Here is a 72089-nt window from a genome sequence, read left to right as displayed (position 1 = left end):
GACGAAGTCGCAGCTGTGTTTGGTTGTCTCGTGATGTGGTGGGTTATTCGCCTGATTTTAGCTTGTTCAAATCGTCGGCATTCAGATATGATGGAGTCGACAGTGGTGCAGTTCTTGCACATTAGTATGTTGAAAGCAGCATCAGCAATGCCTTTCAACACGTTGCTGATCTTGTCCGCCTCGGACATGTTTTAGTCAGTCTTCCGGCACAGTGCCAGTACGTCTTGGATGTACGTGACGTACGACTCCGTCGATGATTGAACACGCGACGCGAGTTCCTGCCTGGCTGCCATCTGACGAGCAACTGACCGGCCGAACGAATTGCGAAGTTATCGCTTGCATGTGTCCTAGCTGGTTAATTCTTCTTCATGCGTCTCATACCAGGCGCGTGCCGTACCCCGTAGGTAAAATAGAATATTTGCCAGCATAAGCGTTTCGTCCCACGTGTAGTGCTTGCTGACGCGCTCGAATAATGCGAGCCATGCTTCGACGTCCGTGCTGTCCATCCCGAAAAACGTGCCAGGGTCGAGAAGATGGGGGGGGGGGGGGGGATCACAGGTGATGGAGCCGGCGCGGACGGCGAGGCCTGAGTGCCGGTTTCAGGCATCGCGGCTGGACAAAGCTGGCGTCCACTGCGGAGTTCTAGAGCCGGGTGGTGTGAAGACCCCGCACCTTCCACTAAAAGGTGTTACGGTGAAGATTTATTCACCGAGAGCTGGTCTTGCTAACGGCCTAAAGAGCGCACAGTCATGCAGGCCAACTGGAGAAGCTCGAGAGTCCAACCCACAACAACCACGTTGTCGTCTTCTTCATTTGGGTGCCAATTAAGCTGTGTCTGGGTGACACTTACATACACGTATCATTATTGTCAAACATGACACGCATGTCGTGATTATTATGTTGGCACCAGTATCATGCTTTTGTCATGCATTCACGTCCCGTCATACCAAATTTGCCATATGTGACGCTAGAGAAATGGGGGTGAGCGCAACATCAGTGTGGATTGTAGTCATGTTGTTAGATGACGCGGATGTCATGATTGTGATATTAGGGTCGGTCGCTTGTGTTCGGCATGCAATCATGTCATATAAAACAAGTTTTGTGACATGCCATGTGATCGAAACCACGACAAGAGCTCCAGGGCCACGAAATGTAAATCATGACATTTATTACATACATATCATGATTTTCATGTGATGACTAATTAGATATGTTATTCATATAGTCATGTTATGCCATACCAAGTTTGGTATTGATACCGTTATTGAAACGGCCAGGAGAGCTAAAGTCGTAGGTGGCTAGATAGATAGATGGATACGCTCGAAGTCGCCGAAGTTCGCTTCGCTAAGAAATGCTTCGCATAAAAAAATCCAGAAGAAAGAGCCCGGCACGCAGAATCGAACGTGAGACTTCCGCGTCCTGAATGCGAGGCGTGAACCACTGGGCCACTTAGGGTTGCGTCCTTTACCCATAAACCTTGAGAACGAGATTCGAAGCGTTGGGCAATACCAAGATTCTATCGTCCTAGCGAAGTCATGCGCTGTATGCATTTTATTTTATCTGCACCTCAAGTCTTAGCTAGGCACGCATCTCATGATGACTCTCCTCCAGCCCTTGGGCATATTAAGCTTTCTAAGCTTGAAATACCGAAGTTTCTGGGTAACCCCATTAATGGCCGGAATTTTCGGCATAATTTGAATCAACTATTCACCAAAACGGGCACCTAGCTGACGTAGACAAACTGAAATATCTCCGGAGCTAGCTGTCGGGTAAAGCAGAAGCGTAACTAGCGGCTCGGCTACAACAAACGAAAGTTATTGCTTAGCTATAGAACTTCTACAAGGAAGATTTGGCCGTAAATCACTGATTGTGAACGACCACATGTGCCAACTGCTGAACCTACGTAAATTACGCTCATGCGAAGAATTTGAAGGGCTGCAAAGGCTGTATGAAGAGGTGCAAACTTACGTGAAATCCCTTCGTAAACTTGGTGTCGAAGAGAGAGAGTATGGAGCGTTGCTCAAAACGGCAATAATGAAGAATCTCCCGCAAGAAATGGTTTTTCGTTATACTCAGTGCACCTTATCTTCGAAAAATGCAAATGGTACAGCAGGCCAACTAGATGACTTGTCTATTCTTCCAGATTTTTTTTAGCCTGGAAGTGAGAAGCCTAGAACAGGCGTTGCTGATGACGGTTGAACGCCGAGAACGAGTCCTAACTGGCAAACCAATATTTAAGGAAGATAACCGAGGTTCAGCGTCTATGTTAACCGTCAAACTCTTTCCGGAGAGTTGTATGTACTGCAATGATAAAGGTCACACGATGGATGATTGCCCAGGTGAGCTAACACAAGACGACAAAAAAGAGAAACTGCGCATGTTGGGATGTTGATTCCGATGTGCCCGACCTTTTCACCGAGCAAAGGAATACAGAAGCTGGACAGGTTGAGTTGCACAATAAGGAAGGCCCATCACTTCTATGTGTGACCCAAAGTTGAAACAGAAAAATAACTAAACGCAGACCATCCTTGGCGCACCAATTATTCCGAGCTTAAAGACAATCAAGATGTCGCTTTGAAGAGGTTTGAGTCTCTACAGAGAAAGCTATGTCAAGAGCCAGAGTTTCACAAGGAATATGACACTACGATAAGAAGCTACCCCTACACTACGATAAGGAGCTACCCCTACCGGCCTTCGCACAGGTACTAGAACTTTTTGTTTTTTATTTATGCCGTACGGCATGCTGGTGCCAATAAAGAAGAATTTTCTTAGACGCGCGATGTCACGCATCGTGCGTCATGCGTCGGCGGCGATGTAAACACCCCCACAGGCCATCCTCGTGCCTCACGGCTCATGGCCAAGGAGGATTTAAAAAAAATTGCTGGAGTGAAAATGGTTGCGCAGAAGTGAAGCCGTTCCTCTGGCAAGATGGCGGCTGTGGCGGCCATCTTACTAGAGGCATGATAAAGCATCACCGTTCAGCAATTACAAACGGGGCGATACCCTCACACGTCCAACAAGTTAACAGCGGGAACTTCTTCGGGTCACATAGTGCTCCAAGTGCGTCTTACAGTTACTAGTTTTCCTTAGTGAACCTATGATTGGAGGCAAAGTTCTTTGAAGATTCAGTCATCCATACTCGTTTCTCTATGTTATTTCGTCGGGAACAACTATCTTTTAATATAGAACTAACGCAGCATTTACAGGACATATTAAAGCCACTTGATCTTCAAGTGGGCACTATCAGAAACGAGCATGTTTCCGCCATCTTGGCAGTAGCAAAAGCTGGCTTCACTTCTGCTGGCAAGGCATTGATTGATTGATATGTGGGGTTTAACGTCCCAAAACCACCATATGATTATGAGAGACGCCGTAGTGGAGGGCTCCGGAAATTTAGACCACCTGGGGTTCTTTAACGTGCACCCAAATCTGAGCACACGGGCCTACAACATTTCCGCCTCCATCGGAAATGCAGCCGCCGCAGCCGGGATTCGAACCCGCGCCATGCGGGTCAGCAGCCGAGTACCTTAGCCACTAGACCACCGCGGCGGGGCCTGCTGGCAAGGCATTGCGGGAGCTTCCACGCCAGCAATTTTTCTTTAATCCTCCTTGATCATGGCACACGCTTGCGTCTTGTGCCAACTGTTTGCTCCCCCCCCCCTCTTGCCTCGCAAGGCTGACGCAGTCAGCATCTGCGAGTGAAAATCGGCTGCTCGAGCTGAACAACCATTCACTGGCCCTAAATCGCACATCAGCGTCCTACCACGCGGTTAAGGCAACGCTTCTCCTTCATTAAATAAATAAGAATAAAAATTCGCAGATCCCACGTACAGTGGGAATCGATGATATGCAAAGCACGAATGAGGAAGGGTGATAGGGCACTTTAAAATCAGCACAAGGCGGAGGTAAATTATGCCGTACATGACTTCCGTGTCATGACTATCATATTCGGACGTTTCATTTACCTTCGTCATCTATTGACGTCACCTGATACCAAATTTGGTATAGATGGAGCAAGCGAAACGGCCGTGAGCATGCTATGAGCATAACACGTACTCATGTTTAACACAATATCTATATCGTGATTATCTTATTTGGAAGTGTCATTTACATTCATCGTCCATTCACGTCACGTAATACCAAATTTGGTATATGTGGAACTAGTGAAAAGGCTGCGAGAATGCCATGAGTGAAGCATGTAGGCATGCTTTACATGAAAACGCATATCATCATTATCAAGTTTGGACGTGTTATTTTCCTTCGTCGTCTATTCAATTTCCGTGATACCAAATTTACTACACGTGGAGCTAGCGCAACGACGGCGAGCGCGTCATGAAGCGCCCAATATTGGCCGCGAGATCGAGCAGAGTCGCCGCCTGGCGGCAACTGGCCGAAGTGGCGAAGCGTGGATTTATCCATGCGTCATCAGCTGGGCACGTCGTGTTTCTATGTGCGCGCTGGTCATGCGCGTTCTCAAAGTCTGATTTGTCCTGTCATGTCATCGCGAGTGTAACTGTTTCTACGTATGGCCGAAATGGCGTACGAAAGCATTTGGTCTTGCTCGGTTGCTGATGCATTGTAGTAAGATCGGCGAGTGCAACTTTTCAGAGACCTGCTTACGGTTGTCGTACACTCCATTCACCCGAATAACTTCAGAGTGGGTGCTGCTTTCGGTCGCAAACACATCACCAAATGCTCTTCGTATGCTCCCCAACACGAGCACTAATAAATGATGTGTGAATGCAGCGTTTTATAGCCACTCGGTTAAAAAACAACAAGAAGAAAACACTATAGGCCATGCACTTGCGCGTTGCTGATATGTGTACAACTACGGCACTGTAGTGACTAGTTTATCAAACATGCGAGGAGCCTTATATGTCTTTATCAGTCAATGGTTCCACTACATATAAATGTTACTATCACATAAACTGACACATCGGTACTTAAAATGTACTTAAAGCAGAGTTATCGTGCACAATCGTGTGCTTATATTTAAGAACGATTTAAACAGCCCAGGCATTAAAATGAATTCAGACGGCATGTCTTATATATAAAGTCGTAAGATTTCACTTATAAATTTCATCCTTTTTACATTGTCTTCAGCGTTTTTGTGGCATTGTTAGTGACCAAAGGAAATCAGTGTTCACTTTTTGTCTGAAAAAAAAAAAAATGCTTGTCCCATAAACAGGCCTTTCTCGTAGCACTGTCATGCATGTAATCCATCGATGAAAGCTTTCTGCTGAACTGTTATACAGGATTTTTATATTTTTACTGGTGAACATGAGCGTATACGTAGCAAACGTAGGGCAGCGGAAAGCGCTGTCAGCCACTAAGCTTTCCTGACTAGAATTATCAACTGTCTCACATCTCATCACGAACAGAGTGAGAAAAAAAAATCATATGCGTATAAGGTGCGAACGGTGGTAATGAACTAATCGCACATATATGCTGGCTTTCTACGTTATTTCTATCTCTATTTTTTGTAGCATGCATAAGTAAAAATGTAAATAAGTAGCTCAGCTACGCTACAGCTGTGCGTAGCAGGCGGAACACAAGCTAATCACGTACAAACAACGGAGCGTAGGCGTGAATTAGTGTGAAAGCGTGAGGAGAGTCACCCAGTGCGAGCATCCCTATGAAAAGCAGAATGCGCTTTACTCGCGGGTAATTTTAACGTTGCATAGGCGTCGTGCGTCGATTAGGTAGAGAAGAGCGCAGACATTAACAGTAAACTGTAGTCAACGAATTTTATCCGCCGACAAGCGGCTCGACGGCACGCAACAAAGCGCCACTGCGTGTATTTGTATACGTGCCGCCGACCGCTGATTCCCCACTTTCGCGGGGACGGTGCTGCCACCTGTAGCCCCATCTCTCCGCAAATACTCCGACGCAACGTCGATGCACGCGCAGGCTCGGCACAGTGACGCCACGCTAGCAAAACACCAGACGCGACTGGCACGACCAGCGTCCGTCAGCGCGGCTTGGTGGCGACCAGCGCGAAATGTGACGTGCTGCATTTTGCACCGAAGATGTTACTTAGACAGCACCACGTCTGCCTCTCTTCGTAATGTAGGGACGCCGTGTCTGCTCGAACACGCATGCGTCAAAGCAACGCAGCGCAGCACGCCTGCGAGTATAAGGGATGCAGATTCACAATAAAAGTCACTGATCCTTACTAGGGTGATATTGGCGCCTGGCGTGGGATCGCCGGCGTGACGCGATAAAACGAACGCCGGCGCGCGCTCACGTCGAAGTGTGTTGGCTCCTTGAGTGTGGCGTGTATTAATGTTCTTACATGACACACATGTCACGATTATTACGTTTGCACCAGTCACATACCTTCGGCATGCATTCACGCAACGTAATACCAAATTTTGACATATGTGAAGGTAGCGAAACGACGGTAATCGCATGATGAGCGTAGCATGTAGCCATGTTCTTACATGCCACCCATCTCATGATCATCATGTTTGCACCAGTCACATGCCCCGCCGCGGTGGTCTAGTGGCTAAGGTACTCGACTGCTGACCCGCAGGTCACGGGATTGAATCCCAGCTGCGGGGGCTGCATTTCCGATGGAGGTGGAAATGTTGTAGGCCAGTGTGCTAAGATTTGGGTGCATGTTAAAGAACCCCAGACGCTCGAAATTTCCGGAGCCCTCCACTATGACGTCTCTCATAATAATATGTCAGTTTTGGGACGTTAAACCCCACATATCAATCAAACCAATCAATGCACCAGTCACATACCTTCGTCATCACTTCACGTCCCATAAATGCTGAATTTCTTTCCAAGAAGCTGGCGAAACAGCCACGAGCGCATCATGAACATGGCATATAGTCACGTTGTTACATGACACGCATCTCAAGATTATCATGTTTGCACCAGTCACGTACCTTAGTCATCCATTCACGTCCCGTAATACCGAATTCGGCATATGCAAAGCAAGTGAAACTGCCGCGAGAACATCATCAGTGTGGCATGTAGTCATGTTGTTACATGACACGCATGTCGTGATTTTGATGTTAGGGTCTGTCGATTATGTTTGCCATGCAGTCCTTTCATACCATACCAGTTTGCGAACATATCATGTGAACGAAACAACCGCAAGAGCACCAAGACCATAACATGAAATCATGACATTTATGACATACATTTCATGAATTTCATGTTATGACTAGTTAGCTATGTTGGTCATACAGTCGTGTTATATCATACCAAGCTTGGTATCGATACCATTATCCAAACGGCCAGGAGAGCTAGAAGTTGTAGGCGGATATATAGATAGATAGATAGATAGATAGATAGATAGATAGATAGATAGATAGATAGATAGATACGATCAATGTCGCCGAAGTTCGCCAAGAATTGCTTCGCATTTAATAAATACGAAATAACAATTAAGCATTTCCAAACCATCTCTCACCTTGCAAGGCTGACGCAGGCAGCGTCTGCTAGCAAAAATAGTCACAGTTTCGCAAATAAAAATTTATCCAATCCAATCCAATCGCCAAAACAGAAGGAATGGATGCGATAGCAAGATATTTCAATGTTTTAAAAAGCCAGCAAATTGCAATGTTATACGACGTGAGGCTGGTAATGAAATCATTTAGGTCCGATCTCGCGTAACTCTACAAAACGCTGGTGGAAGAGAACACGGCCACTCCAGGTAGACATCTGGCACCCTTTTTTAATGTTGAAAGCGCAGCAGGCTCCCGCCTGCTGGGGGGGGGGGGGGGGGGGGGCACAAGCCGCGCGCTGAGCGTTGCCGCGATAGCGCGGCAACCTTAAGCGCCCACCACCATAGAGAAAGAAGAAGACAAGAGCGGACACTCCGCAAAACCTGGCCTTAGGAAGTGCGTCACGACTACGTAACAAACTAGTGCTCTCACCAAACGTCAGAGGGCGCAAGCGCAAAAAAAAACAGTTATAATCAATGCAACAGAATCGTCTTTACGAAATAATAATTATACGCCCAAAGTTGGTATGTTCTTTATACATAAAAACAATTTATTCAACACACCTTACGCGATTATTTTTCTTCAGTCGTACTGTCATAAACACCATCTACCCAGCGACAAGCCCATGCATGACTGACAGCGAGAAGCTTTCGTCAACGTCGGCTGCGTCGGCGTTTTCGTGCGTGAGATAACAGGTGAGGCATGTTTTCAAGCGAAGCTTGTTGAATGACATGTTGTTGGTCTTGTTGGGTCATTTTTTCAGAAAACGGTTACACTTGCGCGAATAAGACACCATGCAACAAACATAGAAAGATGCACACACACGTTGCGCTTCGAGTGTGCGAGTTTGTTTCTTACGTGGCGTCTCATTCACGCAGTTGTAACCTTTTTCTGAAGCTTGTAAGGACTGGGAGGTTCGCTAAAAAGAAAGTTTGTGGCTCTATGCGGCGGCTAGACGGGAACATTGTGCAACGTATGCAGTACAGCAAAGGCGGCACGGCGTCAAGCCGAGGCGACGCGTGCTGCGTCTGCCACGGACGCGAGCGTCTGTGCGCTGAGCATAGCTGGGCAGCTAGGTCATAGGCTCAGTGGCTCGGTGCAAAATATTGAGAAGCGTTCGCTGGGCCTCGCATGCTTCACGACGCGTTTCCCGAAGGCTCGGAACACGAATAATTCTTGGTGTGCCGGAGGCAAATCTGGACTAGCCAAGTGGCCATCATCTTCGTTTCTTCGCTAGCATTGTGGCACTAGTGCAAACTGCCCACAAATTTTTTTGACGTTTCCAATATAATTTTACCGCACAAATTTCAACTACGATTTTTCTTCCCAATGTGCTGCTGATACTGCGTACGCACGAAGGTGTTCTAAAGTTCCCAGGCCGCGATACCATTGCATTACAAGGGATAGCGGCCTGGAAACTTCTGAAGATCTTTGTACGTGGTCTTGACGTCTATCTTTGTAAGTCAGAGTTTTATGGGTCAGAGATGTATCACTGGTTTTGTATTGTGCATCGATTAGCTAATCATTCAAAGGTGTTTGCTGGTATACTTATGACGTGCACATATCTTTTTCATAATTTGACAGCGAAGCATCCACTTACTAACATTTTCAGACCGCGCTGATGCCATGCCGTCCGGTGGTCCAAGCTACGGCAGCTACTGCTGTGTATCGGGGTGCTTCAACAATGGCAGAACCCACAAGAAGCCTGGACGAGTTCTTCCCGCATACCACCTTGCCTTGCCTTTGAATAAAACATTGTCGATGCTCTGTCTCTTTGACTGATATATACATTGATCACTTGTTTTAAAAGAAAAACACAAGCGCGATGAATAAAACCGTAGTGAATGATCATTACCTGCATCTCTTTTTATTATAACTTGATCGAAATAAAAATTACGTCACGACCGATTCGCACGAACTACTGAACAAAACAAAACAGGGAATCGCTAAATCAAAACGACCTACAAAAACTATCCATTTGGGCGATGAATAGTGGTCTGAAATCATGAACTTTCGTCATAGCCAAACGTCGGTTATGCAAAGTAATTCAAAATATGCGCCAGTGAAACCGAAACAAGAAGCGCACGCCACTTGCTCTCACCAACCACTAGGTGTGCTAGGGTCGATTGGGCCGCTGGGGTCTACGGGAGTGTCCACTCTTAACCTTTATTTCTCTATGCCACCACTTTGTTTGCTGACGATATAACCGCGCCCGCAGACGACCTCAGCCGGAAAGGCGATGTTTGCTCTGCAGAAAGAGAAAGTGACTGCATCCTTCCCCCTATATATGTATACATACATATCCGTGAATGATGGTGACTCCAGCGGTGGCGGCGGTGACGACGACAAAAACCAGCCGAGCCTGTCCATGTAATTGCTTTCACAATAAAAAAAAAAATTGCCCGCAGCTTCCCTCGGGGGAACACTGAGGAGGATGCGGACCATATAATTGGTTAACGGGGTGTTAAAGTGCGACTTACTTGAGTCGATGGCTAAATTGGTTAACGTGGTTGTGAAATGGGGTGTTAAATTGCGACTTACTTGGGTCGATGGCTAAATTGGTTAACGTGGTTGTAGGAGGGGGTGTTAAATGAGTGAACACGTACACACGTATGCGAAAGGGCGGCGCTGGTCGAAGGGACGTCGATCATTGTGTTTGTGGATTCGTTGGAATTCATTTCACCGCGACCTTGGACGTCGACGCGCCGTACAAACCAACCGACGAGCGGCAGCTGAGCGAGCGAGCGCCGACCTTGAGTATTTATACAGCACGACGGCGCATGCACTGTCAGCTGTTGAATGTTCTCGAAGCGCGACGCCACATGCGCGTCCACTGGAGAATCAGGAGAATTGTAGATGTCGAACGCGGTGTGTAGAGGAGGAAGGGTGCACAGATGGTGGAGGAGTGAAGCGCGCGCGGTGTGTAGAGGAGGAAGGGATGCACAGATGGTGGAAGAGTGGGCGACGGCGCGACGGCGCATGCGCGCGCGTCAGCTGTCGAATGTTCGAGAAGCGGTGCGGACGGCGCACTACAAGGCGCGAGTATAAGATGCTCCGCATCTAAAACTGCTCGAGGTGCACAACCTTTCACTGGTCACCCCGTATTGGTAGGGACTGCCGCACATCAGCGTCTCACCACTCGTTGAAGGCAACGCTTCATTCAATAAATAAGGATAATAAGCACGAAATGCCAATTAAGAATTCCCAAACCATACCCAATTACGCAACGTTGACGTTATATTCCCCGCACTTTGCGTCGTATTTTTTCGAGCTTCCCCTCGCGGGAAGATGCCGGCAGCGCTTTTTTTTCCCGAATCACGTCTTCAATGAAGTACTTCCTGGAGACTTTATACTTCGGGTTGAGCGTACGGTGCTACCTGGGCACCGCTTTAGCCCATGCTTTGAGTTGTTCAGGATCACAAGGAAGATTGAATACCTTTTCTTGGCTACCAGGGTACTCTGACCAGCAATTACTTGGACGTTTTCTTGCGTTACATTTCCTGCATGGCTGTTTACCACATTACAAGTTCGTTTTGCAAACGGGAATGATAGAACACCAGTTAGGAAAACTGTCTAAGGCACGCTAGCAACTATAGTTGCTGCATGGCCTGTTTTTCGCGAGTGAAAAACGCGACACTCACCGAACGCCGGCGTTGCCACCACCCTCGCCTGTCGCTATTGCAACGGTACGTAATTTTTTTAAAGACGATGGTCTTTCTTGGGTACCTTCGACGAAAAAACTTTGGTCTGTCTGTCTGTACATTTTTCTGTTTGTCGCCCTTACCGATACCTTAAATGTCACCAAACGGCCAACCACATCCCTAGCGCCTACCAATAATGCTCAAGGTTTAGCGTTCATAATTGGGCGATTGTCAATTTAAAAGCAATTATTGCGCATACCTGAGGTGCCATAGCAACACGTCGATGTTTTGTGTATCCGCCTTTATACTAAAAGAGGCATACACAGGTAACTCTAAGGACTGTAGCGTTTATCGAACTGCGCTGACAGTGCAACGCTATGCTCAAAAATGACTGCAGTTTCCGGAGTGGGAACACTGGTTAGCAAGCGGAGAATATATGTTGAACTGCAATAAATTTTGTTAGTAATTTGCGACATGCGTGTGTGTCGACTAACGACTGCTTGCACGTGACACACGCGACGTAGTCGGCAAATTAGTTGGCGTCGCTTCCAAACGCATCGCGAAGAACCGACAACGCTTTGGAACAATGAAGGTCATTCTGAATGTTGCCGATCCGCGTCACGTTGTTGTCGAACCAAAGTCGATCACACACCTTGCACCTGTGGCAGAAGCTCCGGTCGAGGAAGTCGCGCTTAAAGCGAGCGTTGGGCGTGGCGTACTGCTTGGCTCGCCACGCCGCTATCACGGCGCGCTCGCGCTCGGGGGCGGCATCGAGATCGGCCTTGTGGAGTCGACGCTTGCGCGCAGCTTCACCGTCCGGATTCTCTTGCCGATGCTTACGCCGCGCAGTGGCTTCGCGTTCTCGAAGCTGGGAATCTTCCGCTCGACGTTTACGTATCGCAGCTACTTCGCGTTGGGGATCCTCCGCTCAATGCTGATGTCTCGCAGCTGCTTCACGCTCTCGGAGCTGGGAATCTTCCGCACGACGCCGACGTTTGCGTTCCGCATCGCGAGTTCTTCTCAGCACAGCCTTGTACATGGACGAAGTGTCTTCGGAATTGCTTGCGGTTGCGCCAACACATTGGCTGATGCTATAGAAAGGGACGTCAGTAAGTGTGTTTGCGGATTCGTCAGCATACGTTTTCACCAGCGACATCGGATGTGCAGTGACCGCACAAACCAACCGACGAAGGGCGGCGCGCCCCGACACTCGGTTATTTATAGCGAGTGCCGGCCCCGGCATGCGCATGCGTGCGTTAGCATACAGCTGGCGCACGTAAAACTAAAGGTCACGTGGCGCGCAGAGGGGAAAAGCGAGCGCAGCACGCACTGTGTTGAGAGGAGGAAGGGATGCACAGACAGCTGGCGGAGGAGGAGAGGAGGCAGCGGACGGCGACGGTGCATGACTAGCCTCTAGTATAACATGCTCCGCATGTAAGAGGTGTTTCCAATGCTTTGCTACGACGTCACGGTGGTGGCACCTGGCCGTCGCTTTGCGTTCTACACCTTACCACCTCCGAGACTGGTGCGCATCTTTCCCCGCGGGTGCGCATGTCTTCGTTTTCGAAGATAACTGCCAGATGGCACTTTTGTCTAACGTGCCTCGATGCGCTCGTTCGCCTCCGCTACAAGCTCGAGGCACTCTAACGCAGCGCCTTCGAAATACCATTCGCCGATTTTCTTGCGCAGAACATAAAATAAATGTTTTGTTCACTCTCTCCAGACGCAAGACTATCATCTTCCGACAACATTTGCAGGGTGACATGCAGATTTGGGCTATTTTTTTATTTTGAAGTCACGACGGACGAATCGGCGCAGCGGGAGAGCGCGTGCAGGGCGCACGTGTTTTAAGGCCCCTAGATAAAACCAACTTGTTTTGTTTAGGGAATATGACGTGGTCAAGGTGGAAAGCAAAGTGTGAAGAGGACTCGGAGAGCGTGCGCTGTTCATGATGACGATAAATTCTGGTAACCAGGGCAGTTTGCCGAGCTTGGTATTGCTGTCGAAACGTTTTTTGTAGAACTACGGCTGGAAGTCATTGTAGTACACTGATGTGCAGCTTATATGTAAGTGAATTAATACTCTCACGATCTTGTTAATACTGCATTTCCTTTTCAACCAACCCACTATATTTTGTCATCATCGCACTCATAAGATCAAACTTGATTTTCCCCCATATTGTCTTATTTAGCTCCACCCAAGCACTTTTTGACAGTGTGGAATTTTTTTCAAACATGTGAAGTTCCTGGAAAGAGGGTATTGTAGTCGCAACTGGCACAAAGTCTGAAGGAGTTGTAGCTGTGTAACGATCTGTAACAAAGAAAACATAATTTTAAAATAACTTGTTGTTATACCATAGCGGCCTTTAATTGTCATAATCTTGTTGCCGCACATAGAAGTGAGGCCTCAAATCAAACTGAAATACATGAATCAAGATTCCCAGTTGCCAGATTCTAGCGAAATACCAAGTATTCATCACCGAAGAAACCCGAATAACCCTAAAAGTAACAGAAAATATTGGTGAAATTTCATGATTTTTTTTCTAGTCTTGAAATGACTTACAACTATAATAAAAATTGCCGCTCAAGTACGAAGGGGTGCTGAAAAATTCATATGAGGCATTTTGTTGCGAAAATATGCGCAACTATGAATCAAAGCACGTCTTTACTTTTTAACACTGTATCCAGGGTAAATTTCATTCCAGTGCTGGATAGACGTTACTTGTCGATTCAGCCAATGTATTGCTAACTACAAAACTTAATTATTGAAAATCATCGACAAACGCGCTATTGGTGAATTCGATGAGCGATGGAAAAGAAAGAAACGCCGCGAAGGCTGAACCTGGTTGATTATATCGAAAAAAAAGAAGGGGGATAGCAAAAAAAGTTACAGAGGAGGAAGCACAGTTGTCATGGTAGTAGGTGACGTAACAGTTCCGTGTTTGATATCACAGCGGTGAATGAGCCCGCCATGCTTGAGCAGACGCAACAGCACTTTTGTTTCATTTTGGAATTGAATCCGCCAGTCCCATGGTCGCGATGTATTCCCGATGGTGAAAAAGCTTCCGTCCAGGTGTTTAAAGCATTACAAAGATGAAGCCTCTAATTTGCTTAAATTGGGCGAACGGTCGTTTCTTTGACAGAACAGTCGTCGCACTCAGCGTTGTTGGCCATCCCAATTTTGAAGGGACCCTGCGACAATTTTCAACAATGGTCAGAAAACACTGACGATTGGTAGTCGAGGCTCGGGAAAAAACGGGGGTCATTTGTTAGAGCGCAGAACACGGCCTGGAAATAGCAATAACATCACAAAGTCTCATAAAACATGATTTCTCTTCTCTCGAAAAAGGACGATACAAGATCAAAAATCGCTCGTCACAGGCATTGTGTCTGCCATTAGTCAATTTGTAAACGGCGCATTTGGTCGTTACCCTGGCCGCCGCGGGTCACCGCGACATGTCCACGCGAGCGTGTGCCACCGCACTGGAAAGCCCCATATTCTATAAAAAAAAATAAAAAAAGTGCTCAAGGCCACGAGGCACGCATGACGCATTTTCTTTACCTGCTTCAACTCGCCCTGCTTTGCTTCCAGTGGTTTCGTCGAGACGCGACAAGAGAAAATGTAATTGCAGCGTGCGATAAATATTTGCAATTCCGCTCGTACACTGTATGGATTCCAAAAAAATGTTTGCGGTGGTGATTTTGTGAGGAGCTGAGCTCCTTTAGCGAATCAATTTCATGGCTACTTGAAAAGGAGTTGCTGGGCCTCTATAAACCAGTAAGTGTTAGTGGATTCAACTCACACACGCAGGTGACAGAACACTATCTTTCTCCCGAGGACCATAATAAAGCAAGAACAGACATTAGTGATTTAATTACGAGAGTGTTGAAAAATTGGCATCGTCGGCATTGACCTGATGAATGCAAAGAACAAACGTTAGAGTCCAGGAGGGAATCGAACTCCAGCATTGTGCGTGGTAATCACGTATTCAAGTCACGCCAGGTCTCGGAAATGCTTTTCGAACAGGCCTTAATGTTCTTGAAACGTTCGTTGTCGCTGCAGTGCTGGCTATCTAATTTTACAAACGTTACATATCTACTTCTTCGACATAGACATTACATCATGCTAACGTCCTTGGGGTTAAGCGTCATCAACTAAATCTCCTTTATCTAGCAGTGTCCAGGTTCGCCGTCTTCGCTGGCACAAGCGTTATCATATATCAGCTTACCGATGCTTCTGGTGCTAATGCCCTTGTTGCTGTTAGCACCGTTACGCAAATGTAAACGACTGATTCTAGAAAACATATGCGGCTGTTCCACATATGTTTCTGAATACAACATTTCTACATATTGTTAGCGTTATTTCGTAACGTTTTACTCGATAAAAAAATTACAACACAGTTACGTTCCGTCCGCTTGCTTTGCATAACATCGATTGTCAAGATACCTGGGATCTGCCGAATTATAATTTTTTGTTATTTCTTGAATCAATTGATTAAAGAGTCTATAAAACAGGACGCATATGCAGTGAAACTTCCCGTCACTCATTTTCTCATCTCCTTTTCTCTTCTTTTTTTTTTCGCACAACACAATTAAGTAGAATCCGTGCGAAGAAACGAAATCAGTAAAGCACTTACCAGTTGGCTTTTCTGTAAATTTCATGTAAATTTGTAGGTGAGCAGAATTGTGTGGAAGCTCTCATTTCTTTATAGTGATGGTGAGATTGAAGATCCCGTACCCTAACACAGTATGATTGACTTCTCCTTTGTAAATGGCATGCCAGTCCAGTATAGAAATGTAACAAGATATAGCATTATCCATTCTGTATTCACAATTATTTGGTGACCCGTCGCTTTTTTCAGCGTCGCTTTTCTGCAATAATTTTCCGTTTGTAAGGTTAAATCCAAAAGTTTCAGGGGGCTTGTCATTGGAATTCTCCGAGACATTAAGAAAGAACTGTCTTCTGGGCAGCTGGAGTTCTGCTGATCTAGAAGATAGATGATTGAAGAGATATTCCAGGCCAGTCATGTTTTCCGACAAATCTGAAAGCAGTTATTATATCTATAGGTCCCTCAGGTCTCTCAGCGTCACAACGCGCTCCCGGTATAGTAGGCTGGCTTTAAATGTGTTATGAGCGTTGATGCGTAAAGCTGATTGCGAATTTTTTTCTATTGCATAAAACCATAACAAAAATTGAGCATCAGTACCACTGGCTATAATAGATACTTCGGGCAAAGTGATTTTATTTAAATATTCATTGCAGATATTGAAGTCAACTTTTGACTGCCACTCATCGACGGAACGACATTCGTAGGCTAAAATGGCAATTACCAGGTTTTCTTGTTTTAATTTGTAACTTAATATTTCGAGCTCTTAATTTCTTTGAGTGCGTATGACCAGTGAAGTTCTTTACCACAACAGACGGAAGTTACACGCAATGTAGTACCATAGCCAATCGCACACTCGCAACTCAACGCAAAACATCCATTCAGAAAGTCCCTTCAGATTTCAGGCTATGGTTCTTAGACGATTTTTATTTTAGCAGAACGAGTCTTTTTTATTTTAGCAGCATGAGTCTTTTAGCAGCATGAGTTTTCTAGCGCATGAAAAAACACGGACAGGGAAAGATGGACCGTTTTTCTTGCTTGTGCTCGGCGTCTCGTTAACAATTTTCATAAACGTAGTCATATGCAATCTAGTTGTTAAGTGAAGTTTCTCATGACGCCACTGGGTAGAAATGATACCTTCTTTTTTGAAAGCAGCTCAAAATTATTACGTATTCGCGACTGTGAGAAACAAAGTACATGTAATAACTTCCATAAAATATTCCTTTTCTAGGAAGCAAGTAATGGTACAAGTTTATGGATATATTTGTTTTACCTCAATTCTGTCCTTTTTCTCTATGGTATGTAATGATGCAGACGTCGTGTCAATTAGGTAATTGCTTAATACACGTGCTCATGGTGTTTGTACGGCCAAGTACGTTACGTGTGTTCTTTGTGTTTGAGCAGCCCGTTAAATGTCCAGCTGTGAACATTGTTAGTTCGTATTCAATCTTCATGACTGGCTGTACTCACAACAAAAATAACAAAACATAGACGTTGAATCAGCACCTATGCACGTGGCACCGTTCAGTACAAAATTACATGTGGTGAAATATAATAGAGTGAAGAAGTAGATCGGGCTAGGTGTGCACATTCATTAAAACTACACACAACCAGCAACAGCGACAACCAGCAACAGCGACAACCAGCAACAGCGACAGTAGACTCACACTGTATATGGCCCCGTTCAACGGTAGAGACAAAATAATCCAACTGTATTTTTTACACTTGCTAGGTAATCCAAAGGAAACCAAGCAGATGAAAAACGTGCACTGTCTACCACTTCCTTGAGATAGCCACGCAGCGTCCCGGGCCTGCTATCAGTAGTGACAACTTCTGGTAAGGCACTGCCTAACCTGAGTTGGCATACTGTACGCTAAAATGGATCACTGACGTCACGAGAAAACAAAAATCTATTTAGTAATCGTCTAACAAAAAGGTGCGCCAAACCATGACCCCCGTCTTTCACGTGCTTAACATTTTGGTCCAGCTGCACCATTCTCAGTGTGAGCCCCATATAAAATTTTCGAACACCCTATGCAATCTCTGCACATTCATTCTTGAACAATGCAAAAGCTGCATCACATACCAGAGCTTTGTTACAAAAAAAAAAAAAAACATGTAACATACATGTGCCCTAGCAAAGACACACAGGTTCATGCTTTACCATTTGTCGACTTTTTTCCTTTCTCTCTTTTGTTTAACACCACCAATACTCTTCCGTCCACCTTTGTTCCCAGGATGGCGAAGACGATCTTGGTCTGTGATCAACCGCAAGAGCTAACTTTGCTTACTCCTAGCCGCCAACCCTCTGACGTGAAGCCTGGCTATACTGAATTACGGAGTCGGTGCCATGGTGACTTATTCGCTAAAAGAAGTAGACCCGGAGCGTGGCGCTTACTTTTGGTGACCAGCCTTCAGCTACCCGCCCCGAGGGCTGGTGTTCCTGCTTGCCGGCGTTCTTTTCTTTCACCGTGTCCACTCATCTCCAGTCACTTGAGTTCTTGGGCTCGGGTTTGAGGTTCAGCCGCATCTCTTGTGGTGAATGTGCAGGTGGTTCCTCGCTCGCTGTAGATAGGCAAACCCTTGAGAGGCTTCTCGGTCGCGTCGCGTGAACGCTTAAGCGTGGCCTTGGGGACACACATATTGTCCCTGCTTTCTGATGTCTCGCCCAGAGGCTCTTCTGCATTGTCTTCCTCCTCGGCTGTCGCTGCCTTCTCGACATTTACAAGCTCAGTTGCATTCTCGGCGGGCGTGCATTCTCGGCGGGCGTGAGCTGTGCTTTGGCGGCGCAAGCACCCCATCGACCGAACAGACACCGCTACCAAGCCCAGCTCCCTGTCCACGTGGATTTTGTGTGTGATGTCTCTGACCTGAAGACCGGTCTTCAACATTCGCTGGACTGTCTGGGTGGTCGAGCACTTCTCAGCCATGCTCGGGGCGCGCCTGCGATCGCGGCTCACTTCCACCACCTTGTCAATTGCTGTCAGCGAAGCCCGCACATCATCTTCACTCACCGTGCAGCAGTCAGTGTAGCCTGAGCTTCACCTGCTGATCCTGCGGATCGATGACGACGCAGCGTCACCCCTTCACCTGAAGCTCCTTCAAGGCGACTAGGTGTCTAGAGTGTACCGCGTCGTTAGCGGCCAAAAGTGGTTTAACTGATACGCGCTGAGGTGCACCACATCAGGCAGCAGGTCCGTCGACGTCAACGAATTCCTAAAATCTTCAACCCTTTAAGGCCTGGCTCTGATATCCCCGTCTAAAAACAGCGCGGTAATTACAAGCTTTCCTTTTGGCAACTGACGAGAGTTGCATGGTGGGCTTGTTGGTGAAGAATTTGAAAGAATTTTTTGTAGCGCGGGGTGAAATACGGAAACAGGAAGAGATAGACGTACGCGGAGGATAGAGTGCTACTAGAAATAAAATGTTTATTTTCGAACTCAGACAGCTTTTAGTTCACAATTGTCAGGCAGACAGATAAGCACGTGGGATCACCCAGATATATATGCGTGATAAGGGTTATCTACCAAAAAAACATAACAGATTAACCAAGCATAACAGTGTACGCAGAAAACCAAGCTCCCTAGGTGAAAATGCAATCGAGGGCTTGCTGATACAAACATTGCCAAGAGCGTCAGTAAGTACGGCGTCCACAATCAAACTAGCCGACTCCTCTTTAGGCCGACCAACAATGATGGTATTCTACAACAAAAGCCGTCAGCCACATGCATGAACGTGAGAACCTTCCAGTGGCAGTTTATTTTATTCGTAACTGTACTCTCTCAGTCGCTCACTCACACACTGGTTTGGCCGACATGTTTTCCACGAGAATGAAATAAGATATATAACAAACAATATGCACTCAACAAATTTGTGTGTATGATTTTTTGTGGAAACCATATTTTTCCTTCGAGAAGAATTTGTCACGACGCACGATTTTCCAAGATTATCCGGCACTGAAAATAACACCCTAATATTTTCCCCAAGCGCCACCTTCTTTAGGTTATGTGACAGCTGATGAATATAAGAAATTCTGGATGTGCGTCTAGTTTCTGCCGATACATCTTCATGGACATTCGATTGCCTTGAACTTCCTTGAATTCTTTTCAACTCTTTTTGAGCAACGGAAACCAAAACGTGGTTAAATCGTTGCATTCGTGAGATTTTATTATGGATGCTATGCTTTGTTAGGTGCACACATGGCTCGTTTGATGCGTTCTTGAGGCGTATTGTCATGATATATGTCTTGGTTAGTTTGGAATGACCCAAATGAAATGGGAGTAAATCTTTCGGAGCACGTGAATCATAACACCAACAGAGCCAGTTACCAGAACTATGAAGACACACATCTAAAAACCCCATTCGTTCATCACTAAACCGTTCCCCGCTCGCATATGACTGTTCTCGTTCCATTATTTTCTTAATAGATATGTCGATGAGCCCTCATCCCACATTGACCTTGGCTTGCTCAGGGGCTATGTCTATCGTTTCCCGAAATCCATTCATCAGCCTTGTGATGGATGGATGGCGCAAGGCCTCCTTCTGTTACGCAGTACCAGATTTCCCCTCCCCGCGCTTTGAAATAGAGGGAAGGGTGAAGGCGGCTAGAAGAGAGTCCCCGACATCAATACATCTCTGGATTCTGGGGACCAATCTAATTGAAAATGACCTGTATATTGTCATAAGGTTGTGACGTGAACGAAGAGAGTGGACTCCACGTCAAAAAAGAAACTGTTTATTCGGGCAAAACTTGTGGCCATGCAAAAGGAAAGTAACACACTATCAGTCACAGCGGTGAACAGAGCGTCGGCCGTCGATCAACTAACAAGCGGTGAAGCCCATCGGCATTTATACACATGGCGTCGAACATTCTAGCGTTATCGCTAGCGGTGACGTAAGTTCCAGAATAATCTGAAAGGTTCACGAAGTGGGCGTAACCTTAACAAAACAATCTACAACAGCCTTGAAGCTTGAAGAAGAACGGCTATTTGGGCTAGTTGGTTGGAATTCATGGTAATAAGGGCTGCAGCGCGAGCACGAAGGTGCTAGAAGAAACGTGAAACGAAAGGCGAGGCAAGGAAATCAAAGAGGACAACACGAGCTCTGACTACCAACTGAATTTTATTGTTTGCAGCACACATGATAATATATACAACAGGCAACCTTTTAACTGCAAACGTGAGCAACGTGACATATTCTGGGAAAGGGTCTGATAAAAATAAGATACAATGATAAAATGGCTAACCTTTGTCTAAAAGCGCGAACTCTTTGTCATGCAAGGCCACCGAAGGTCGGCTCACGCATCCGTCACCATGTTTTCTAATACAATACGCCTCAGATATTTCACGGGTTAATTTGTCTATGTGGCGTACCAGCACACTCACGCCCGGAAATCGAGGCTTGCACCCGCAGCTTATACAGTGCGGAACGAGGTTTGGACTAATTCTTTTCAATACATCATTCATATGCTTTCCTAACCTTTTATTAATGCACCACCCAGTTTGACCAGATAACAATGACCGCACGTTAAAGGAAGCATGTATACAACACCAACTGCGCAATCTATAAATTTATTTATGTGTTTTACGGCACATGTCCAACTTTTTTTGGCGACTCCACTTAGGGGCTCATCCTTCATTCTGCAAATCTGGCTTACTTTGCACGGGGCTGATAAAACTACATACAAACCATATCTCGAGCCTACCTTCTTCAAACCCTGAGATATATTGTGGAAGTATGGGATGACTCCAACTATTTTTCGCTGAAAAACTCGTAGATTTGGTACAAACCGCGTTCAGATATGTGGACGACTCTAATTTTTCTGCTGCCTTCTGTAACAAATAGGAAAAACCCGACTGAACTTGTATTGAGTGCTTTTAAAACGCATGGAGGTGGGTTATACTTCACTTTCGAAGTTCCCCAACAGGGATCACTGAGGTTCTTAGATATTATTATTACATTGTTTCCAAATCACTTATGCTGGGAATACCAACCTCGAAGTGTTAAACTCTTGTTAAACCATGCTTCCTGCCACACAAAACTGGTCAAGAGAACTATTTCTTCGTCGTTTGTAAGTGCTGGCTTATCTAAGTCATGCCCACACAAGATGACTGATAGTGTAACAATGCAGATTAACAGACTTCTGTCAGTGGGATTTCCAAAATCTGTAATATCTTCAGTGTGCGAAACTTTGTTGCAGAAAATCAAACAAAAACAAGAAAAGGCAGGACGTAATAAAGAGGGAAAAGAGTTGCAGTCATCCCATACTTCCACAATATATCTCATGGTCTGAAGAAGGTAGGCTCGAGATATGGTGTGGATGTAGTTTTATTAGCCCCGTGCAAAATAAGCCAGATTTGCAGAGTGACGGATGAGTGCCTCAGTGGAATCGCCAAAAAGAGTTGCACAAGTGCCGTAAAACACATAAATTAACTTATAGATTGCGCAGTTGGTGTTGCATACATGCTTACTTTAACGTGTGATCGTTGTTATCTGGCCAAACTGGGCGGTGCATTAATAAAAGGTTAGCAGAGCATTGAATGATGTATTGAAAGGAATTAGTTCAAACCTCGTTCTGCACTGTAAAAGCTGCGGATGCCAGCCTCGATTTCTGGGCGTGAGTGTGGTGGTACGCCACATGGACAAATTAACCCGTGAAATAGCTGAGGCATAATATAGTAGAAAACATGGTGACGGATGCGTGAGCCGACCTTCGGTGGCCTTGCATGACAAAGAGTTCGCGCTTTTAGATAAAGGTTAGCCATTTTATCATTGTACCTTATTTTTATCAGACCCTTTCCCAGAATATGTCGCGTTGCTCACGTTTGCTGTTAAAAGGTTCCCTGTTGTATATGTTATCATGTGTGCTGCAAAAAATAAAATTCAGTTGGTAGTCAGAGCTCGTGTTGTCCTCTTTGCTTTCCTTGCCTCGCCTTTCGTTTCACGTTTGTTCTAGCACCTTCGTGCTCGCGCTTCAGCCCTTATTACCATGAGCCTCGAAGCTTCTCAAACACCATAGGCGCGGTTTGCGCTGAACGTAGTGTAAAAGAGTGATAACAAAACTTGAGGAAAAGAACGTAGCAATATGAACTATCGCAAAGGCTTTTTTTGAATTGACAACATTTCCGACAGTGTGGTCTTCATGTTTAGACTTCACGTTTAGAATCCCACATGCTTTGTTATGGTTAAACCGGAATCTTTGTATACATAGCTTTCGGAACACAAACACAGTGGTTAGTAGTAGCGCAGATTATTGGTCTAGGTGGACGTGATTCGTGTTTAAACTACATATTAGGCATGCCTACAATTATCGACACTGAAAGGAAAGACGCTGAAAAGTGTTAGCGAACGTTTCCGTATTGTGTCCGTGTTTGTGTGCGCGCCTAATCCTGTCTAAACGCCTTTCAGTATTTTGGTTGATAGGTTCATAATACAGCATATCATTCATTTCTATGCTGCACACGTAAGGAAGGATCCTACAACAGTGTAGCCGCAACAATGGAGCCACTTAAAGTTCTGACAGAGGTAGCGCTAACGACTGGTATGGCTATGGAGCGTACACGGACCCTCAGCTGAATCCTGAAAGCAGTCCCTCTGTGGCGATCTGGCTTTTTTATTTGCTGCGAGGGAACCTTCTTTTGTGTTTTCTCGCTGGCAAAGGCTAGCGCAATGTAGCTTCCCTTGTGTACTGTGTCACGTCGCTAGTGTATATATACGTGACAGTATCACTGAAACTCGGTTACATAAAACGGTCTTTTTTGCACTCTATGGCACGTATATGAAATGACCCTCAGTCACCGCTACAACTCTTGGACGCAATAATTACACGTAACATAAGTAAGTGAAATGAACCGTTTATGAGGAATGACAAGTTGCAACGAAACAACATTCCTCTGTGTGTTCGTATGCAAAAGTGACAAACTCATTTGGCGATTTGCACTTATATACACTGATACAATCCAACCACTTACCATTCGCAGCAGCAAGTTCCACAGCCATGGGTAATGACAAACTTATGAGCAGTAATGTGGTATTCAGCTTCTTCAGCGATCTTGGATAATTTCGTAAAATAATACATGTACACCCATACTTCGGGTTCATGGCTTTCAAAAGTGTCAGACTAATTTGGTGCTGCCCGCCTGTTTGAGTGTTTCAGTAGGTGTTTTCACCTTCGTGTTTCCTATTAGTGATAAACAAATTTAGCATTGACAATGTGTTAATGGAAGTATGCAAAGCTCCCAAAATCTGTGCACATGGTGATCTTGGTAAACAAGTACTGATAAATTGGCACAACCCGTGTTCGTGTGAAACTGCACACTATAGACAATCAGTGGCTATGCACTTGAATATACCCACATTTCGTGCTAATATATTATGATCAAGGGGCTCATGGGCATTAAGAACTACATGCTGAGTAGTACAACACTGCATAATTCAGAGCTTAAGCACAACACGTAACTATGAAACCTGCGCTGGTGGAAACTACAGATTAAGTTATTAATAGCTTCGGCTGCGCTCTGAAATAGGCTAATCACATAAAAGCTAGGGTGAAATGAGGATACATCATATACACGCGGGGGCGAGAACAAGGTGGTGGGAATCACCTACCTCCCTTCGCGGAATGTGTTGGTGTAACAAGTTCATTTGAAAATCCCTATTTCCTGCAGTGAAACTTTTCTTTGCAAATCATATATTGAAAGTAAGTATGGGTGTGCGGCTGAGTTAACACTTCACTTGAAAGCAGTCAGTGAATTTATTTGAAATGCGAATTCTCGCCATTATTCACGGTGGGGTGCCAACATATTGTCAGCTGTAAAAAATGATGCAGGGCTCTTTCAGAAAACCAGGTTTATTGGAGTGAACTTGTGCTCTGTAATAAAGTCCAGTGAAGTGAAACCTGCGAGAGAGGAGCCAAGAAAGTGACTTGAACTAGCGGGAAAGAAAACCGTGGTGTTATTCCCGCAGGCATTCTATGCCTCAGCGTTATTAATTCTGGGACCATCGAATTAGAGTGGTAACACAGCGCTTGACCACAGGCCAAAGCCTTTTCCTTATCAAATTAGATAGCTTGCGCGACTTACGAAGGTGACGAAATGAAATGCTCATCGCATCGAAAATATATACAGGAACTCCGGGCACTACAGACGCAGGTAACTAAATATACAAAAGAACAAATCGCGGAGGCTCTTACCACTGAACGACGGTACAATGTTATGAGTATCTCCTTTGAAAGCGATCGGTAACCCCCGTGTCTCCAAGCTCGACAAATGGAAGGGGAAAACATTTCATTTTTTAAAGTTGGTCTAAGGTCATCCTAACTCAAAACAATTCTGTGGCACAACTATTGAGCGCAAGAAAAGACGTTACACAGAAGGAAGCTATATACGTGACAAGTATTTCTGGTTTGACCGAAACAGAGCATTGAACTTGTCATTTGCGCTTGCAAGAATATTCGCAATGTGTTTATAAATCATTTGCTGATGTTTCTAGCCAATCAAGTATGGTTAGGTTTTTTGCACTAGTGCTCCAAATCTGTCTACATTGTTGATCATTATGCATTTACTTTTTAATTCTTGCTGGTTTGTTTTCGGGGCCTCCAATTTTATCTCGGAGCTAGTAAAGAAGTGTTTGCCATTCATATCTGCATATCAGGCTTTTAGCAGTGCCCAGAATAGCAAGATCAAAAAGTGGAGTAAAGTTGGGCTTCCCCTTCAAGAGCAAAGAGTGATAGCGCCATCAGGCCACGTTTGCATCACCTGCTCAATAGTTAACCCGGTTTCGCATTTTAGTGGACACCTCAAACGTGCTGGAAGGAAAGACGTACAGCGTCAGCCGTTTCAAACTGTTCAGGATTGCCTCCAGTAATAAATGTAGTAACTGTAGCGGTTTAGCGTCCCGAACCCTCGATATGCTCCGAAAGTTTACACCTCCTGGGAAAGACGTCGTTCAGTGGTGATGATTCCGGAATCACGCGAAGAATATGCATGTCGGTTTGGTCTTTTCTCCTCTTCAACAACGTTGGAGGTCGTGACGACTTTGCTTGCCATTAGCTTGATTAAAGTGCCAACGACACCAACAAAATGGGTGGTAATTACAGACTTTCTGGCGGCACTCGCATGTGTAGAAAATGTCACTTTAAGACACATTGATTTGCGTATAGGGCACGCTACAATAAAGGAGCTTTCAGAAGCTACGAAGTCGAATCATCAGGTGGCATTTCAGAGGATTCTCAGTCACTGAGAATCAAGGGAAATGAAATGGCAGATGATTTGGCAAAAACCGCTCATTTTTCTATGCATACCCATTTCATTCCTGTATCTCAATACAATGTTATTACAACTTTAGGAACAAAGAAACGTGAATCATGCTTGTCTGGCTGGTTCACAGACAAAACAAGGTAATCGATCCTATATTTTGTTTATCCTAATCTTGAATGCCAATTAGACTGTCATCTCTCAAGGCGTATCGACACTCTCATACGTCAGCTAAGTCTCGCAACTGCTTACAACAAAGCACTTCCTACATCGTTTTCAACGTGCAACATAGTCAGCATGTTAATGTGGTCACGACGACGATGATATCAATTATCTCTTGCTCAGCTGTCCGAAGCACGCCACACACTGAAGGCGAGTCGAACAGGAAGTCGATAGACGCTACATCTCCAGCGAACGTTTGCAGTGGATAAAGTACTAGACCCATGGCCATCTAAAAGAAATGTGCAAGCAGTGAAGGTGCTGCGACGCTCTTTCGAAGAAACAAAGATTTGTGAGCGTTACTGAGCAGACTATAGCAATAAGTGAGCGTGGTGGCTGTACGTGTTTGTTTTGCCCATATGAGAACTTGATCACTCAACTAAGTAGGACTTTAGATATGCACATAGTCTATTTTCTTTTTTTATATTATTTATTTATACCATTCAAGCGGTAAGGAGTAGTCCTTGCCAAGTAACGGTGACAACAACTGCTTCGTTTATTCTCTATTTCAATAGAAAACACTTGCTGGGGCTATTTAACTTGTTCCTGAGTCTAAGAGCACAGGTCTCCAAGATATTCGCCTCCGTCGAAAAATGCGGCCACGGTGCGTGGCCGCTGCTGACTTTCGGGTCAACATCAGAGCACGATAACGAGAGACCACCACGGCGGCCCAGTTGCTAAGTGCCCACATGCGCAGCAGTGCACTTTCTTGATGTTGTTGCTTATAAAATGATTATTTATGCTTGAATCGTTTGTGAAGAGTGGCCTTTGAGCCTTCAACTTTATGGGCAATTCCCGTGTTTTTTACGCCTGGTGTGATTTCACGCTTGTGCCACACAGTATTACACAGTTCTAGGACACTTCACGCACTACACGGCGTTTTCATGGCGCTTTTTTTCTAAACAAATTTAAGTAACATCTTCAGAGAACAAAACAAAAAAAAATGGTGTGCAGCAATTTTGTGATGAGAAATTTTGCGAAGTGTACTTGTCTTTTTCAAAGCTGAAACTGATTTACTAAGTGTTTCTGCGTCGTACCCTCTCCACTAACCTAAACAAAGGAGGAGAGGGCAAGTGAGGTTGGAGCTGGGCCACTGTGAGAGTTCACCGATACGATTCGGGTAAGTGAAAAAGGAAGAAAGTATATGATAAAAAAGGGGAAGGGCGTCCACGTTTGGCTGAAATATGGTTGTCAGAAGAACGTATTACCGTCGTTTAAGCGCGCGAATAAACACAAAGGAACAGAACACAAGCGCTTTCTCGCAACTAAAAAATTTATTGAAAGGAGAAGAATATATAAGCAGGCAATAAAAATCAACGAGTGCGTGTGAAGGCAAACAGTACAACCGTGGCAACTCGATAACAGTGAGTAAAGCAAAAACAGAAAGATTAGCGAGAAAAATAACCTAGAAAAACGAACTCTTTATCGTGCAGCAACACCGAAGCTTGGCTGACGCAATTTTATACTCTTCGTATTTATACTTTTATACTTATTTGTAATTTTATACGTCTTCTTATGTAAAAATCTTCAGCTTGCGAATTAAGCGGTTGTTAAATCAAGAAAACGATTCAGTATCCCGAAAAATATATCTTCTTCTCTTTTTAATAAATCTTTTAGTTGCGGGAAAGCACTTGTACTCTGTTCCTTTGTGTTTCTTCATGCGCTTAAACGACAGTTATACTATGCATATGCAACTAGCCCAACTTCGATTCTGTTGTCAAAAGAAAGTATTACTATTACTACTTTCTGTATCATATATATATATATATATATATATATATATATATATATATATATATATATATACATATATTTATATATATTACTGTCATATTAGTACGTTATAGGTCAACGAAAGCAGAATACAACATAAGATGCGGAGGAACTCGTTTCAAACACTTCCCACACGTGACTATGTGTGCGCAGGGAACGTTATCCTCTTTCTATTCTTCTCCTCCCCTTCGCCCCTCCCTCCACGTAGGGCGGGAAATCGGGTACAACCTGATTAACTTTCCTGCATTTCATGTTCCCCTCTTTCTCTCTCTATAGATAATCGGAAGTGTAATTTATCCTACTGTGTTATGTTTTCTTAAAAACACTTTTCTTTGGGTACGTGCATTGATTGCATGATCGTATGACAATTTACCTTCCACTCTTGTAATAACCTTACAACAAGGTGCAGAGTATTAATCAATAAATATAGCAACGGTGGCATAAAAATTTCTGGCAGTAGGCTTAATCCTCATCAGTTTTTGTTCAATATGTACCATATCTCAAGGATTCAAGAGCCTCCTTATATGGAAACGTTTATACGTGCTGTCTGCAGAGTGTATTAACCTTGTGAATGAGCTAGGACTCTATACTTAATGGCTTTTTGTGACCAGAAATTTGACTGAATGTTGTAAAGTTCGAGGTCATCGAAGTTCACATTAAAATGGTGTCGAAAATGCGTTCGGTACTTTGTTTGCCGTGTCTGCACGATTCCCGTTGAATCCTACATTAACGGGTTGTCATGTTTCACCAGTGTACAGCTTGTGACAATATAAAAAATCCACCGTGTCTAAACGTTTGAACCAATGCAGGTAAAGCTAAGTTTGATAGGATGGACATAATCACTATCGGAGTTTTTCACTCTAACGTCTTCTTGAAGGTGCTTGCAACACTTACATCTTGGTCGAGATAAAGGTGTTATGTGGACAGCTGAGTCAGGGCTTACTTTTTCATGCGCTAATGTGTCCTCACAGAGAGAAAAAAGAAAAGCAAATGAAAGGAAGAGAGGTTAACCAGATTGCACCCGGTTCGCAATCCTACTCACGAAAAGGGAGAAATTGGAGGGAAAGAATACCGAGAGAATGAAGGAGAGGACAAGGTCTACAATAGCACGCAACAGCAGCGCGCATAGGCGTACCAGCCGGGGGACCAAAGAAGGCGCGAGCACCCCCCCCCCCCATCACTGGGAAAAGTTGAGGGGGTTGAGCCCCCCCCCCCCCTACTTTTGACAGAGGTCGCACTTGGTTCAGGCTGGAAGGCACGCGGGCCCTTCAAGGTGCGGGATAGCTAGTAACGAGAAAAGCAACCAGGGAGACTTTAACAGGTGGTATGGACAGATACGATTCCAAAGTGGCATTATTATCTAAGGTAGGTAGAGTCCGGGGCCGAAATAGACGTAGCCACGAGCGCCGAGCATATTCAGACATAGGGTATATTAACATGTGGGGTGGCAGGAATAGGCTGAAGTGGTAAAAGATAGAAGAACAGCTAAGGGAGAAGACGCCGATGGAATACGGATTTGTAGAAACACATCTTAGGGACAACGAACAACCTCCTAAGAATCCAGACTATGCATGTGAATATTGCATTAGAACAGAAGGCAGCAGAAAGGGGGTGGTATTGGGGCATTCATTCATAAAAGTACCGACTGGCAAATGGTCAAGCAGGAGTGCAAGGAACATTTATTGCTAAAAGGGAAAGTTTGAAAGTTTGAAAGTTTATTGAAATTGATTGGTTACAAATGGTGGTTACAATGGGGTTTACTACTGATACAGAGGGAGGTCCCAAAGTCAAGAGACTGTACAGGGGACCTCCTATAAGAGCTGAGTAAACAAAAGTACTTTAACGCAACAAAGATGTGTACACAAAGTAAACACTCAAAAAGAAGCAATTAACACTGAAACATCGTTGGATTATTTAAAAATTACAAAAGAAAGCAGAGATGATGAAATGATGAAATGACTATGCTGAATGCAGATAATTCCGAAGGTTGATTTTGAATGCGTGGAAATTGGAGATATTTTTAACATGGCATGGTAATGAGTTCCATAGTTGTGTGGCTGAAAAGTTAGTAGTGAACTTACCATAATTAGTTCTGGGTTTCGGTAATAAGAAGCTATTGCTGGATGCGAAACGTGTTGACAAAGAGTAAGGATACTGGCTTTTGATGATTATAGGGAACGGGAGCTTTCCGCTGATGGATTTGTGGATTAGTATTGCAAGGGAATATTTATGTAGTTTTCCCACCGACAGAATGCCGTTAGAGGTGAGCAAAGGCAATGCTTCTGATGTGTAGGTGCTATGTGTCATGATGCGAATAGCCTGATTTTGAGTGTGTTGCAATGGAGATAAATGGACTGGATACGTGTTTCCCCATGATGATATGCAATAATTAATATACGTATGAATGAAAGCGTAATAAAGGGATATTAGTGTGTTCATATGAAAAAAATTGCGAACTTTAATTAATATCCTAATGCCATAAGCTGTCTTCTTTGTTAACGATGAAACATGCTCATCAAATTTTAGGTGCTTATCTAATGTGACTCCGAGAAACATGACACTGTCAGTAGGATAAAGTGTGTTTGAAGCGAAAGTTAAAGATGGTGAACCTGAATAAATCCTATGCTTAGAAGAAAAGATGACGAACTGAGATTTTGTAGCATTTATCTGTAGTTTATTTTGCCGGCACCAGGTAACTATGCTGTCCGCGTCGTGGTTAAGCTTGTAGATTAATGAATCAAGGTGGTTATCTGAGCAGAAAATAGTAGTGTCGTCAGCGTAAAGAATACAGTCAGATGATTTTAGGCATTGTGAAAGATCATTGATGTATATTAAAAATAAGAGAGGTCCTAATATTGATCCCTGCGGTACCCCAATGTTACTTGTTTTAGGGTGTGAGTAAGTGTTAGATATAGACACAATATATTCTCTATCTTTTAAGTAGTTACGTAGTAATTTCAGTGGCGGGCCTGCTATTCCAATAGACTCTAATTTAGCAAATAGTATATTGTGAACAAGTGAATCGAATGCTTTAGATAAATCAATAAAGAGCGCCCCAGTCAAATTACCTGCATCAATTGCCTGCCGGATTTTATCTGTCAAGTAAATTAATGCTAAATCAGTTGAGTATCCCTCCCTAAATCCAAATTGATTTGTTGATAAGACATGAAATTTTGAAAAATAGGAAGACAAGCGTGTTACTATTAGTTTTTCAACAACTTTGCTAAAGAATGAGAGTATAGCTATAGGTCGATAATTAGATGTGAGACGCTTATCTCCCTTCTTGAAAACAGGAATTATTTTGGCTTTTTTCAAGGAGCTTGGAAAAATTCCCGTGGTAAAAATAAGGTTTACTATGTGACAAAATGTTTCAGATATTAAACTTGCTATGAGTTTTATGAAAGAGGGGCGGAAATTATCAATACCGGGCCCGGTATTTTTTAGACTAGAAATGATAGTGACTATTTCTTCAGGTGTCACGGGGTGAAGGAAAAAGCTGTGAGGCATGCGTGGGTAAGGCTGGGTTAGAGGATCGTCTTCCCGTTGCTTGTCTGTACAGAAGAAGTTAATAAAAGAGTTAGCAATGTCTAAGGGATTATCGAGAAGTAGGTCTCCCGATTTTATCATTGTTATTTCGCTATGCTGGTTGGATCTACCCAAAAACGAGTTTAAAATTACCCACTGTTTTTTTACATCATTACCGGCACACTTAATTTTATTTTCATAGTACTGTGTTTTGGCATGTTTGAGTAGTTTTCCTAAACGATTAGAATATTTTTTATACCTATCATGAAGCGCAGTATTGAACGGTTGTTTTTTTGTTTTTCTGTAAAGGTTATCTTTTTTCTTCAGGCAATCAAGCAAACTGCTAGATAGCCATGGGTTACGAGGAGCTGAGAACGGTTTTTTACAGTTCATTATTTCGGTAGAATCTGCAAGGGCATTGGAAATTATCTTTGAAAATGTATCGTAGGCAGTTTCAGGGTTATCGCACGCGATGACTGGGTTCCAGTCTGTAGCAGATATTAACTCAAAGAACTTTGTTGAATTGAGCTTCTTTCTGGTTAGGCCTGTGACAATAGCGCGAGGAGTGTAATTTAAACGCACAAATATTGGATAGTGATCGGTAACAGAGGCTTCGACAACGCCGCAGTCAGGGTTATTAAGGAGATTTGATAAAACGTGGTCAATAAGTGTACCTTGTTTATTTGCGGGACATCGAGTTGGAAGCGTAACTAGGTTTTCATACCCAAAGCCATTTAGGCAGTTAACGTATTCATTGAACAGTGTGTTGGATGGATCTAGGAGGTTAATATTGATATCGACCATGATAATGACATTTTTCTGCTCCAGTGATAATTTGTGCAACAAATTACCAAGGGCCGAGCAATAAGCACTTCCACATGATGACGGTGAACGATAGATGCAACCAACTATAAGGTTTTTTTTTGTCCTGTGAAAAAAATGAATCGTGAAATTCAACCCAAACAGATTCGCAGTTAGCCACTTTGAGTGTCAAGTCAAGTCGTCTATGAAAACGCAGTTCCGAGGACACGAAAACAGCCGCACCACCATGATTACTATTATCGCGGTGACAGTATTCAGCAGAGTATGAGGGGAAGGTATACAAGTGATTATGAGATGCGGAAAGCCACGTTTCGCTAATACAAATCACAGAAAACCTGTGACTAGTTGATGATAAGAAAGTTGTGATACCATCCATGTTTTTTTGCAGACTGCGTGCATTAAAATGAATTAGTGAACGGCAGGGCAAGGAAAAATAGGTCTGAAGTTCGTGAGGTCGAATGTACGAAGCCATTTCACGTAACTGAAAGATTGACTACTAGACTGATTGCAAAATGTTAGGCAATATTGCATAAATCAGAATCGGAAGCAATGCGAATTACCCGACTGTCGGGAGACTTCCGCACCTTAATCTGGCAATTTTCCGTCCAGATGAACTGCCATCCTTTTTCTTTCTTTAAGGCAAGTGCCCTAGAGAACAAGCGCTTATTTTCTGGTGATAGGTGCTCATTCACAAATATTGCCTGTGCGTTCTCTCCTGAATACCCTATACTTCGAGTGTTCAGCCGCGCCCTTCTGGCTTTCTTCATGAACTCGTTCTTTTTTTCACGAGAGCAAAACCGCACAATTATATTCCTTTGACCGGACTTTGCAGGTACACGATGTACCGTGTCGACATCGCTAGCCGAGACCTTACAGTTGATTTTGTCGCCAATGGCAGTCAGGATTGCGGAACAATCCTCTCCTTGGGTAGAGGGCACCCCTTTTATTTCCAAGTTATTTAACCTTGAGTACTGCTCGAGGTTGGCGACTTTACTTTGAAGGGCCTCATTTTCTGCTTTTAGAGCGCGGTTAAATGACACACCTTGGTTTGGTGTACTTGTGGACGGGAGCAAAGGCCAGAGAAGAAAACCAGGCAATGGTAGAGTGTATAACATAGGACAATGAGAAATTAGGAGGAGAGTACGAGATAATGATACTAGGAGATATGAATGCGCACATCGAAGATATAGATGGGTATACCAACCCAACAGGCAAAATGATCATGAATATGTGTTAAATGCATGATTTGATCACTTGCAACAGTACCGAAAAGTGTGAAGGGCAAATAACATGGGAGGTAGGAAAGCTGCAGTCCACGATAGATTACACACTGATGTCACATTGGATGTATGATAAGCTGAGGGGAATAAACATCGATGAAGGTGGCTCCAGATGTCTGGGTAGTGATCACAAACGTATCAAGCTGAGTTTTGGAAGAGCAGCGAAAGTGGAAAGCAAACAAGATGAGCAACTACAAGAAAATTTTTATTCAGAAAGGCAAATAGAAATAGCTACTAAACCAATCGAGAAAGTAATCACTGAGGATGATAGAACAGTGTGGACATACACGAATCTAATTAGACTGTTTGAGCTAGAGCTTGCTAGGGCATATGACAAGTCACCCCGAAAAAGAAGACACAAACCTAAGAGTTGGTGGGATGAGGAAGTTAAGAAAGTCATAGCAAAACGTCAGGAAGCTTCTAGGGAACACATACATGCTAATCAGCGGGGTGAACCGACAGATGATGTTAAAAGAAACTGGGAAATCTTTCTAAGCTGTAGAAGGAATGCATCCCTTCTGATCAATGAAAAGATTAGAAAAAAGGGAACTCATTGGCTAGCAGAAGTTTATAAAAAGATAGAAAGGCAGCTGCGAAATTTTGGAACCATCTAAACTCCCTGAGAAATGAGACGAGCCTAGTGCAGAGGTTTATAACTACAGCTCAACGTGCTAGGCTAGATAGGGACTAAGCTATTGAATATATAAGAACAAGAGTGACAGAAAAATGTCAACAGAGAAGTGCTTTATGCAACACTATAGACAAGGATGAATTAAGTGGCGCAATGACATAATTTTCACAACGAGAGTAGGAAAAGCCTGAGAACAGTGTTCCTAGTAGTACATCCAGAGGCTGAGATGGCATTCCAATTAGGCTGATACAGACATTAGGTCCGAAGTCTAAGCAGGCTTTGAGAGAGGCAGTGAGTAAACAAATAATTGATGGTGAAGTTCCCGATGGATGGAAACTTAGCAGGATGAGCATAATCTATAAAGGAAAGGGGGACAAAGCTGACATAAACAACGACCGTCCTATAACAGTGACATCAGTGGTCTACATGCTGGTGATGCAGATTATAAAGGAAAGGCTGCAGGCACGGATAGAGGACGAGGGGGTGCTGGGGCAACTGCAGAATGTGTTTCGGAAACACAGAAGGTTGGAAGAGAATCTATTTTCACTGACGCAGTGCATCAAATTAGCATAAAAGGAAAACATACTCCTGTGGCTAGCATTTTTTGATATCATGGGAGCATACGATAGCATGGTTCAAGAGGACTTGCGGAAAATACTGGACACACTAAGTGTGGAAGATGGAGTCACTAATCTTTTAAAGGAAATCTATAAAGGTAACACGGCAGTTGTAAAGTGGGAAAAATAGGTATTCATGCCTGCAGAGGTAAGACGGGGGTTTCGGCAGGGGTGTGTTCTGTCACCCTTGTTATTCATGATGCACCTACAAGGATTAGAGGCCAAATTAGAGGAAAGGGGACTGGGCTTCAACCTCTCTCTCTTCAAACAAGGAAAACTCAATGAACAGGCACTACCAGCATTGATGTACGCAGATGATATAGTGCTAATGGCCGACGACAAGGAAGATTTGCAGAGATTGATGGACATCTGTGGCAATGAGGAAGATAGGTTGGATTTGAGATTCAGTAAGGAAAAAATCAGCAGTCATGATTTTTAATGATAATGAAGGTAGTGAGCTTAGAATACAGGAGCTCACGCTAGAGATAACAGATAAATACAAATATCTAGGCGTATGGATAAGCAATGGAGACGAGTACCTAAAGGAACACAATATATACCTGATGGCGAAAGGTAACATGAATGCAGCGGTGATGAACAACAGGGCACTGTGGAATTACAATAGGTATGATGTTGTGAGAGGAATATGGAAAGGGGTCATGGTTCCTGGTCCGACGTTTGGCGATGCAGTCTTGTGCATGGGATGAGAAGTTCAACAAGATTAGAAATTAGGCAACATGGAATAAGTAGGTTTGCCTTAGAAGCTCACGGTAATACACCAAATCGGGGAGTAAAAAGTGATATGGGATGCACATCATTTGAGGTCAAGGAAGCTAGCAGCAAGGTGACATTTGATAAGCTATTGATAGAAATGGGGGAGGAGCGTTGGGCTAGGAAGGTATTGAGCTACTTGTACATGAAGAATGTCGATGCGAAATGGAGGAAGCGAACCAGAAAATTGACTGGTAAATACTTGGAAGACAGCTGGGGGTCACACCAAAAATAATTATCGGTTAAAAAGAAGGTGAAGGAAGCTGAGACCGATATGCGGAGAATCGGCATGATTAAGAAGTCCGCCCTAGAGATCTATCAAACTTTTGAGCAGAAAATTGCCAAGGAAAGGATCTATCATTATACTCGGGGTAGTTGTTTACTGTTTCAGGCCAGGACGGCAGTATTGCGAACCAAGACATATCGGGCCAAATACGAGGGGGTAGACCCGGGTTGCAGTGCGTGTGGAGAGGAAGAGGAACCTGCCGAAAACTTGATAATTTTCTGTAAAGGCTTCACCCTATAGTTCAGGATGAGGGCACAGAGTTTTTCAACGCACTGTTGTTTAGGAACAGGGAGGGCAAAATAGACTTTAAGTGGGTAGAATTAACTACAAGGAGGTTCTATGATTGGTGGCTAAAGTCAAGGCGCGAGTAAGTATTGGACCCTTCACTGCGGGGTGCTATAGTCCTCGGCCTCCCTATTTGAAGGGAAAAAAAATATATACCTAGCTCTTGGTTCACTATGTACTATGGCTTGGTGGCGTTAGACACCACGCGATCTAAAGGGTATAGCCATATCAATCCATCCAATCCATATATCGGGAACCAATAAGTAAGGCGAAGTTTGCTATGACAACAGTGATAACTCAGTTATGTTCTGACGGGAGAAAGAAAATGTTACGAGGCAATAATACAATATAGGGAAATTTTGCTAACATTTCCGCTATGATGATTTTTCGTAGGTTCGTTGCGGTGCGAGTCGCCTATGTGACGTTTTTGCGTCTTGCGCTATATAGTATTGCAGAGGAGGCAAGCGCTACACAGCGGCCCCATATTATTACATCACTTGTTCATGCTTTTACTCTGCTGTGAGTTGTTGATGTAGTTACGGATGAAAACAAGCAAAATTTTGTGGACTGGCGATAAAGTTCCTTCGAAAAGGTTATATCATCAGCGCTTCTCTGTCGAAGCACTTGCGAGCCGATGAGGGGGACGAATTGTTTTTGATGTTTAAGTTTTTCCGCTTTGAAATGCCAAAAAGTGTTTTCGCTTTAGTATCTGATAAAACGGATTAGCCCTTCTTATGGTAACTTGAAAATTCGAGCTATAGAGACAGTAAAATGCAAAAGTAATACGTACCTTTACGAAGGTAATTGAATAATTGCTGTGCATTGATAAATGAGGAGATAAAATATTGTCATGGCTCTGTGGTAGAACTGCTTGTCACGCGGAATGCCTACCGTTTATTCTCACTAGAATTGAAAATTTTTGCTAATATGAATACCAGCATCTAACTCGCATTTTCACTCACGCACAACGCCGAGTTTTCGCTCATAGCAGATGAGCCCAACATTGACGCCCACGCCGTGGTCTAACTCTTCTTTATTTATTTTTTGTGACGGGCTATTAGGAACTATTGCATTGAAAACTACACCTCACCTAAAGCTAAAGGCAAGCAGAAACGTATGTTCAGCCCCGCTTATTGCTGAATCCAACTGCAGCATGACGTTTTCATGTACTTACTGCCGTTCTTGTGCCTCTCGATGATCCTGAGTCCGTCGCATTACTCTTGCTCGCCGCTTTTATCGTGGACGCAACTGGCCCAACTCAAAAGAAAATATTCTATCGGTGTGAGCTTTCTGTTCTCTTGGATTCTGTCCGCAGCTGCTGATCACCACAGGACGCGTGGACTAAGAGGAAGCAAGAGCCAAGTACAGTGTGAGTCTGATATTTCACTCACCCGATCTTTAACGTCGGTTCAGTGCCCACGTGTCCAGATTCTTCGAGACCACACGCTTTGTGTGCTCTTTTACGGTGCGAAGGAAGGTCTTTGGCTGCTATTTTGTTCAGTGACAGTGTGCAGATGTCGATGGCGGGGATTTACATGAAATCGGCGCTGCATATATCTAATGTGTAGAGCAAATGCTATTTCAGCGTGATTACATGGTAGGCCGCTTTTTGATAGCTGACTTCCTGGCGTTGGTTGTTGTGGCTGTGAGCATGTCGTACGCCAATAATGGCAAACACAGCTAGATAGAGGATATTCTTGCATGTGCATTTTATCAACCCTAGAAGTTTCGGCAACATTGAAGAAGACAATACATGCTGAGTTTCCTTGCTGTAAATGTTTCTACAGCTTTATCTATTCAACATCCATACAGCACCAAAACGTTACCATTTGGCGGGTGCATTCCGTGTGCTGAAATATATATCGCACACCGGATTTCGAGATACCCTCATCCCCTGTGTAGCAGTGCAATGTATAGGGGATGACTTTACGAGGGGAATCACCAATACTGGTGAAAGGCTAGATAGGTCAAAAAAGCGATAAAAAATAACGTTGCATGTAACGTGCAACTAAAAAGAGCTACGCGGCGAAATTTTACGTAAAACTTTTAAATTACAATTCTGCTTACTCGTGCATAATTTTAAGGGTAAACACACTGTATTGCAAATCACAGTTGTCCACAAAAAACCCTATTACCTAGGCAGTACTCATTCAATTGTGATGTAGTTTCTGTAAAATTACGTCGACCAACGTTCACCCCGTATGTACTTCCACTTCATTTACTGAACATATGCTTTAAAAGTGCAGATATTTATGTTCTGTCTTAAAAGCAGCTGGGGCTCAGAAGCTGGAAGGTGTCTGTTCTTAATGACAGAAATGGGCAAAAAACGGAAAAGCAGGAAGAGCAAAAGCGGAAGCTTTGCTCTCTTTTTTTCCGTAGATTTTAAGGCAGAGTGAGGCAGAGCCACAGCCTTCTTGTCTAAGAAATTTTCGCTATTGTCCACTAAACTCGTGGCCATCGCCCGTGAGAGGTTCGGTCACTCTCCGAGTTCGTGACATTGACCGGCATCTCATTTCCACGTTTACTTCGGAGAGTGCTGGATCGTGTCTCAGTATTTCCAGGTGTTGCCCAGTGCCTCAGCTCCTGGTCATTTATCTATTCGCGCCCAACACTCACCTGATGCCATACAGACCAATCAGCGGACTTAACACAGTTCTTCGTTTAAGAAGAGACTTGAAGTATTTATAGGGGAAGGGGTGAGGGAGGGTGTCATAATCTAAGGGTGAATGCAAGTCTTCCCCGTACTTCTAAGATGGATTAAAGGTGTAGGGTCATGGAGGTCCTCCGTTATCATTGACGCTTAGGGCCCCTTGTGTTGCCCAACGAAAATTGCTCACTTTCCGCCTTTAGCTCCGGCAAACCAAGGGCCGAAGTTGGGCCATTATTAGAAGCACGCCATCTGTAATTTTTCATTGATACCACTTTGGGTGAAGCTTCGAGTACCAACACTTGCCGTTTTTTGTCGCTGTTGGGGCAGAAGGTGTTTGTTGTTCGAATATAATTATGACCAGTATATTGTCGCCATGTACATTTGCGCAGCGACATCGTCACATCCCACAGTGTGATAGGAGTGACGAAAGTGACATTTGTGCCGCAATATTGAGTAGACAATAGCGCACAGAAATATGAGCAAAAGGCACTCATAGCACCCTTCGATAGCGTACGTTCTTGCCGACCAGGACGATCCCTAGCGCCTCCTTTTGTATACTGACATTCTGCAACACATCTGGCTGAGTAGACGCACTCTACTACCACCTGACCCTAAATTAGATAAGGCATCGCAGGTAGCATGGAGATGACTACAATCATCAGCATTTCCCAATCCTTATGTATTGTCAAAGATAGACTTTTGTTTAGTAGCCCCATTATAAAAGCTAGGAATACAAGTAAATCTACCAGTAATTTTATCACTTGGCGGAACTTCATTTGGTTACTGCCACAGGGATGTACGCTCCACTGTGTTTGATTACATCAATGCAACTAAAAGATTACCGTGCTTGTGAACCCGAATCTTTTCAGATTTTTAGTTTATAATTCTTAGTTATGTCTATCAAAAACAGGAAGTGGTTTGACCACTTGCTCAGCAAATATTTTTGTTTTTTTTGGTAGTATTATTTTTGAACTACTTTTCAGACTGGCTTCATTTTCATTTTAGTTTCATTTAAGTATCCTGCCGCCCGGTTCTTGGCCCATCCCCCTCTGTGGGTGAGCGCCATCCATAAGAGGTCATTATCATCATCATCATCATCATCATCATCATCATCATCATCGATGTACAATACGCTGTGTAAATTCCGTCACCCCGACGGCCACTTTATTCCACATGGTCTGGGAGTGCCAAAAGAATACCAGTATATCGGATCATCATAATCGTATACACTAGTAGGGTAGGAGGCAACCCTGTCCAGCTCTGATCCAGTGCAGCAACAAGCCCTGCTTAACCGTGTCCGGGTGGCAGCAAGAACCAATGGTCATCCGAACTAGGAGGTTGAACCACTATAGTGACTTATTTATTACCAATAAATACTTTATTGATTGATATGTGGGGTTTAAGTCCCAAAACCACCATATGAATTTGAGAGACACCGTAGTGGAGGGCTCCGGAAATTTAGACCACCTAGGGTTCTTTAACGTGCACCCAAATCTGAGCACATGGGCCTACGGCATTTCCGCATCAATAAATATCATGTTTATTCTATCTCTTCGCTAATGAAGTTGGTGTGTTTTAAGAAATGTTTCCAATATTCTTAAAAACTCACAGAAAAGAAGTATCTGCGTACTACTTGTGGTGTTGCCTTTCCTGTGGCAGAATGCATCGTCAGATGTCTACAAACAATAATTTTGGTAGTAATTATGGAAATTACCACAATCAACCTTTTAACCAGTGGTTATAGCCTGTTGAGTCAAATGGACGAATTGAAAACGTTCCTACGAATTGTTCATAGCCACCTTGAAATTTTTGAAAAGCGCTCACTGATAATCATCGTGGAGCGATGCATAAAGCTTAATTTAGCTGGGAAAACTGAAACCGACGCACCTAACAGCGCATCTACAATTCACTTCAACAACGCCTTCAGTGACGGCACCACGCCTCTCGTAATCATATGGTGGTTTTGGGTCGTTAAAGCCCGCAAATGAATCATCAATCAATCTCAGTGACGACACTGTTTCCGTCGCCGTTATCAACCTTCAATTGGACACTTCGCTTCGAGGCCACTTATCGACGCTGGCTTATTCTTCTCCTCAAACCGAGGGAAAGAGTATCTATCCGTCCGTCTATCTATCTATCAATCTATCTATCTATCTATCTATCTATCTATCTATCTATCTATCTATCTATCTATCTATCTATCTATCTATCTATCTATCTATCTATCTATCTATCTATCTATCTATCTATCTATCTATCTATCTATCTATCTATCTATCTATCTATCTTTCTATCTATCTATCTATCTATCTATCTATCTATCTATCTATCTATCTATCTATCTATCTATCTATCTATCTATCTATCTATCTATCTATCTATCTATCTATCTATCTATCTATCTATCTATCTATCTATCTATCTATCTATCTATCTATCTATCTGTCTGTCTGTCTGTCTGTCTGTCTGTCTGTCTGTCTGTCTGTCTGTCTGTCTGTCTGTCTGTCTGTCTGTCTGTCTGTCTGTCTGTCTGTCTATCTATCTATCTATCTATCTATCTATCTATCTATCTATCTATCTATCTATCTATCTATCTATCTATCTATCTATCTATCTATCTATCTATCTATCTATCTATCTGTAGCGAGACAGGAAAACGGGACGGCGGCCAACGTGGTCGTGTCGTTCTCTCGCCAGTTTATTCCACGCCTGAAGCGGAGCCGCGTGGCTTTGCACGTCCGACACACCAAGTGCGCTAGCCTGTTCTAATCCTCGCGCAGCTCGAGCTAGCATCAGCCGCGCGAGAGGCGCGGCGTGGTGATTAAGAAATGATGATGGTGATGGTGGCACTACAGGGCTCCCCCCCTAGCGCTTTGCGCGATTTGAAGGCATATGAAAAAAGAAAGAGAGCGACAAATGCTATATACATGAACGACAATCCATAAAGTGTTCATTTCGCAAGTCCAGGTTGTCAACGTTTATGGGCCATCGGTAAGCAGTTTGTCTCCGGTGGGCGACTCTGGGAGAAGCGCAAGGGACGAAGAAGGAAGTGCCGGGTCGCTGTGGTTGCCGACAAGCGGGTCTCACTATGACCTGGTCGGACAGGCCGAGAGTGGACCGTGTGTCGCGAGGTCATGCTGCTAACGTCGGCAGAGGGTAAGCAGCGTGGGTTTTGACATTGGAGTAGACGCAACAAAGACCTCAAAGTCGAGCGGCGTCTGACGTGCCGGTATAGATTGACGTGCCGACGCACGCAGGAACGTGTCCTAACAATGCCGCTAAGTGTACGGTGGGTAGTCGGGTACACGACTAGTGGTGGGACCTTGCGTCGGATAGGCCGAGTAGGCGCTTGCGCCGTCTTCAGGGCTGTGACAGCAACTCGTGGCTGCGTAGCAGGGCGGCTCAAAAGTTGCCGCAATGTGTTACGCCCAGCACGTTGTCGTCGCCGACGTAGGGTAATGGGTGGTAGACACGTATGAGGTATGAGCGTCGTCGCGGTTGTGACACACGAGCTGGCCTTGTGGACACACGTCTGGTTGTTGCCGTCCGGAGGCAAAGGCTCCGGGGAATGGTGGTGGTGGATCCCAGTCAGCGTGGGCTCGCCCGGAGTATTGGACGGGACACCTGTGCTCGTGTAATGACCCCAGTAGTCCGCGCACGAGGGTTGGCGTGCAGGTCCAGCCCTCCAGCCAACACCCCCTAGATTGCTCTACCGTAGGCGTTGCATGCCTGGTGAGCCCTCTCTGAAGCGGACCGGGTACGTCGTCCTCAAGCGCGTCAGTCAAAGTCGCAGCGTCTTGGAAGCTTGGCCGTGGTTGATGGCTGGTGGCTTTAACTTCAGCTGCGGGAAACTGCGAGGACGATGGTGGTCGTTGCTGGCAGGACGTGCAGAAGATTGAGGCTGGTCGACAGTCGCCTTCGGACATCGGGGAGGGTGAAGGTTCCGCAACCGGGAGGTGAATAGCGGGCGTGACATTGCCCATCGTCGTGGTAGCCACCAGGGCGTTCGGTGAAGTTACCGTCGTAGAACCTGACATGTCAGCCGTGTTGTGAGCCATGGAGGTCGGCCGAGACGAGCCGGTGGTAAGCATGCCTGCAGCGTCGTCAGCCGAGGACGATGAAAACACAAACCTCGTGGCTGACTGGTTGCTTCAGCCCAAATGTCGAGAACCTTGGCGGATGGGCAGTCGGGGGCAGGACACGCGTCGCTAGTGGCCAGACGAGAGGTTAAGTCTCGTTTATCGGACGTTGTTGAAGGCGCAAACTTCGAGGTCGGGAAGTCAATAACGGGCGAAAGGTCACCTGTGCCAGACTCCGATGCGGGCGGCAAGGTGGTCGTCATGGAGTCTGGTGGGGCCACGGTGTCGCGTGCCGTTGCTTTCGTGGAAAACATGCAGGTAGCAAGCGTGCCAGAAAAACCATCGACCGAGGACTTCGAAAAAACGCACTTCGTGGTGGACAGGTGGTGGACATCCGGGCCTGTTGATGTACTACTAGGAACCTTCTTTTCAGCCCTTTCCCACTGTCGTTGTGAAAATGGAGCCACTGCGCCACTTGATCTATCCTCTTTTATTGAGGAGCATAGGGCATTTATTTGTTGAATTTTTTCCTACGCCCTTGTTTTTATATATTCAAGATATTTGTATTCTTCTTGCCTAAAACCTTGAACTGTAGTGAAAAACTTCTCTATTGGTTTGTCTCATTTCTAAGACTGTTCAGGTGGTTAAAAAATTTTGCAGCTGCCTTTCTATCCTTTTTATGTACTTTTGCTAGACAGTGCGCCCCCTTTCTTCTATTTTTTCATTGATAAAAAGGGATGCTTTCGTTCTAGAACTTAGGAAGATGTACCATTTTCTTTCAACATCGTCTGTAGGTTCACCCCACTGCTGAGCACGTCTGTGTTCCCAAGAGGCTCCCTGACGTTTTGCTGTGGCTCTCTTATCCATCTCAACCCATCCACTCTTGGGTTCGTGCCTCCTTTTCCGGGGTGATTTGTCCCGTGCCTTAGCAAGCGCTAGCTCAAACAGCCTAACTAGATTTGTGTACGTCGACAGTGTTTTCTTATCCAGAGCGATTAATTTCTTCATTTGTTTAGTAGCTATTTCCATTTGCCTTTCTGAATAAAAATTCTCCCATAGTTGCTCATTTTATCTCCTTCCCACTCTCATTGCCCTTCCAAAACCTAGCTTGATACGTTTGTGATTACTACCCAGACTTCTCGAGCCACATGCATATATGTGCATTCCCCCGAGCTTATCATACATTCTATGTGACATCAGTGCATAATCTACCGTCGACTGCATCCTTCCTATCTGCAATGTTATTTGTCTTTCACACTTCTAAGTACTGTTGAAAGTGATCAAAAATGCCTTTCTCAGCGGACTACGTTAGACTCGAACTTGTTTTAGGACGTTGGAAGGGGGGGGGGGACGTTGCCTGTTGGGTCAGTATACCCATCTAAATCTTCTATCTGTGCATTCATATCTCCTCATATAATTATCTCGCACTCTCGACCGAATTCCTCAATGTCATTTGTTATACACTCTACCATTGCTTGGTTTTCCTCTCTGGCCTTTGCTCCTGTCCACAGTACTCCAAACCAAGAAGTGTCATCTGCCCAGCTACATTCCCTTTTAACCACAAATTTTTCGTGAACATGCTTGACTCTTTGCCAAAACATACTTTTATGTATAAATGCCCCAATTCCACGACTCTTTTTGCTGCATTTTGTTATATTGCAATATTCCCATACTTAGTCCGTATTACTAGGTGGTTGCTCCATGTCCCGAAGATGTTTCTCCACAACCCATACACTATCAGCTTCTCCTGCCTTGATTGCTCTTACATCTCTTCCAACTTTAACCTATTCCTGCCGCCGTGCGTGTTAATATAGCCTATGTCTGATTTAGCTCGGTGTGCTTACGTCGATTTCTTCTTCCACGGTCCCAACATGTCTTAAATATTGGTGTCCATTTAGAATTGTTTTAGGCTACACTATTGGCCACAGGGCTCTGGGTCCTCCTAAAAAAGCTGTGGCTTGACGACCCATTCCATTATGAACCCTCCTGCCCGTCACAGCACTGTAATGAATGTTATCTTGCGCAAAGAGGCGAGCGCCGAGCTCGTACACGTCTTGGTTGACCTCCATTACGCTGTATCCGAGCTGCCGGCTCATACCCTTGATCACACATCTGGCCTCCACTACCCTCCTTTCCATACCAGAAGACCACCTCCAGACCTCTGGGAGTGTGCATATGATCACATGCACACTCCGAGAGGCGTCTCGTAGTTTACACATCCCACCCTCCAACTGTCTCCGAAGGTTCTGAGTCTTTCCCTTCAGCACATCATTAAGGCCAGTATGAATAAAGACGAGATTTTCGCCCCCCCATGCTGTCCTCTACGACCTCCTGAGCTGTGGCCAGTGCACTCACCATGCACTTCCCTGACTTGGCCTCTACCCTCACTCTTCCATCTTCCTTCACTGTCGTGAAGACGATATCCCTAACCCTGGCCACGCTAGAGTACCCACCACTAGGACCCTTCCACGCTCCGTTCACTGGCTTTCTGTTTGCGATGGCGCCCCTGTTTGTTTCACCTGTGTCTCTCTAAGCCGTTTTCCCTGTATTTCTGCCCTGCTCGAGGACTGCCGCGCCATAGAGCTGTATGTTCTCGGAACCTCCATAATGTGACCAGACACTGTGGCCCCCTGACCTTCCTTCTCGCCTGTTTCCTTTTCCGCTACCCACGCCTCCAATCCTACACCGCTCGGGGCCCGGGCAAAGCGCCATTAGCTCCTTTAACCGCTGCTCGTGCTCGGTCCGTCCTTCTCGTTCTTTTCTAAAGTTGCTTCTCACTTTCTCTTATAGGCACGCGGTAGCCTCCACTCGCTTACGCGATGCTTCAAGTTGTTTTTAGAGTTCCGTTCTCAGCTTTCCCTTCAGCCCCTCAATGCTAGCCTCCATACACCGCACTGCCGCCTTCAATGCCTCGGACAGCCTGCACATCAAGCTCCCCTTCTCCACATCGGCCAAACTCGTGAAGGCTGTCTAGTCCAGGCAGCAGCAGCACTTGCATTGTTCGCACTGTACCTGCTCACTCTCGCCCGTGGTTTTTATAACCTCCTTAGCCATCGCCCGACCATCGGACCGAATGCTCGACAGCCGAAGTTCTACCCCAATCCTGCTATCCGGCCGCTTCCGCTAACTCTCCTACCTCAACAACTGTTCCCGCCGACACCATACACTCCGTGTTGGGGTCTTACAACTAACCGTGCGCACCAAACGAATGACCGAACTTTTTCAAAACTACCGCCTACCCCGTTCACGTGGTCAACGTCACCACAGAACACATATACCATATATTTTCATATGATATTATTGTATGAAACTCTATGACTTATACTACAGTGTTCTAGAATTTCTAGAAGGCGGTAGTGGAATCGGTGAGAGCGCGCGGTTGTGAACTCTGACGCAGACACCGCGAAATGGCGCAACCAGCGTGGGGGCTGTACGGAACGCGAAACGCAGAGCCTGAGCAATGCGGAGAAAACCGTGTGCGCTAGGTGTTTCTCCGAAAAAAAAAGGAAGCGCGGAGTCGTTTAGCATGTTTTTGAAAACTTCCTCTGAGGTAAGACAAGCGCAGAGAAACCTGGACAGGCGGACGTTTTAAGCTAGCGTGAAAATGAAGCTGACACAGCAGGTGAAGAAAATGGGCGCAGGGCGATGCGGCCGATTGGTAAACTAAATGCTCGCAAACACTGTAGACGTGGAAAATTTAATGGTTAGATTGTCAAATTCATTTGCCATTGACATGTGTCATACGTTATGTCTCAATCGCATTCACAAGTCCGATGAAACCAAGCAACTGCGGCGCCGTATGTACTAACACATTCAGAACACATGACCTATATCGATTTCATTACAAGTGGTTTCATTTACGTTTGCACATATCCACGGAGAGGTTGGGATTTAATTATCCCAAGACGATGCCGCTATGGCGTGGCTGTATCACTGACCCGAGATAGCAAAGTTTTGTGACATTGTAAAAAATAAGAACAAGACTAGCAACAAAAATTTTATGGGCATAAAACACCACACTACTCTCAAAGTACATGGCTGCAACCAGAGAGGCAATAAGAGCCACGGCTAATCTTCGTATGCAATTTCTTTTTACACCATTCATGTTGCAATTCGTTGAGCCATTTTACATATATAGTGCCCCGCAGTGGCGCCTGCGCAAGTAGGCGTTTGGTGTGTAGCAACACCACGGACCCGAGCTAACGGGGGAGTTTCTACTCCCTTCCACGCCTAGCCGTGCGTGGCTTTGCCATGTCCGGGGAAAAGGGGATCCTGGGGGCTGAGCCGACGCTGGGTGATCGAACATTTAAGGCTCCCGGCAGAGGCAACACACCACTTTGGCCCCAGCTTCACGTAGACGGCATCGCTGGGCTGACCCACCCAGGGGAAATCGGCAGTTGTCTTTTCCTATCTTTCTCTCCCTACAATTTCGTCTTTATATCTCACTATTTATTTGTCCTGACTTTTACTCTCTTCTGTCTACTTCCAAACTTCCTGGCGGCTAGGGTTAACCCTGTGCAAATAGCCTACCTTGGTCTAGGCACATTGCGTTATAGTAGCGTTGTACGGTTGGCGTCTGCAGGTTTTAGCATCCGCAAACTTGTAGCGTCCCCTCGTTGGGCTCTGTGGTGGGTGGCCGCCAGCGCTTCTGAAGAAAATTAAACTGGCATGCATAGAGCGTTTCCCTGAATAAGTGATCGTACCGCCTTAAAGCGCGTACGCACCGAAGACTTAGGCTTTTTCAACCAATCAAACGAAAACTTCCCCCATTTTTATGTTATACATAGTGAGATAAGCAGCAAGCAAGCCAGAACTGTATCCCCCTTTGTAGTTGCCAGATGTCTCACAGAAACTCTTGGAGCCGGGTACAAGGTTATCAAAATGGCCAGCGGAGACCTCCTCCTTGAAGTTAGAGAAAAAGAACAGTTTGAGAAGCTACAGAATATTTCAACTTTTGGTGACACTCCGATCACTGTAACGCCACACAGATCTATGAACACAACCCGTGGAGTAGTATCTGATGCTGATTTGCTCGGCTTGACCAAAGAAAAACTTCTGGAGGGGTAGAAGAGTCAGAATGAGACCAATGTACAAAGGATCATCATTAGAAGAGACAAGGTAACACCAACAACGCACCTCATACTCACGTTCGCTTCCAGTAATCTGCCAGAAAGTATTCAAACAGGGTACACGAAGACGTCGATCAGACCATACATACCTAACCCACGTCGTTGTTTTAAATGCCAGAGGTATGGCCACTGCTCACAAAGCTGTTGTGGTCACCAAACTTGTGCACAATGTGGAGTGTCAGGCCACAATTCTGACAATTGCGAAGAACCATCACACTGTGTGAACTGTGGTGGAAATCATGCCGCATACTAACGGTCTTGTTCATTTTGGAAAAAAAAGAAAAAGAAATCATCACATTGAATATAAAAAAATATCACCGCAATGTGGCCTCGCTGGTGTGTTAAAAGCATACACTCGCTTGCAGCGGCGGTACTACTGGCGCGGTATGTACCATTTCGTTCGCCGTTACGTAAGGTCTTGCCTTACCTGCCAGCGACGCAAAATTCCCACTCAGCATGCCACAGGTCCCTTGCAGTCGTTGCCATGTCCAGCACGAGCTTTCGATCGTGTCGGAATCGACCTTTACGGTCCGCTTCCCTATACTTCGAGTAGCAACCGCTGGGTTATTGTCGCTATCGACCACCTAACACAGTACGCTGAAACAGCTGCGTTACCTTCTGATACCACAAAAGACGTTGCATGTTTTGTACTGCAAAACCTGGTTTTAAGGCATGGAGCACCTCGAGAATTACTAAGCGACCGCGGCCGCGTTTTTCTCTCCGATGCCATCAAAGCGTTGTTGAGCGAGTGTCGCATCATACACCGCACTACCACAGCCTATCATCCGCAAGCTAATGGGATGACAGAGCGTTTTAATCGTAAACTTGGGGATATGCTGGCCAAGTACGCTTCATCCGACCGGTCAAATTGGGATAGCCTACTGCCTTTTGTGACATATGCTTACAACACTGCAACGCAAAGCACCACTGGATTTTCGCCTTTCTTTCTTCTTTATGGACGCGAGCCATCATCAACAATGGATACTATTCTTCCTTATCGACCGGACCCTTCAGAGATGACTACCGTTTCTCGAGCAGCAGCACACGCTCAAGAATGTCGGAAGCTTGCTCGTGCGTTCACGTCACATGACCAGACGCGCCAAAAACATCGCCATGACGCGTCAACCACGCCTATGAGTTTTGCTCCGAATTCACTGGTGTGGTTATGTATTCCTTCTGCTTCTTTAGGACTCTTCCACAAGCTTTCGTCCAGGTACCATGGCCCTTATCGAGTTGTACGCCAAACATCCCCTGTCAACTACCTGGTCGAGCCGCTGGATGCATCTCCGGACAAGCACCGTTGGGGACAAGAAATCGTACACAACTCTCGGCTCAAGCCATACCATGACCCTTCTGTGTACACCTGTCCTTAGGTCGCCAGGATGGCTCCCTCATCGCCCGGGGGTGAGTGTAACGAGGGCAGTGGGCATAGAGCTCGAGTACAGAAAAGGAAGAAGACTTGCTGTGATCACAAGCTTGCATTCAGTTAGCCCTTGCGCTAAATAAAGCTTTCGTTCGCCGTGTCAACTCCTGCTGGTTCAACACCCCGTTTCATCACATTCAAGGAAGCAAGACGAAGAGTGTCGCCATTTTACGGCGCTACATATGCTGATGCGGCGCGTCAGGGGGCAACGCCGCACCAGCTCTTGCCACTCCTTCGGCCAGCGCAGAGCGAACCGTCGGCTGTGGCGCCTGCCCCCAAGGCGGCAGTAGTTCAGTCTACTCCGCCTCCCAGCGAATTGAGGCCGGAGACTCCAGAGTCTTCTGGTCTCAAGGCCTCCCCTCACCAGGCTAGGCCTAAAATCCGAACCACCTGCTCGCATGTGCGGGCACCCAGTGCCTCTAAGGAGGCAATGGATACAACGGTACCCTTGGTACCAAAAGTGCGGCGCGGTTCCTTGGAGCGCACCAAGAAAAATAAAAAAAACCAATAACGGGGCCGGACGACCGTCCTGCCACCTGAATTAACGAGCTCACTCCAACACAGGATACTCTTTGTACACACAGCAGCATCTCTTGTTTAAATATGCAGACAGAAATATTACAGTGGAACATCCGAGGCCTTCTTCGAAACCTCGATGACTTACAAGTACTCCTTCATGAACACAATCTTAGAGTGCTGTGTGTACAAGAGACACACTTAAAACGAACAAACACAAACTTTTTACGTAACTATGTAATCTTCCGAAAGGATAGTGATGATGCCATGCCACCATCAGGTGGTGTAGCGGTTATAGTTAGTCAAGGTATAACATGTACACAATTACCCCTTCAAACTTCCCTCGAGGCGGTGGCTGTGCGAGCAGTTATTCTAAACAAAGTCGTCACTGTCTGCTCTTTGTACATACCTCCCCACCCCCGTCTTGAAAAACTTCAATTCCAGTCTTTATTAGACGAACTACCTGAACCTTATCTGGTCCTTGGGGACCTGAACGCACATAATGGTCTGTGGGGTGACTCTCGCTGTGATGCACGAGGTCGTCTCCTTGAACAATTACTCATTTCACCAGGGGCTTGTCTGTTGAATAGGAAAGAGGCAAGATACTATAACCTTGCTAACAAAACTTACTCTTCCATAGACCTCAGTATCACATCTCCTTCACTTGTACTATTACTTCAGTGGAAAGTCATAAATAATCCATACGGAAGTGACCTTTTTCCTTTAGTTTTGAGCACACCAATAATATATGAATGTCCTCCACATGTTCCCAAATGGCTGGTAAACAAAGCCCACTGGGAACAATTTCAAAAGATTACTCACTCAAGTTGGACTGACATATGCGGATTAGGCATAGATGAGGCTGTGCAGTACTTCACGGCTTTTCTCACTGACGCAGCAGCCAAGTGCATTCGACAAACATCTGGACTGCCCGGCAAACGACACGTCCCGTGGTCGAACAATGAGTGTCAGAATGCGCGAAAGGAACAGAACAGGGCATGGAGGTTGCTGCGGAACTCGCCGACAGCGGAAAACCTTGAGAGCTTTAAGAAAATAATATCTCGAGGCAAGAGAACGCGTCGGCAGGCCAGAAGAGAAAGCTGGCACAAGTTTTTATCAGGGATAAATTCATATACACAAGAGGCTAAATTCTGGAACATAGTTCGTAGGGTAGCAGGAAGACAAGTACACTCACTCCCACTCGTAAACACACAGGGTGACAGCCTGAAAAATCAGGCGAACTTCCTCGGTGCACACAAAGAGCAAGTGTCTAGCTCGTCACACTATACTGAAGCTTTCTAAAGATATAAAGCAAGGATAGAAAAGCAGAAACTAGAATACAAGTGCACAAATGACGACGCATACAACCAACCTTTTAACTTAGCTGAGCTACAAGCATCACTTAACCCTTCCAGTAATTTTGCCCCAGGCTACGACCGGGTCACGTATGAAATGTTGAAAAACCTGCCGTTTGAAACGCGAAAAACTTTACTATCTCCATACAATGCTATGTGGCTTTCTGGCACCATCCCTGCTTCCTGGGAAGAGGCTATTTTTATCCCTATTTTGAAACAGGGCAAGGACCCTTCCTCAGTCTCAAGTTATAGGTCCATTGCACTAACCAGCTGCCTTTGTGAACTTTTTGAAAAAAAATGATAAACCGCCAACTTTTACATTTTCTTGAAACACAGAATCTGCTTGACCAGTTCCAGTGTGGGTTTCGAGAGGGTAGATGCACCACCAACCATCTGGTGCGTATCGAGGCACAGATCCGAGACGCTTTCGTCTACAAACAACACTTCCTCTCGGTGTTTCTCGATATCGAGAAGGCTTACGACACAACATGGCGTTTTGGCATATTAAGAGACTTGTCTCACCTGGGTGTGCGCGGTAGAATGTTTTCCATAATTGAGAGTTACTTGTCCAATTGAAAATTCCGTGCCCGTGTGGGCAGTATTCTCTCCCAAACATTTGTGCAAGAAACGGGAGTACCGCAAGGTGGTGTACTTAGTTGTACACTTTTTATTATCAAAATGAATTCCTTGCACCTGTCCATCCCCCACAACATGTTCTGTTCCTTATATGTCGATGACGACCAGCTTGGCTTTAAGTCATGCAACCTAGCAATGTGTGAGCGGCAGGTTCAGTTATGTTTAAACAAGGTCTCCAAATGGGCAGAGGAAAACGGATTCCGGCTGAACCCAGAAAAAAGCACGTGCTTCTTGTTCTCCCGAAAGAGAGGTGTGCACTCAGAACCTGACATTGAACTGAATGGTCAACGTCTGTCTGTCAATGTGGAGCATGACTTCTTATACTTAATCTTGGACAACAAGTTGACCTTCGTGCCACACATCAAATATTTAAAAACAAAATGTTTAAAAGCCATGATTGTTTTAAAAGTGTTGTCACGTACTACGTGGGATAGTGACAGGGAATGTCTCATGAACCTGTATAGAAGCCTCATTCGCACCCGCTTAGATTATGAGGCCGTCGTTTATCAGTCTGCGACTCAAAGTGCTTTGAAGATGCTGCATCCCGTGCACCATTTGGGCATGCGCCTCTCTACGGGTGCTTTTCGCATCAGCCCTGTAGAAAACATCTACAATGAGTCAAATGAATGGTCGCTTCATCTACAAAGAACTTACATATCCTTTGTATATTTTCTTAAGGTGAAAGCAGACAAGAAGCACCCCTCATACTCCACTATTAATGATTTGTCGAGCTCTATTCTGTTTCAAAACAGGCCTTCGATGAGGCAGCCCTTCTCAGTTCGCCTGAAGGGTCTAGCTGAGAAAACTGGAGTGTCACTTGAACACAGTTTAATGGCTCCTGTAGTATACCCGCCACCACGGCAGTGGCAGATTATAGACTGCGATGTGTCTTTCCTAGAAGTTACAAAACATGCACCTATTGCCCATGTCTGAAACTACTTCCTAGAACTTCAACACAAATACACACGTCCTGAGTTCTTTACAGATGCCTCCAAGACTAATTCCTCTGTGTCCTACGCTGCTGTCGGCCCATCCTTTTCGGATGCTGGCCCTCTACATCCACGCACAAGTATCTTCACAGCGGAAGCTTACGCGATACTGGTGGCAGCTAAACACATCAAACAATTACAAATACAAAAAGCAGTAATTTATACAGACTCCCTCAGTGTGGTAACGGCTCTGCACAGTCTTAAAAAACAAAAAAACCCAGTCCTCGTCTCACTTTACTCTATTTTATGCACACTCTACACACTCAAACAACATGTTGTAGTGGACTGGGTGCCAGGGCACCGTGAGATCGAAGGCAACGTGATGGCGGATCAGCTTGCTGCATCCGTCCACGAAATCAGTGCTACTACACCCATATCGATCCCGCCCCTTGATCTTAAGCCGTCTCTCAAACGAAAGCTCAGGGACTACTGGCAGAGCAAGTGGGATAGACACACACAAAACAAGCTACACGTTATCAAGCCACACCTTGGCCATTGGCCACCAGTATCAAAATCACGTCTAACAGAGGTAACCCTAACAAGGCTCAGGATAGGACACACATACGCGACACACTCATATCTTTTGTCCGGTGGCGATCCACCATTGTGTGACAGATGTGGTGAGGCATTAACAGTTCTTCACGTTTTAATCCAGTGTAAACAATTAGACACTCTAAAAGGACAACACTTTCCGTTATCCTACCGACAACATATACTATTACACCCCGCAATGTTCGTCGGTAGGGAACCACTTTTCACCCATAAACCATTGCTAGCTTTTTTAAGAGATGTTGGTTTTTACCATGTAATATACCCAGGCATTGGTTTGCGTGACCTCTCAAGAGAGGTTGCTGCTGCAGTGGCTACATTGAGAAGCACTTGCCTCTCGGCTCTTGGACACAAGGGCGCTAATAAAGGATTTGTGCTTGTGCCAAAAAAAAAAGATTTACTCATGCTTTCATTATCGAAACCTTTTGTCACCCACTTTTACTCTCCGTATCACGCCATCGCCATGATTTTAATAATGTTTTTACCCACGTTAGCGCGAGGAATTTTAAGGCCCCTATACAGCCACACAACATATCATTGTCCACATATTTCGTCACAGAAATGGCGCTTTTGGCCACTAATTGGCCCTTGCGCCATTAAGCCTTACACATCATCATCATCAAATGGCCCTTGCGCCACGAAACATCAAACATCATCATCAAACTTTTGTGATGCATGAACACTACACAATTTTCACGGCATGGTGATGTTTTTATTACTTCCATGTTTTTACCCGCCTAAGAGCGAGGGATTTCATGGCCCATATACAGCCGCTGATCACAATCATTGTCCATATCTTTTGTAACATGAACTAGCGCTTTTTGGCCACGAAATGGCCCTTGCGCCACAAAACATCAAACATCCTCATTACATATACAGCATCGTCAGCACATAGAACTTGGTCAACTGTGTCGCGAGCGCGTCTGGATGCTGGCTGCAACCTAGGGCATTACAAAAGTTCTCACTTACCAGCAACTTTACATCCACTGTACTTTCTCTGCAGAGTTTCTCTCGGCTGAAAAACACAGTGAAGATGTCTTAGCTGCCTTAAAAAGCTATTGTAAGAGATACAACAAGCCTCCCTTGTCACATGTCACAGTGAACTCAGTGTTTCTGTTTCCCGTATTATTGGCTTCCAAAAGAAGGGTCTTACAGGGCATGCAGTCATAACGCTTCAGAAAGTTGATTTCGAGCAACATAACCAGTCAAATATTGTATTAGATGATCATCGCTCTTCTACTCTACCAACTCTCTGTGCTCTGCAGGAATACCACGAATGTGTTCAGCTGATACCGGGTTCCTTTCTCAATGAGTTCACTGCAGGAACCCTGGCTTTCTGAGTAGGAGGATCTTGCGCACTCAGAAGAGAACTATTTTTGCACTAGATCTGTTAAGGTCATCTTTGCCCGAGCTTACGGTCTTAACAAGGTTATAAAATTACAGGCAATCAATGACAATTAAGAACTGCGGGGGTCTAGGTTGATTGCTACGTGCGTTGATCTGCCCGTGCGTGCGGCCGTCACAAGAAGCGCACGAAGCACCAGCGGCAGCCCCGCCAGCCAGCCCATGCGACTACAGCGCCGCCACCAGCATCCGGGTCTCGTCCGCACTCGCCGCCTCGCTTCAATTTGTAGGGCGCTCCGGCTGCTGATCCCACTAACGTTAATAGATCCTGCCAGTTCTCAAACTGTGGAGCTCCGCCTGACGCTGTCCCGTTGCGCTCCGCGTGCGGACGTGCACGATGGAGTTTGCCTGGCAAGATGCGGCAAGCCGTGACAGACACGGACGGCTGGACGACCGTTGTAAATAGCCCACTGCAGTGTGCTTGGTAACGTTTGCGCGAGTACCCGCAGTCATTCGTGGACGTGCTGGCAAGTGTATGAACCATGTTACGCTGTTTCGTGCCCGGGTGTAAAATCGGGTACGATTCTGTTCTGCCTTCGGGGAACCAAATGCCGTGCTCGTTCCTGTGGAAGACACATTCAAGACCATTAAAGAAGCTCACAGGTAAAAAAGAGCTAGCTTGCACACTGATATTGAAGTAAGGCTTCTGGAAATTACATCATTGCGATGTGCATTACTCCTTACCCAATGAGCAATGAGCACAGATACTTCAGGGGTTCACCAGATGACAGGGTCGTGTACCATTTAGCTAGATATGTTTCACACAAAATGACCAAGCGTAAAGAGTGCCACTTGTGTCTACAGGACGTCAGTTCAGAAGTTCCTGTCATTAGTTCTGATGCATACTTAGCTACATAACAGAGCTTCAAGGAAGGCAGCCTTAGGCGCCCTAGCATCAAGATGCTACACTTCGTGTAAGTTCTAAATGAACAGATTTTATTTTCTATTGATGAGAAAGGTCTCTGTGCGGGCCTGTTTTGGAATTTATTGGATGAGTCGGATGAGTGCAATCTGACGAGGCTGGGTTGCGACCAGCACGAGCCCACGTTGACGTGTCAGGTCCTGTATGTTTTCATCGTGACATGATTGCATTTTCACGCCACAGATGTCAACCGACACCTTCAAATCTATGAGAAAATTGTGAAGCCCTTGAACATTTGCATTATGTGCGTGTGCCTTCAGCCTTGGCAATAAACGCATTTCGCCGCACTGAGAATAAAATTTCCTCTTTTCGCTCAGTTCTATTTGCAGTAACAAATGCCCGCACGTGTGCAAGCAGCATATATATATATATATATATATATATATATATATATATATATATTGTGACGAGGTTTATTAGCCAATAACGACAACGGCAAGACAGCGTGAAGAACCGCCCAGCAGAGATCAGCACAGCAGTGAGCCGAAGCACGAGCCGAGAGAGCCGTGCGTTGGCGATGCAGCTCACCGCAGGCACATATTCTTCTTCACAATCGACCCCGCTGAAAAAGGAGCCATCCTGGCGACCTAAAAGTTTCAGGCAGAGGCTCATGGTATGGTTTCAGTCGGGAAACATGGACAATGTCACATGCGCGCCGGCGCATGTCGTCTGATCTGGAAACTGGCTCAATTAAGAAATTAACCGGAGAGGTTTTCTACAAAACGGTTTAAGGCCCCTCGTACCGGGGGACAAGTTTAGAGGAGAGTCCCGGTGCTTGGTGTGGAATGGCGAGCCACACAAGAGACCCTGGGGCATTGCTGAGATATGAAAGGGCGGTGCTACGGCGTTCTTTCTGGCGTTGCTGCTCTATTCAGGTGAACACACGGGCGAGCTGGCGGCACTCTTCGGCTTGTCGAGAAACATCGGAGACAGGTGGGCACTCGGAAGCATCAGGATGGTAGGGTAGTAGGGTGTCGATTGTATGGGAAGGCTCGCGTCTATAAAGAAGAAAGAAAGGTGAGAATCCCGTGGTGGTTTGAATTGCGGTGTTATATGCAAATGTGACGTATGGGAGAACACGGTCCCGGTTGCTTTGATCAGATGCTACGTACATTGAGAGCATATCAGGGAGCGTGCGGTTGAACCGTTCCGTTAGCCCGATAGTCTGCGGGTGGTATGCTGTCGTTTTCCGATAAATGACGTGGCATTCCGAAAGCAGAGTTTCGACGACCTCGGAGAGGAAAGCGTGGCCTCTGTCACTAAGGAGCTCTCGAGGTGGACCATGTCGAAGGATAAAGCGACGTAAAATGAAAGAGGCGACATCCTGAGCTGCAGCGCTCAGCAAAGCGGCTGTTTCGGCGTAGCGTGTCAGGTGGTCAACTTCCACTATAATCCACTGATTACCATTTGATGTTACTGGAAGGGGGCCGTAGAGGTCAACGCCGACGCGATCAAATGGCTTGGCAGGGCATGGAAGTGGCTGGAAAGCGCCAGTCGCTTGTGGCGCTGTTGATTTGCGTCGCTGGCAGTCAGGACAGCACTGCACAAATTTGCATACAAAATTGTACATGCCGCGCCAGTAATAGCGATGGCGAAGGCGTTCATATGTTTTGAACACCCCGGTGTGGCCACATTGTGGATCGTCGTGAAGAGAGGCAGATACTTCTGATCGTAAAGTGCGTGTAATGACCAGTAGCCACCGGCGGCCATCGGGAGCCTAGTTGCGTCGATGAAGGAGTTGATCGCGGATGGCGAAATGGAAAGCTTGACGTCGGAGGGATCGAGATACTGGAAGGCTGGGCGTGCCAGATAGATATTCGATAAGAGATGCGATCCACGGGTCACGACGTTGTTCGGTGGCAACCAAGTCGAGATTTAGCGATGACAAGGTCTCGAGGCGAGTGTTTCCATACGTCGGATCTGGTGATAAAGGTGAGCGGGACAGCGCATCAGCGTCAGAGTGTTTGCGTCCGCAGCGGTATACGACGTGAATGTCGTACTCCTGGATGCGGAGTGCCCATCACGCAAGGCGGTCAGAAGGGCCTTTCAAAGTTGAGAGCCAGCAAAACGCGTGGTGATCAGTTACTATATCGAACGGGCAGCCGTATAAGTATGGCCGGAATTTTCCAAGCGCCCACACCAGAGCCAAACACTCTTTTTCTGTCTCACTGTAATTAGTTTCGGCTTTCGTCAGAGTGCGGCTAGCGTAGGCTACAACGTATTCTGAATAGCCGGGCTTTCGTTGAGAGAGGACAGCGCCTAGCTTGACGCCGCTGGCGTCGGTGTGCACTTCGGTAGGAGCCGTCGGGTCGAAGTGGCGAAGAATAGGTGGGGAGGTGAGCAGACGGCGTAGAGTAGTGAAGGCAACGTCACATGCAGGGGACCAGGAGGAGAGGTTCACGTCACCGCGAAGAAGCTGGGTTAATGGTGACATGATAGGGGCGAAATTGCGAAGAAATCGCTGGAAATACGAGCATAGACCTACAAAACTGCGAAGTTCTTTCATGGTCGTCAGCTTGCGAAATTCTGCGACTGCTAGAAGTTTTGTCGGGTCAGGTAATACGCCGTGTTTGGACACGATGTGGCCTAGTATGACGAGCTCGCGTGCAGCGAAGCGGCATTTTTCAGGTTAAGCTGCAGGCCAGCGTTGGTCAGGCAAGTAAAAACGTGCCTGAGGCAAAGTAGGTGCGTAGGAAAATCATAGGAGAAAACCACGACATCGTCGAGGTAACAGAGGCACATATTCCACTTGAGGCCACGTAGCGTATTATCCATAAGACGTTCAAACGTGGCAGGTGCGTTACAAAGCCCAAAGGACAAGACGTTAAACTCGTATAGTCCGTCCGGTGTAATAAATGCCGTTTTTTGGCGATCGGCTTCAGTCATTGGGACTTGCCAGTAGCCAGACCGCAAATCTAGCGACGAGAAAAGTTTCGCTCCGTGAAGGGTGTCGATGGCGTCATCAATGCGCGGCAAAAGATAGACGTCCTTGCGGGTTATCTTGTTCAAACGACGATAGCCCACGCAAAATCAGATAGATCCGTCTTTCTTACGCACGAGGACGACAGGAGAAGGCCAGGTACTGTGAGATGGTCGAATGACGTCTCTACGAAGCATATCATCGACTTGATCATTGATGACACGGCGCTCTTCAGCGGAGACACGGTATGGTCTTTGACGCAGTGGCTGGTGTAGGCCGGTGTCAACATGATGTTTGACTTGTGACGTGCGGCCCAGTTTAGGCTGCGACACATCGAAAAAACTCCTGAACTCTTGCAGAAGATCCAGCAGGTCGGCATGTTCGGTGGGAGTGAGAGTGTTGGCAAAGGCGCTAAAAAACGTTTCATTGGACGACTCCTCGAGTGCCGACAGTGATTTTGGGTGGTCAGTGTAGTCATCCGGGACATCAACCAAAGCCGAAGGATCGAGATCCTGCACGTGGCCGAGACACTCCCCCGCAAGCAAAGTGACAGGTGTAGGAAGCGGATTGCTTACGAACATATTGCTTCTTTTGGTGGCAAGGTCAATTGTTGCGAAAGGCAGCGGCAGAGCTCGACGACTCTTGAAGATATCGGAAGGCATAAAAAGGCATGTAGCGTCAGTGTAGGCGTTGCATGAAACGGGAACACGGGCAAAATTTCCAGGTGGAATATCGGTATCTTCATGAACGAGCAACTTCGCCGGCTGATGAAGAGCGTCAAGTAATGGGACATCACACAAGGGTGAAAACTCAACTTCGGCGCGAGCGTAGTCGATGACGGCATTATGGCGGGATAGGAAGTCCCACCCGAGGATGACGTTATGCGAACACACAGCGAGAACAATAATTTACACGATGTAAAGATTGCCTCCGATGGACACTCTTGCAGTGCAGGCTGCGAGAGGCGTTACTTGCTGTGCGCTTGCGGTGGGGAGTGACAGTCCCGAAAGCGGCGTAGTGACTTTGCGCAATAAACGACAGAAATTAGCGGCAATAACAGAAACAGCTGCGCCGGTGTCCACAAGGGCAAAAGTACAATAACCTTCAATAGTTACTGCGACCATGTTAGCAGGAGAGGGGCGAGCGCTTAGAGAGCTCGAAAACGGCGAGGTTCTTGCCTCTTGAACTGCGGTGCTTAGTTTTCCTGCTCGGAAGGTCCGGGCCGGTGACGCATGGGGGAGGGCGATCGCCGACGAGGAGACGGTGCGCACTGCGGCTGTAAGTCAAGGCGGTCAGTAGGGGCATAGCGAGGTGACGACACCAGCCCGTATTGGTCGAATGGTTGGCTGCCTGGTTGCGACGATCGGGCATAGTTGCCGAACGTCTGAAGTCGACGGCGGCAGTAGCGGGCAACGTGTCCGGGAGTGAAGCAGGCGTAGCAAATCGGTCGGTTATCGGGCATCCTCCATGGATTGGCGACAGGTGGTGCCGCCTAAGGTGTAGTATAAGCAGCCAGGTGTGCGCGCTGTGAGCACGTGGTGTAGGGCGGTTGCAGAAGCCCACGCACAGCGTCTGCATATGTGAGCGGGGCGGCTACGGGCTGAATTTTATGCGAACAGGTGACAGGAGGAGCCACAGGCTGCGCTTCATACGTTAGGGGCGCGGCCACAGGCTGAATCGCTGGCGGATAGGCGACAGGGGCACCTACCGGCTGTGCGACACGCGGGCAGTGGACACGGCTAGATAGAGGTGGCTCGTAGTGCGCAAGGGGAACAGCTTGTGCAACCTCGTCCGATATAGCAGTGCGAAGTGGGGCGGGTAGACGGGTGGTGGTCTCGTGAGCAAAAGGCACTTGAGAAAGTTGGCGGGCGACTTCCTCACGGTCGAAGGCTCGGACTTGCTGAAGCAATGGTGAATTATCAGGCATGGTGTCGAAACTGGACAGCTACTCACCACCACGCTGAGGTTTTCGAGTCAGAGAGCGTTGCTTCTTCAACTAGTCGTAGCTCTGACATAAGCTGACGACTTCAGAAACTGTGCTCGGATTTCTAGCCAAGACCGTTTGAAATGCGCCATCGTCGATGCCCTTCAGGATGTGTTTGACCTTGTCCGACTCGGGAATGGTGTCATTCGTGCGTCGACAAAGGTCGACGACATCCTCAATATAGCTGGTGAAATTTTCGCCAGTCTGCTGAGAGCGGACGCGCAAGCGCTGTTCTGCCCGCTGCTTGCGGACAGCCGGCTGACCAAACACTTCAGCACATGACGTCTTAAAGACGCTCCATGTGGGGATGTTGTGTTTGTGGTTGTTAAACCACAATTCTGCGACGCCGGTGAGATAAAATATGACATGGCCAAGCTTGTCGGCTTCATCCAACTTTCTATTGGCGCTCACCAGCTCGTAGTGCTCAAGCCAGTCTTCCACGTCGGTCCCATCCGCACCGCTGAAGACCTTCGGGTCCCGTAGCCTAGGATGGCCAGGGCAGTTGAACTGGGGCGAAGATGCCGATGGGTTTGCGTTGTCAGTCATGACAGGCGGTAGCGTGCGGCTTCGAAGTTTCAGGGTGTAGCGACGGGGATAAACAGCACTCTCCACCAAATGTTACGAGGTTTATTAGTCGATAACGACAACGGCAAGACAGCGTGAAGAACCGTCCGGCAGAGATCAGCACAGCAGCGAGCCGAAGCACGAGCCGAGAGAGCCGGGCGTGTGCGATGCAGCTCGCCGCAGGCACATCTTCTTCTTCACTATATATATATATATATATATATATATATATATATATATATATATATATATATATATATATATATGTATATATATATATATATATATATACATATATATATATATATATATATAGTACTTAAGGTAGGGTAACTTAAGGGGGGGGGCTTCAATGCGCACCGAGTCCACGATCACAGTATGATGATGATCACTCTTCCACCGCCATGGCTCGTACCCAAAACTCAGGGGAATCGCAGTAGAAGCAACATCGTCTTCCTTTTCTACCCGTGCTCCTTGTTTTTCCTGGTAGTGACACTTCGTATCATTCCTCCTGTCTCAGACGAAGCCTTCTGAGCGAGTCACTGTTGTAACCTTCGTGTAAACGGCTTCAGGCGGGCAACATGCGTCACCTCTGTCTTGCATGAACGTCGGCCACTAGTAGGGACACGTGCAATTTCATAGTTGACCTCGCTGAGACGGTGAAGTATCATGAAAGGACGAGCGTAGTGTGCCTGTAGCTTTTGGCTCAAGCCATGTCTGCGTATTGGGGTCCGCACCCACACTAGATCACCGGGGGCATAGGTTACATGCCGGTGTTGACTGTCGTAGCAAGTTTTGGAGGACGCTTGTGCTGCCAGCGTACGTAAGTAGGCAGGTCGACGTGTCTCTTCCACACGACACAATATTTCCGCAATTGTTAAATTGTCATGGACGGCAAAAGGAAAGATAGTGTCCAGCGTATGTCGAAGTGAGCGAGCGTAGAGCAGATAGAAAGTTGTGTAGCCTGTCGTTTCGTGTTTCGCCGTGTTGAAGGCGTATGTGACGAATGGTAATACTTCATCCCAGTTTTTGTGGCCGGAGGTGACGTACATTGACAACATGTTGATGAACGTTCGGTTTGTACGCTCGGTGAGGCCGTTAGTTTGTGTATGATACGCAGTTGAGCGTCGGAACTTGGAGGCACACAAACGAAGTAATGGTTCCACATTATCAGCGGTAAATTGTCGTCCACGTTTACTTATTATCACACGAGGTGGCCCGTGTCGCAGGATGACTGAATGCAACAGGAACTCCAAAAGCTGGACTGCTGTGGAGGAGGATAAGGCAGCCGTCTCGCAGTAGCGCGTTAGGTAGTCGGCGCATACAATTATCCACCGGTTCCCCATTTGAGGAGCGTGGAAATGGTCCCATCAGATCAATGCCGACATTTTCAAAAGGGGAATTGAACACTTTCGAGTGCTTAGATAGAACGTCGAGCAGTGTATGACGTTCGCTTTGGTCAAGTGACTTCCTGACCATTTGTAGTAATTGGGCATCCTCTGAACCTTCTAAGCCTAGATGTTAATTTGGCTTGCAGCATCAACAAGCGCAACCAACGTCGTAGATGGTTCGGGTCTAAATACTGCAAGTTTCATGCCGCCTGGCAAAACTGCAGGTTCCATAAAACTCTTCATTGTCCACACACCTGCATGTCCATCAAGGACTCACACTATACAGTGGGAAATAAGGATGTTCTTTTTCAGGCATGCCAAGGGAATCGGTTCGAGTGTGGCGTCAAACGTGCCCCAGTTTTTACTGGAACATGTTACGGGAACGCACACAGCAGAAAATGCAGGAACCATTGTGTCCACGGAGGCGAAAATTATGCATTTCCCCGGACAGGAATTTTCCAAGAGCGCCGTTGGGAAAGTACCGTGTATAGAAAAGTGCCCACTTCTGCCGTCTACAGTTGCCCCACACTCACACAAGAAGTCGATATTCAAGATAACGTCATGTGTAGACCGCGGAACAACCACAAACTCTGTGCAAAACACCTTGCCACCCAGCGAGACGTCCACAGTACAATATCCCACCGGACACAACACGTCACCACTTACACCACGAAATTTCACCCGACGGTTCAGGCAAAACATGACTTTTGGTCTTAGCAGGATCTTAAAATTTTCACTCATCACCGAGACTATCGCGCCTGTATCCAAAAGTGCCATAGTAGCCACTCTATCGACAACCACATGAACTTTGTTCTTCAACATAAACGCTGACGGGGGTATATCTGTAGATAGCACCTGTGATCTCACGGCCTCACCCCCACTGGCCACACCGACTAGTTTTCCGGCGGCGGTGTCCGTGCGCGTCGCCGTGGCGACGGCGATCGCGGAGTATGTGGAGCTGGTGGTCGCGTCAAACTTCAATCAGAGGCCAGCGAGGGGTAGCGTGACCCGGTAGGTGCGCGTGGTTTCCGTGACGTGGAGAGTGCATGGTCGGAAGGTTGGTGAGACATGTACCAAGACTGTCGCTGATATGGGCGGTGGTCACAAAAACGTGCGATGGGACCAGGGACGCCACAGTTGTAGCACACCGGAATCGGTCGAGGGGCACGTGGGTGCTCAGAGCAGCGACTCCTCTCGGAAGGCATGAGATAGTGGTGTTGCAATTCAGGGGAACTATACGCAGGTGGTGTTGGGTAAACAGGCGGGTGAAAACTTCGTTCGTAGCTTGGAGGTAGTTGATGTGGGAATCCAGCCTGCCGTGTGCCTTGATATTCATAAGCATCTGATGCGTTGATCGATGGTTGCTATAGGGGAAGAGAAACAGGAGTCCATACACGTTCTGGTTCGCTTGCGTACGCACCCTGAAAATCACTGGGGCGATGATAGGTCTGCTGGCATCGAAACAGATCTTCCCTGATGATCTGCCGTATGGTCAAAGCAAGGTCGTTAGGTGGCACTGTTTCAACACTAGCTACAGTGGGGACGTTGGCAGGCGGCCGAATTTCGGAGAAATTCGACGCATCTTTAGGGATTCAAAGGTACGACAGTGCTTCATCACGTCGGACAAAGAGTTCAAGTAGTCTTTCCCAATTAAGAAATTGTACACGTCTTCTGCTATACCCTTGAGAACCTATCGAACCTTGTCTTCTTCAGACATTCTTGCATTCATGATGTTGCAAAGCTTCAAGATTTCTTCAATGTACGTCATTCAAGTTTCTCCTGGAAGCTGTGCCCTCTAAGACAATGTCTGCTCTCCGCGTTTCTTCTTTGCGTCCGAATAACCGAAGCACTTCTGCACTTCTTCAAAACGATGCCAAGTCGTGAACATGTCCTCGTGGTTCTTGTACCACATGTGGGTGGTGTCAGTTAACGAGAATACAACATGATTGAGCTGCTCGTTTGAGTCTCAGTCATTGCTACTGCTCACCCACTTGTAGTTCTTGAGCCACACGTCGACTTCTTCTCCTGAGGTCCCACTTAAGTTTGGTGGCACTCTGTAGTACGGCACGGAACCCATCGGAGTTCACCTCGAGGCATTAAATGGCTGCTCTTGGGCCATTACGATCGGCGAAGGTGGAAGTGCCGCGAGGTGGCGGTTGCGACGAAGTTTTGGTAGTGAAGCTCCCGTCTTTGGGTTCGTCCTACCCAGCACCTTCCACCAAATCGTTATGTATGGTAAGGTAACTGAAGGGGTGGGTTTTTATTGTGCACCGAGTCCGCGACCAGAGTATGATGATTATCACCATTCCACCGCCATGGCTCGTACCCAATCAGGGGAATCGCTTTAGAAGCAACGTGGTCTTCCTTTTCTATCCGCGCTTCCCTCGTTTTTCCTGGTTGTGACACTTCGTGTATATATATATATATAGATATATATATGGGAAAGAAGTGTATACCTAACGGCTCGTGTTTCCATGTTTTGACACAATAATAATGAGATCTAACAGACAGTAATGCCAAGAAATGCACAGGAGAAGTTATCAGAACCAATGGAATGTAAATAAGAAGAAAGAAAAGTGGATGAAAAATAACCAGTCGTGAGCAGGAATCGAACCTACAACCTTCGAATAACGCGTTCGATGCTATAACCACTGAGCTATCACAGCGGCCTTCCCTCCATCATCCATTATTCTAAGGTCGTAGGTTCGATTCCTGCTCACTGCTGGTTATTTTTTCATCCACTTTTCTTTCTTCCTATTAACATTCCATTGGTTCTAATAACTTCTCCTGTACTTTCCTTGGCATTACTGTCTGTTAGATCTCATATATGTATATATTAATATATATATATATATATATATATATATATATATATATATATATATATATATATATATATATATATATATATATATATATATATATATATATATATATATATATATATAGTGTAGCGAAGCCTCCGAACTATGAAATGGGTCGAACTCCTGAGTACCTTCTAGTGGGGCTACCCAACAAGGACGCCGCTCGCGCTGAGAGCCCGTGCTTGGCCGTTACTGTCGCCATTGTGCTTGCTCACTGTGGGCCGGCTAATAAACGCCTTAACATTTTGGTGGAGAGTGCTGCGCCCTTCAAACATCTTCGGTTCACATTCGATGCCCTTGGAGCTTAGATCCCGTACCGTGCCTTCAAACATGCAACAAGACGCCGCCCAGCAAACGCTTCCTCCTGCGCCGACGCCATATTCCGGTGTCCCCCGCATCCGCGCCCCACCTGTCTTCACCGGCGCGGATGGCACCGACGTCGAGGACTGGCTCGCCATGTACGAACGCGTCAGCGTCCCCAATCATTGGGACGAGGCACGTAAACTCGGCAACCTGGTTTTCTACCTCGCGGGTGTGGCCGGCATGTGGTATAACAACTACGCGTCTGATTTCGCAACCTGGTCCGATTTTAAGACCGCTATCACCAACGTTTTTGGCCGCCCTGCCGTTCGTAAGCTGCAAGCCGAGCAGCGCTTACGCGAACGCGCTCAGAAGGCCGGTGAATCATTCACCAGTTACATTGAAGACGTCCTGGACCTATGCAAGAAATCCAACGACAGCATGTCCGAATCAGACAAGATCCGGAACGTCATGAAGGGCATTGCCGATGATGCCTTCATGATGCTGCTTGCCAAAAACCCAGGCACAGTAGCTGAGTGTCATCACGCTGTGCCAGAGCTACGAGGAGCTCCGCCGGCAGCGTTCGATCACCCGTTGCTCCACACCACGAGATGCAGGGCTTGCAGGCTTGGAGGCGAGCTGTGACCAGGTGGCACTGCTGGCAGACCTCAAGTCCTTCATACGTGAGGAAATCGCACGGCAGTTCTCTCTCCTGCCCTTTGCCCACCCACCGGCTGCTCAACAATCGGCCACTACCATTTCCCCCCCCATCCGCCGAGCGATTGAGCAGGAAATAGCGGAGGTCATGCCTGCGTACCACCCACAACAGCTTCCGGCTCCTGTACCCCCAAGTTACACCCAAGTGGTCGCGAGGCCGCCTCCAGTCGTTCAAGCGCCCGCCCCACTGACTTACGCCGAAGCTGCCGCACGACCTCCATCCTTTGCAGCGGGTATGCCGGCTACGTATGTTGACGTGACCTCTCAGACTCAGCTCCAGCACCCCCTGCAGCCTTTCCAGCCACCGTTCCGTCCATCGGCTCTTGCGTCATGGACAAGACCTACCCCGGCGAACCGATGGCGCACATCCGACAACCGGCCCATTTGCTTTGCCGGCGGTTACGCCGGCCACGTAGCACGTTATTGCACTCGCGTACAGACGCCCCATATCTCGTCGCCTGTTGCTGGCCAGATCAGGCGTACCTATCACGAGGAAACGCCGTCTATGCCACCGCCAACTCGCCTAGCTTCATCTTCTCGTAGGTCACCGTCTCCACGACGTCGTTCCCCGTCCCCCATGCGGCCAAGTTCAGCTGCTCACGAGCGGGAAAACTAGTCGTCGCAGTCCCCGAGGCAAGGACTGCGATGCTATCGCATTGTGTAAGCCCTCAGAGCCGCCCATCTAATGTCATTGACGTGCTTGTAGACGGTGTTCACGCATCTGCTCTTATTGACACAGGAGCTGCAGTATCTGTTATGGACGAAAAATTTTGCCGCTTGCTTCGTAAAGTGACGACGCCAATTTCTGGATTGTCCCTTCGTACCGCCGGTTTGCATCGTATCCATCCTACAGCAGGGTTCACAGCTCGCGTTGTTGTTCAGGACGTTCTGAATGTCGCCCAATTCATCATCATTCCCGCATGCTCTCATGACGTCATCCTGGGGTGGGATTTTCTCTCCCGCAACGATGCCGTCATCCATTTTGCCGCCGCCGAAATTGAACTCTCCCCCTTCTCGCATTTGACGCCGGAAGACAGTTCTTCGAAAGTGAGCAAGATTCTCGTGAAAGACGATACCATAGTGCCTCCAAGCTCCACGATGGGTGTATCTGTCTACTGCGCTGGACTCTCCGACACAATTGCACTCGTTTCGCCATCCGACCGTGCTTGCGGAAGGAAAGGGTTGCTAGTACCTTTCGCGACCGTGCAAATCACCCAGGGCAACGCCTTTATTTTCGTGACCAACCCATCCCCGTACCCTGTTACCTTGGTTCGAGGGGAATGTCTCGGCAGAGTGGAACCAGTGGATAACGCACAAGTCCGGGACGTACCTGATGACTCGCGTTGTCCCAATTTGCGTACCATCAGTGCTGTTTCCACTTCTGATTCATCATCTCCTGATGTATTTGGCCCTTACATTGATGACAACCTCTCGTCGGTACAGCGTTCCCAGCTTCTGAACCTGTTGCGAGAATATCGTTCTTCTTTCGATGTCGGGCGAAGTTCTCTCGGTCGTGCGTCCGCTGTTACGCATCGTATCGACACTGGTGCCAATCCACCATTACGGCAACGTCCCTACCGCGTGTCGCCTGCTGAACGTCGGGAAATTAACGAGCAGGTTGATGATATGCTCAGACGCGACGTTATTCGGCCCTCGAACAGTCCATGGGCGTCTCCTGTTGTTCTTGTTGCGAAGAAAGATGGTTCTGCGCGGTTCTGTGTGGACTACAGACGGCTCAATAAGATCACTCGCAAGGATGTTTACCTACTGCCGCGCATTGATGACGCAATTGACAGCCTTCACGGAGCCGAATTTTTTTCTTCTCTCGATCTGCGCTCGGGGTACTGGCAAGTACCCATGGCTGATGACGCTCGACCGAAGACTGCGTTCATCACACCCGACGGCTTGTACGAATTCAACGTCATGCCGTTTGGTCTATGTAATGCACCTGCGACCTTTGAGCGCATGATGTACACCGTTCTGCGCAACTTGAAATGGCACACGTGCTTGTGTTACCTCGATGACGTTGTTGTGTTTGCTCCAGATTTCTCTACGCACCTCCAACGTCTGAAAGAAGTTTTTGCACGTGTCAGCAATGCCGGCTTGCAACTAAACCTGAAGAAGTGCCGCTTTGCAGCACGGCAACTCACCATTCTTGGGTACGTCGTGTCCAAGGATGGCATTCTTCCTGACACAGCCAAGCTTCGGGCCGTGGCCGAATTCCCCAAGCCTGCGTCCGTCAAAGAACTGCGTAGTTTCGTGGGCCTGTGCTCATACTTCCGACGCTTCATACGAAACTTTGCCACGATCATATCACCGCTGACGAAGCTCCTTGGAAGTAACGGGTCCCTCAATTCGTGGTCATCTGAGTGCGACGACGCGTTCGCGAAGCTCCGCCATGTGTTGACGTCTCCTCCCATTCTACGCCACTACGACCCTACGGCCCCGACGGAGGTGCACACAGACGCCAGCGGTGTAGGCCTCGGCGCTGTCCTGGCGCAGCGCAAACCCGGATTCCCTGAATATGTCGTAGCATATGCAAGCCGTACGCTCACAAGAGCTGAGACAAACTACACCGTCACGGAGAAAGAGTGCCTGGCGATCGTCTGGGCTCTTACAAAGTTTCGACCGTATTTGTATGGTCGCCCATTCGATGTCGTCACCGACCATCATGCACTATGCTGGCTTTCATCATTGAAGGATCCCTCAGGCCGTCTCGCCCGTTGGGCTCTTCGTTTACAAGACTACGACATCCGCGTGCTGTACCGCAACGGACGCCAGCATGCTGACGCCGACGCCCTCTCGCGCTCCCCTCTGCCTGAAGGTGATGTGCTCTGTTCAGTATCCTCGGCTGCTGTTTCTGCCATTGACGTTGACATAATCGCTACCGAACAGCGAAAGGATAATTGGATCGGCCCACTGATCGACTTGCTCTCTGATCCATCCGCAACGCCATCCACGCGTGCATTGCGTCGTCAAGCTCGCCATTTCGCCATTCGTGACGGCCTTCTACACCGACGCAATTACGACGCCGACGGCCGGCAGAGGTTACTCGTGATACCCCGCAGTCTGCGGTCAGAGATATGTGAATCCTTCCATTCTGATCCGCAATGCGCGCACTCTGGGGTATTCAAAACCTACCATCGCATTCGACAACGCTACTTCTGGCGCGGGATGTACCGCTATGTGCAGCAGTTCGTTCGCTCTTGCCTCACTTGCCAACGCCGTAAACCGTCAGCTCACATGTCGCACGCCAGTCTACAACCGTTACCTTGCCCTAACCGTCCCTTTGGGCGCGTAGGTATCGATTTATATGGACCACTTCCTCTGACATCGGCTGGTAACCGCTGGGCCATCGTTGCCGTGGACCATTTAACGCGATACGCCGAAACCGCCGCTCTCCCTGCGGCTGCTGCGCGCGATGTCGCGTCCTTCCTGCTGCATCGATTTATACTGCGCCACGGACCACCCCAAGAGCTTCTCAGCGATCGAGGCCGTGTCTTCTTGTCGGAAGTCGTCGAAGCGATTCTGACGGAGTGCCATTCTGTCCACCGCAAAACTACTGCTTACCACCCACAGACGAATGGCCTCACCGAACGCTTTAACCGCACCCTCGGCGACATGCTTTCTATGTACGTCGCTGCCAACCACACTAATTGGGATAATATACTGCCCTTCGTCACCTACGTCTACAACACCGCCCATCAGAGCACGACTGGTTTTTCACCTTTCTACTTGCTGTACGAAAGGCACCCGTCGCACACCACGGACACGATACTCCCGTACACGCCGGATCCATCTGAGTGTACACCTATTTCCGAGATAGCCAGCCTTGCTGAAGAGTGTCGCGAGCTTGCCAAGACTTTTACGACGCAAGAGCAAGAGCGGCAGAAGAGTATCCGTGATGGCTCCACCACTTCTGAGCCCACGTTCCTTCCTGGTGCGCTTGTATGGCTCTCGATCCCGACCTCTGCCGCTGGCCTATCTTCCAAACTACGTCCCAAATTCGAAGGCCCCTACCGTGTCATCGAGCGCACCTCACCCGTCAACTATCTGATCGAACCCGTTGAACAATCTTCGGACATGCGCCGCCGTGGGCGAGACATCGTCAACGTGGAGCGCCTGAAGGCTTATTATGACCCGCTCATAATAACAAGGTGTTAGGTCGCCAGGCGGCTCCCTCTTCCACCTCGGGGTAATTGTAGCGAAGCCTCCGAACTATGAAATGGGTCGAACTCCTGAGTACCTTCTAGTGGGGCTACCCAACAAGGACGCCGCTCGCGCTGAGAGCCCGTGCTTGGCCGTTACTGTCGCCATTGTGCTTGCTCACTGTGGGCCGGCTAATAAACGCCTTAACAATATATATATATATATATATATATATATATATATATATATATATATATATATATATATATATATATATATATATATATATATATTTATATATATACCAGACTTTCAGCTCGTCTATTTTCCTCACATTGCCGAAATATATATGCTTCCAGAATGCACACAAAGAGGGGGTGCAGCACAAGCGGCTATCACATTGCACGCAAGAAAACCCAAACAGAATAAAACAATCGCACAGCGCTATCCAGAAACTGGTATTCCTTCTTGTACAAAGTGATCGACGGGACACTGACGCATCCGTTTTCCTTACTTTATATGTGATATGCCTCAAGTACTTCACGTTTCTAACATTTACTTGTTTCGTCCTAATACACGTGTCAATCACTTTTCACAAGAAGGAATACCGGTTTCTAGATAGCGCTGTGTGATAGCTTTCTTCTGGTTGAGGTTTCATGCGTGCAATGTGATAGTCACTTGTGCTGCGCCTTCTCTTTGTGAGAAATCTGGAAGCATATTTATTTCGGAGATGTGAGGAAAATAACCGAGATAAAAGTCCGGCGCGCTATCCTGTCTACTGCTTTTTTCCTTGCTTGTATCAGTTGCGCCACAACTAATTTATTAAGATATGCACCAACTCGCCCAACATCACACTGTGCTAAAGCAACATGACAAGAATACATTTGTTGACAACCTTAAAAATAGATACACAGAGCTAGCAAGGATTGAAGAAATAGAAATTTAGCTGTTTCAAAAAAAAAACGACAGGACATTTGGAAAACACAAAATCATGGTCAAAATTCATAATAACAGCTAAAATAATGCATACTTGGAAATGCATTGTATGTAGTTTAATACATAAAGCATCACCCCATTGTTCAAGGAGGTTCTTTATGACAGTATAAATTTGAGACGCAATAAACGAGTATTTTAGGGTAAAGAACAGCCCTTTCAATGCGCACCGCCGGCTTCCTGGTGCACAGCAAGGGGCTCACTATGGTTACCGCGCCGTCTATTGAGCGGGAACGAAATGGGGCCACGCATTTACGGTAGCCGCCATGGCAGTTCGAGAAGTGGCAGGATCTAGAAACGTTGGATTCCACTACCATATATTTTCCTAAATTTTCCACTACCCCATTCTAGAACACTGTTCTAGGGTGGCTAGAATTGGGAAGTGT

The 72089-nt window shown here is 46.5% G+C and overlaps 1 protein-coding gene across 7 annotated transcripts; it reads right to left on the bottom strand.

Annotated features, from left to right (window-relative positions):
• Window positions 1-13190: 13190 nt before the first annotated feature.
• LOC119174121 (uncharacterized) lies at window positions 13191-37549 on the bottom strand. Of its 7 annotated transcripts, XR_012895484.1 has the most exons (5): window positions 37344-37515; window positions 36960-36984; window positions 23678-23886; window positions 15738-16142; window positions 13191-13411 (listed from the first exon to the last, which is right to left on the bottom strand). XR_012895484.1 is itself a non-coding variant. In XM_075896195.1 (3 exons), exon 3 carries the CDS (start codon window positions 18635-18637, stop codon window positions 18197-18199), a length of 441 nt encoding a protein of 146 aa, XP_075752310.1. In that variant the 5' UTR covers window positions 18638-20618; window positions 23678-23886; window positions 37344-37549; the 3' UTR covers window positions 17336-18196. The 7 variants fall into 7 exon arrangements, 1 of the variants encoding a protein (XP_075752310.1); XR_012895485.1 differs by lacking the exon at window positions 36960-36984 and having other exon boundaries at window positions 15738-16087; window positions 37344-37516; XR_005110162.2 differs by lacking the exon at window positions 36960-36984 and having other exon boundaries at window positions 37260-37514.
• Window positions 37550-72089: the final 34540 nt, after the last annotated feature.

The sequence above is a fragment of the Rhipicephalus microplus genome, chromosome 5, assembly GCF_043290135.1.
Source record: "Rhipicephalus microplus isolate Deutch F79 chromosome 5, USDA_Rmic, whole genome shotgun sequence".
Classification (NCBI taxonomy): Eukaryota; Metazoa; Arthropoda; class Arachnida; order Ixodida; family Ixodidae; genus Rhipicephalus; species Rhipicephalus microplus.
Note: the sequence above shows the minus strand (reverse complement) of the source record. Positions and strands in the feature narration are given on the sequence as shown.

Bases quoted from the DNA above. Each gene is read 5' to 3' on its own strand.
- LOC119174121 (XM_075896195.1), bottom strand. From the start codon at position 18,637: ATGGCTGAGAAGTGCTCGACCACCCAGACAGTCCAGCGAATGTTGAAG.